This window comes from Balaenoptera physalus (assembly GCF_965194825.1).
Source record: "Balaenoptera physalus genome assembly, chromosome: 20".
Classification (NCBI taxonomy): Eukaryota; Metazoa; Chordata; class Mammalia; order Artiodactyla; family Balaenopteridae; genus Balaenoptera; species Balaenoptera physalus.
In genome coordinates, this window is record NC_138901.1 from 33426231 (window position 1) to 33498319 (window position 72089).

At 35.7% G+C, this 72089-nt stretch overlaps 1 long non-coding RNA gene across 1 annotated transcript; it reads left to right on the forward strand.

Annotated features, from left to right (window-relative positions):
- The first annotated feature begins 18348 nt into the window (after nt 1–18348).
- Nucleotides 18349–28764, forward strand: LOC309650636. The gene is made up of 2 exons (XR_014257661.1): nt 18349–28264; nt 28325–28764. It is a non-coding gene; the product is annotated as an uncharacterized lncRNA (long non-coding RNA).
- The last annotated feature ends 43325 nt before the right edge of the window (nt 28765–72089 follow it).

The following is a 72089-nucleotide window of genomic DNA, read 5'->3' on the forward strand; positions in this document are numbered from 1 at the left end:
GGGAGGGAGAAGGGTAAGCTGGGACAAAGTGAGAGAGTGGCATGGACATATACACACTACCAAATGTAAAATAGATAGCTAGTGGGAAGCTGCCGCATAGCACAGGGAGATCAGCTTGGTGCTTTGTGACCACCTAGAGTTTTGGGATAGAGAGGGTGGGAGGGAGGGAGATACAAGAGGGAAGAGATATGGGGTTGTAGTTTATGTATAGATGATTCACTTTGTTATAAAGCAGAAATTAACACACACACACACGCACAAAAAATACATCTGCAAATGCAACAATTCTCACAGAACACATCATGAACACTATCAGAAGACATCATACACCTGAAAGGACAGGAAAGATCTCTATGTAACCGGGTAGGACAACAAGAAAAAAAAATAGAGGAAGTGAGATTGGACCTGTGCCCCGGGAGGGAGCTGAAGGACAGGAGGGGTTTCCACACTCTGGGAAGCCCCCTCAATGGCAGGGAGATAAGCTGGGTCATAAAAGGTGCTTCAGAGGCTGAGAGGAGAGTGCAAAAACTGGTTTGTGGCAGGCAGGATAGAGAAAGACCTACACAGATAATCTGTGCCACCGTCATGTGCACCGCAACCTGAAACATATGTCCTCTGGTATGGGTGGGATCTGGGTGCTGGAACACAGTGTTTAGAGGACAGACCAGGGGAGAAGACTGTTGTTGACTGCATGGAGACAGTCAGAAGTGACTGGAGTGTGAGGTGTCATAACCAAGAGTGTTTTTGGAAGAAGCCTGGGCTGCCATAGAAGGGAAGTGACATTGTTAAAGTGGTATGTGAAGGGAGAGGTGGGGCTACCATTGCAGCCTCTTTCTCCATGTGATGGCCCCTGCATCTGTGGGCTCCAGGGGAGGCTTCTGCCTGGGAAGTCTCACGCACTCTGGCTGCCACCTCAGCGGATCCTGGAAGCAGATGCCAGTGGGTTGCCCACATGCAGAGGTGGGGCTGAAATCACCCCAGGGGCCGTGTGACTTAGGAAGCAAAGCTGAAATCTCCCCCTGTGGCTGTGTGAACTGTGGATTTACACCTTCACCATCAGCTTTGTAAATTCGGTGCCTGCAGAACATCTGAATGGACAACAGGTGCTCATGTGGCTGAGATAGTCTGATCTTAGCAACTGTGGGTTTCATGGGCATGTACACATGGGGGTTGGGCCAGGCCAGGGTCTGAGCTGCCTCCATAGCTCCCACAGAGGGTCTACGTGCATGACTACTGTCATCCTCAGACCTGACTTAAGTGGATCTGCACTGGTGGCCTTGTGAAAACAACACCTGAGAGACACCAGGGTCAATTGCTGGCATAAACCATGGTTGAGGAGGGCCAAAGGCAGTGTCAACAACAGTGTGCTTTGTAAGCCCACACAGTAGGTAAAAGGTGACACAACAGAGCACACTCACCAGTGAACAACTCTGGTGGAGGAATCTCAGTGGCTCCTCTCCCAGTGCGAGTGCTCCAATCCTGTCTACCATGCACCACAGCTCAGAAATGCAGTTCAGAAACAGATCTGGGGGTTTCTACTCCAACACCTAAGGAGAAGAACCTGTCCCTGACATGGCAGTAACAACCACAGAACAAAGAGGAGGACCCACTCAATATCCAGTGCAGGCTGTGATCACCACAACATCAGTCACACCTCATATCAAGGGGATAATGGCCAGCATACACTGAGGAAAAATGTCACAGGCATCCATACTAAAAACAGCCCTCACACCAAAAAATATTAAACCCACGCAGACTATCCAGGGATATTCCCACATAAAAATAGCCCTCCAAGACCATGGTAGAAAATTGTTTCTCCTAAACTCATAGAACAAGAGAAATATAAGTAAAATGAAGAAGCAGAAGAACCACTCCCAATTAAAAGATTGAGAGAATTCCCCTGAAAGAATAAACAATGAAACAGACTGCTTCACTCTCGTAGACACTGAGTTCAAAAAGGAGATAAGGAAAATGCTGAAGGAATTAAAAAAGGCTATTGACAGAAATGCAGATTAATGTAAAAAGGAACTATAAACTATAAGAAGGAGTCAAGAAAAATTAGAGAATTCATTTGAAGAGATGAAAGGTGAACTAAAGGCTATGAATAGCAGAATGAATAATGCAGAAGAGTGAAAAAGTGATCTGGAAGATAAAATAATGGAAAATCTCCCAGTTAGAACAGCAGACAGAAACCCAAATAAAAAAAAAAAAAAAGAAAGCATTATAAGAGATCAAAGGGATAATATAAAGCTTGCCAATCTACACATAATAGGGATCTCAGAAAGAGAAAAAAGGAGATTGAAAATGTATTTAAACAAATTATGGCTGAAAAATTCCCAAATCTAAATAAGGAAACAGATATCCAGATACAGGAAGCACAGAGGGTCCCAAACAAGATAAACCCAAACAGACCTACACCAAGACATATTATAATTAAAATGGCAAACGTTAAAGATAAAGAGAGTATTCTAAAGGCAACAAGAGAAAAACATAGAATTAATTACAAGGAAACTCCCATAAGGCTATCAGCTGATTTCTCTACAGAAACGTTGCAGGCCAGAAGGGACTAGCTAGATATATTAAAAGTCCTGAAAGGGAGAAATCTGCAACCTAGGATACTCTACCTAACAAGATTATCATTTAGAATAGAAGGAGAGATAAAGAATTTCTCAGACAATCAAAAGCTAGAAGAATACAGTAATATTAAACCTATCCTAAAAGAAATATTGAAAGGACTTCTCTAAATAGAAAAAATTAAGAATCTATAGGAAAGAGAAAATCACAGTTGGAAAGTAAACCACTTAAATAAGCTAGGACATAGATTAAAAAAAATACAATAATTTCTGTGAAAATTATGATAACCACAATGAACAACAAAAAGATGAACATGAAGATGCAAAAGAAGACATCAAAATCATAAAATGTGGGGAGGAGAGTAAGAAAATGTAAATTTTTTTCTAGAATGTGTTTTAGCCTATTTGACTACCAGTCTAAAGCAAGTAGAGATAGGAAGGGGTTAACATATTTGAAAAACAGGGCAACCACAAATCAAAAACATACAACAGATTAACAAAAACCAAAAAGAAGAGAACATAGCATAATACAAAAGAAAATAATCAAACCACAAAGCAGAAGAAAAAAGAAAAAGAAAGGGACAAAGAAGAAATATAAAATCAACCAGAAAACAAGGTTTAAAACGACAATAACTATGTGTCTATCAATAATTACCTTAAATGTCAATGAACTAAATTCTCCAATCAAAAGGCACAGAGTGGTAGATTGGATAAAAAAACAAGAGTTTACAATATGCTTCCTACAAGAGCCCTCTTTAAGGCAAAGGACATACATAGAATGAAAGTGAGAGGATGAGAAAAGATATTTCATGCAAATGGGAAATAACAAGAAAGCAGAGGTTGCAATACTCATATCAGACAAAATAGACTTTAAAACAAAGGCTATAAAGAAAGATAAAGAAGGACACTATATAATGGTAAAAGGATTAATACAAGGAGAGGATATTACACTTATCAACAAATATGCACCCAATATAGGAGCGCCCAAATATATAAAACAAATACTAACAGACATAAAGGGAGAAATTAACAGGAATACAATAATAGCAGAGACTTTAACATCCCACTCACATCAATGGACAGATCTATGAGACAGAAAATCAATAGGGCAACACAGATCCTAAATGATACAACAGAATAGTTAGACTTAATTGATATTTTCAAGACATTAGGTCCAAAAAAGCAGAATGCACATTCTTTTCAAGTGTACATGGAGAATTCTCTAGGATTGACCTCATACTACGGCACAGAACAAGCCTCAATAAATTTAATAGTATAGAAATTATTTCAAGTATCTTTTCTGTCCACACAGCATGAAAATAGAAATCAGCCACAGAAAAAACAATGAGAAAAAAACAATTATATGGAGATTAAACAACATGCTACTAAAAAAACAAATGGGTAAACTATGAAATCAAAAAAGAAATTTCAAAATACCTTGAGGCAAATGACAGTGAAAGCACAACCATACAAAATCTATTGGATGCAGTAACAGCAGTTCTCAGAGAGAAGCACTGGGTCGGACAAAAAGTTCATTTGCTTTTAAGTAAAAACAAAAGACACATTTTTCATTTTCAAGATGACCTTTATTGAACAACGTATTCACTAACCAAATGAACTTTTTGGCCAACCCAATACAGAGTGATACAGGTCTTCTTTCAGAAACAAGAAAAATCTCAAACAACCTAACCCACCACCTAAAAGAATTAGAAAAAGAAGAACAAACAAAATCTAAAGTCAGCACAATAAAGATAAGAGAGGAAATAAATAAAATAGAGTTTAAAAAATCAGTAGAAAAAAATCAATATAACCAAGAGCTGGTTCTTTGAAAGGGCAAACAAAATTGAAAACCTCTGGCCAGGCACACCAAGAAGAAAAGAGAGAAGACAGAAATAAACAAATTAAGAAATGCAAGAGGGGAAATCACAAGTGATACAGCAGAAATACAAAAAACCATAAGAGAATACTATGAACAATTATATGCCAACAAATTTGACAATCTAGAGGAAATGGACAACTTTCTAGAAACATACAGCCCACCAAAACTGAATCAAGAAGCAGGTAACTTGAACAGACCAATCACTAGAAATGAAATAGAATCTCTAAAAAAAACCCCAAACAAACAAACAAAAACAACAACAACAAAAAAACCCTCCCTACAAACAAAAGTCCAGGGCCAGATGGCTGGGTATTCTACCAAACATACAAAGAACTTATACCACTCCTTCTCAAATTCTTCCAAAAGACTGAGGTGTAAGGAACACTCCCAAAAACATTCTCTGAAGCCACCATCACCCTTATCCCAAAACCAGACAAAGATGCTACCAAAAAAAAAACAAAAAAAGTTACAGGCCAATATCTTTGATGAATACAAACACAAAATCCTCAACAAAATATTAGCAAACTGAATCCAACAACACATAAAAGAAGTCATATACCTTTGGATTCATCCCAGGGTCACAAGGATGGTTCAGCATACTCAAATCAATCAATGTGGTACACCACATCAAAAAAAGAAAGAACAAAAACCACATGATCATCTCAATAAATGCAGAAAAAGCATTTGATAAAATTCAACATTCATGATAAAAACCCTTATGAAAGTGTGTATACAGGGAACATATCTCGACATAATAATAGATATTTATGACAAGGGCTTAATTTCCAAAATATACAAATAGCTCAACAACAACAAAAACAAACAACAACAACAAAAAAACACAATCAAAACATGGGCAGAAGACCTAAACAGACATTTCTCCAAAGAAGACATACGGATGGCCAATAGGCACATGAAAACATTCTCAGCATTGCTAATTATTTGATAAAGGCAAATCAAAACTACGATGAAGTACCACCTCACACAGGTCAGAATAGCCATCATTAAAAAGTCTACAAATAACAAATGCTGGAGAGGTTGTGGAGAAAATGGAACCCTCTGACACTGTTGGTGGGAATGTAAGTTGGTGCAGCCACTGTGAAAAACCATATGGAGGTTTCTCAAAAAAACTAAAAATAAAGTTACCATGATCCAGCAATCTGACTTCTGGGCATATGCCCAGACAAAACTATAGTTTGAAAAGATACATGCATCCCTATATTCATAGCAGCACTATTTACAATAGCCAAGGCACGGAAACAACCTAAATGTCCATCGACAGATGAATAGATAAAGAAGATGTGCCTCATATATACAATGGAATATTACTCAGCTATCAAAAACAATGAAATAATGCCATTTGCAGCAACATGGATGGACCTAGAGATTATCATACTAAGTGAAGTAAATCAGAAAAACACAAATACCATATGATATCCCTTATATATGGAATCTAAAATATGACACAAATGAACATATCTATGAAACAGAAACAGATTCACAGATTTAGAGAACAGAATTGTGGTTGCCAAGGGGGAGATGGGTTAGGGAGGGAAGGATTGGGAGTTTGAGATTAGCAGAGATAAACTATTATATATAGGATGGATAAACAACAAGGTCCTACTCTATAGCACAGGGAACTATATTCAATATCCTGAGACAAACCATAATGGAGAAGAATATGAAAAAGAGTGTATCTATATATAACTGAGTCACTTTGTTGTACAGCAGAAATTAACACAACATTTTAAATTAACTATACTTCAATAAATTTAAAAAAATCAATAGACCACAGACCCACTAAAGAACATAATCATAAATATATATAAAATTTTTATGCCATATTTGGCTATTTAAATTAACTTTTGTTTGCATATGGTGGCCTTACAAGTAGATAGAATAACATATACCTCCTATTAGTTCTCTTTCCATTCACCTCTTCTAGGAATGCATAATACATAGTGTTTATACATTTTGTTAAATCAATCATAAATATTTTGACCACTGAATATGCTCTCTAATGCCATACTTTAAGTTAGCAAGGATTCTACACTTCTTAAGTGTCAATAATTAAGTTGTCCAGTACATAAAACTATTACCAGTTGTCCCATTCTCTTTTTAGAGACCTATTCGCAAGTCTCTCAGTTTTAGTTTACAATAGTATGTTGCCCGAGTGAGGCCATATATTCCATATGGAACATCTGGGGAAAGAAAATAAACATTCAGTTCTATTGAAATCAGGACTCATATAGTTCAGACTCAAAGTACTTCTTTGGTTGAAACAAAATAGTCCAGTAATTAAAACATAAGTTTGAAAAATAAATAGTTCTTTGCACATATTTCTCAAACAGTGAAGGGGCTATATAGCCCTCATTTAAAAATCACATTATTTTTGCATTTATCTCCTTTGTTCCTGGTGCCACTTTCTTCAGGATTTCCTTCCCCCACTCCAAATATCCCTAACTAGCCCTAGACCGTGTACTTCTTGTCTTTCTGTTGCTCTTTTTTTTTCTTGCTACTCTACTATAGTTTTATTTTCTTTTCCTTATTTTCTCAAAGTTATGTTCCCCTCCATTTAAAAATAAGATAAAAGACATAGTATAGCAATGATAGAAAACTTCCAGGTGGGAGTGGGGTGGGGGGAAGGATAAGAAACAAAAGAGGCAAATTTGAACCTAGTCTGGATGTCAAAGAGGAAGAAAGACTGGGGGCACTAATATGAGTATTACTGATCCATAACAGAACATGAATTTTTAAATTCTCTTAGAAATGTTCTCATTTGACTAAGGAATTTGGAATAGCATTGAGCAAATTTTTGGTAGCATTTAAGATTTACGAGTCTGGCTGGATCACATTTTGTAAACTTTTCTCACCTCACTGTCATTTGGTTCAAACTTTTCCCAGTTCAAAATAAATGATTCTTATCTTGCCTTTTGCTATCATAAGACTTTCTACCACCCAAGCTTCAGGGTACATATTCAATCCAAATGATTGAATTTAACCATTTTTATGGCTAGGAAAAAAAGACACTGGAAAATGGAGCAAGGAATAGCTACAAAATATGTTGAACTTGAGAGACAATGCAGAGATTATCTGGCCACCATATCTGGCTGGACTGAATCAGCCTGAAAGGGTCATTGTTCCTAAAACCTGGCATATTGGCTACATGTTATGTTTATTCTCCACTGGACAAAAGCATTTCAATTGCCTAGGACTACTATGATTTCACTGACCAGGCAGTAGTTTATCACTGGGTAATGTTTATCTTCAGCTGTAAAATCTTTTAGAAACCTTAGTATATAGCTCTTTTCGTAGACAAACACAGACACACTTTCTGGGTTCAGAAGATTGTCTAGGCTCAGGCCCATATTCTACCAAGAATAACCCCTTTTTCACTCCTATGTCTCCTGATACTAGGCTTGATAAAGACCCATCCTCTTCCAATCCAGAGTCTACCATATTTTTTTGTGTGTGTTAAGCTAAATAACACTTCTTGCTCAGGAAAACTCCACAACATATTTCTGTTGTATGAAATAGCCTGCATACATAACTGCCACTCTTATCATAAATTCAAAATATTAATCCATCTTTGAATTATTGAGGATTATCTCAATTTATAGGGCAACATTATGTACTTAATAAATATTGGTTGAACTGAGCAGAACTGAATTACAAAGAAGAAGGTAGCCCATGGAAATATTTTTTACTTTATTGACTAATAAAAAATAAGAATAGGTTTTTTGCATTCTTCCCAATTGTTCATAGACTTTGTGGAGGAGCAGGTACGTATGCTATAAACTATCATCAAAGTGACAAGCACTGTAATATAGATTTGAACCTATAAACAATGTTCACTGAACACAGAGAGTAGAGAATGTTTCATATTGGGAAGTAGAAAACATTAGAACGTTTTATAATGAAAAGGACATTTGCAATTTGTCTTGAAGTTCGAGTTTTTTTCAGGCTAAGAGCACTTACAGTGGAGGTAGGATGCATGAAAAAGAGCTTTCAAGAGAGGAGGCAGTTTGAACAGGTATGAACATGTTAATGAGCATACTATGAGGAGATAACAATTTCAGAATGCTGCTGTCTGAAATGAATGAAATGACACACACTAAAGATGCTTCACAGCAACTGGGGCAAAAAAGGGGTTGGCAATTGTTGAATGAATCTGTGTGTTCAATCACAAGTTTTGCTTCTTCTCCCCATACTCACCCCATTTTCTGGCTGTAAATTCTCAATATTTAATGAAGAACCAGTGACATTCCCTATATAGCTGTTTTTTGAAAACCTGGCTTAAGTTGATTCCTTGTAAAACCGGAAAAGGCATGGCAAATCACAAAGCCTTCTCTTAAAGAATACAGGGTTTGAAGAATGGAACTGAATTGGAATATAACACCTAGTTGAAAACTAGAGCACCGAAATAACTGGGATTTCAGCAAAAAGAAAGAGATTCAGTCATGTAAGCAAAATTAGATTTAAAAATAGGAAAGACTCAGGGAAGAAAGTTTTATTTAATATGTTTATGTTGACCCTAAAGAAGTATTTAATTATCTTTTTTTCAGGCTAGATACTTAAATTACATTATTTAAATGCCTCTAATAAGAGAAAATTAATTTTACTCTTTAGTTTCTTAGCCTATGAACTTTAAGGGATACAACACTTTTATGTTTACAATCAAGGCATTCTTGCACAGAGGTTTTATTTATCATATGTTGTTCCTTTGCATATCTCAATTTTATTGAAATAACTAAATATTCAGTGGAGAGACAGTATAGTTGTCTCAGACCCTTACCATCTAGAATTATACATTAAAATGAACAATTTATGCAGCTAATATTATCACTTAGCTTTCCTAATTCTGGTGCCTTTAAAGACCCAGAGTATATACAATAGTAAAGTTTCTCTCTTTTCAGTCAGTTTACATTATTCTACTCAGTGTCCTTGGAAAATAAAGTGCCGCCTTTACGTGGATTTGAATGTGCACTCAGAACAGAAAATTGCATGTGTGTTTTGTGGAAATAAATAGCATACTGCAGTTAAGTACATTCCTTTGTTACCACGTTCCCCACATAACTACAAACACTCATTTTGTTTTAAAAATTCCCTTCATAAATGGATTTTTTACCTGTAGTGTAGGCACAGGCAAGAACTGAATAAAAGATTTCTCCACAAAACATTCTTTATTCAAAAGCAGTAAGATATTAATATATACATAATTATTTTACCAAACTGATTTATGAGACTTTTGTTTTTATTCCAACTCCATGAACCTCGTGGAAATACTTTGCTTGCTGTAGAGAAAAATTCTGATTTCATGCTTGGAAGAATTTTATCAAATATATATAAACACAATATAGTTATTCTTGCTATTCATGTATATCATTAATACACATGCACATGCTTTCTCTCCTCACACATCCTGATCTAGCACCCAAAAGCTATTTTGTTTGAATTATTCCAGAGGACACTTTTTGTGCAATAAATGTAAACTTTGAACCCTGCTCCTTCAAATCAAAGACAAACATTTAGTTTATAGCTACAAGAATCTCCTCCCCCCGTATTAAAATAAAATAAAATAAGTGCATTGTACCAGTCACATATTTTCTAATTAACCACCTGGATTTAGTCACCTGGTTAAAGACTAGTTAATAAGAGTACAAGGCCTTTCCAAGTTTATGTGTGACTGAAACTTATACAAGTTCAATTTTGATGAAATAAATGGTTGAAAGCATGAGAAAATTGTGATGTTTAGATAGAGTAAGGATAACAAAAGTATTTGAATATGTGTGAATGTAGCTTATGCTATTGTGCCCTGCTCACACCTACTAGGTCATTGGTTCCTAAAATGTAGTCTTGAGACTCCCTCCTCATCCTCAGCATCAGGTAGGAATTTATGAAAGTGTAAGTCCTTGTACTCCACCGCAGACTTGCTGAATGAGAAGCTCTGAGTGTGGGGCCCAGCCATCTGTACTATAAGCCCTCAAACTGAGGTACTCTTAACATTTGAGAACCACTGCTTTAGTCCTACCACACAGACCACTGAATAGAGTTCCTGTATAAATCAATCATTTAGAGGACTTCCTGTGATTACCTCTTTAATAAAGTACTTGAACCCAAATCCCTGCTTAGCATCTGTTTTGGGGGCAACCCAAATTAAGACAATGAACTTACATTATGTCAAAACACACACACACACACACACACACACACACACACGCAGACATACACACAATATAGTCCTAACAGCATGCTCTCACAACAGACTTATTGCTTTGAATTAAAATATATTTTCTTGTTTGTTTTCTTTTCCAAAATTATATTTTAAGGCCAGAGGATATCAGGTGTAATTTTTCTTAATATCTCCTGGGCCTAGGAAAGTGTCTGACAAATAATGGTTGTTCAAGGAATGTTTCTGAAATGAATGTATAAATGCATAAAATTGGTTTAAAAATATTTCTATTAATATTGATGATTGTCATATATCAAAGATTATAGCTGAATCAACAAATACTTAGATTTACTAGTGAACAGCTATAGAAACCCCAAGTTAGTTAGGCACAACCTAATAAGAAACATATATAATTAGAGTGCCATTGAAGATTATGTAAAATACTTGTGAGAATTGACAGTGAACTGTGTGTGTAGGACTCCTGTTATTTGGTTTCTAGTTATGCATTTCTGTGTTTGAAAGGGAATGCTTTTTGTATTCGCATTAGAACATTTGTTGGTACAAATGTAAGTGTTTGAAGTATTTATAAAGTTATTTTTCACATAGGTACTGAGATTTCAAGTTTAAAATCATTTATTCCCATGGAGAGAAGACATAAATGAAAATATTACCAAACTCCCAATGTGGATGAAGGTCATGACAACATTGCTGTATAAAATAAAGGAAAAAAAATAATTTGAAATTATTTTCCCTAAATGGGAAAGTCCCCATTGTTAGACGCTACTTATCTCTGCAGTGCAGTCTGTGTGGCACAAATCTCCATTTGCTACCTACTAGTTTTTAATTTTAATTTTAGCTTTAAATGGATATAGTAATTTATAGCTGGTATCCATAATGTCTCTCCTAGAGAGACATGTCTTAAGAAGAAAATATTTTTATCTGTATTTACTATCTTGCATCAATTTTTCCTTGGTTATTGTAAACATCAAAGGAAAATATGTGGGCAGCATAATTATCATACTTAATTCTTTCCAGAAATACTGTATATTGAATTGGAAATTGGCTAGGGAACTTATTTAGGCAATTGCTAAAACTTGTGGAATTCCACCAATGATATTTTAAGTGCATAAAATAAGTTGAAATGGAATTATTTTTAGTGAGACTTTAGAGGTGCCTTATTTATTCCAGAGATAATATCCTAGACTAGATAATATCCTAGACTATTCTTTCATGGAGAATGAACATAAAGACGCCAATGAGATTCTTATTTGGGGTGGATTAAATTTAATTCCTCACTCTTTTCAGTGTGTCTACAATTCCTTTGCATCATTCCTCAACTTGTTTTAACTTATTTTCCTTGCACTTTTATTAGAATGCATTTCTATCTGCTGCTTTGAGTATCCTTCTCCATTGTTTCACCTGTAGAGAGGTTTTCACCTTTTCCTAGATCCTTGAAATGACTTTGCCTTTCTGTTTTAAAAGCTATAGGGAAGTTGTTATGAGAGTTCAGCTTTTATATTCTCAACATAACAACAACAGCAAACCAATAATTATGTGAGGTAAAGAAAGTGTTAATTAACCTCATTGTGGTAAAAATTTCTCAATATGAACATGTATCAAACCATCACATTGTACACCTTAAACTTACAATGTTATTCATAAATTACATCCTAAAGCTGTTAAAAAAGTCAGACAGAAAGCAATAGGGGGCTTCCCTGGTGGCGCAGTGGTTGAGAATCTGCCTGCCAATGCAGGGGACACAGGTTCGAACCCTGGTCTGGGAAGATCCCACATGCCACGGAGCAACTAGACCCGTGAGCCACAATTACTGAGCCTGCACATCTGGAACCTGTGCTCCACAACAAGAGAGGCCCCGACAGTGAGAGGCCCACGCACCGTGATGAAGAGTGGCCCCCCACTTGCCACAACTAGAGAAAGCCTTCGCACAGAAATGAAGACCCAACACAGCCATAAATAAATAAATAAATAAATAAATTAATTAATTAATTAATTAAAAAAAAAAGCAATAGGATTTCAATCCTCCATTTCTTTTTTGGTGATTCTTCTAACCAAGATTAGAATATCTTGTTTACATTTACTTTCTCTGATAACCATAGCATATTGTTGATACTTCATAAATATTAAATAAAAAATTATCATAACTACAGGGTAAGAAAGCTGAATTACAAAGGAGTCTACATCAGTTCTTCCCTTCAAAAACAGAGCTCTACGGCAGTGAATTTTGCAAAGAGAAAAAAGCAGATAACAATTTTCTTAATTCCTCACTTGCTGGCCCACTTTCTTTTTCATTGGGGAGTATGAGTTTTTCCAATTTAGCACTTGTTATAAAAGATCATATTTTGAGTCCCAAACTGACCTGTAAGTTTTGAAGTGATGCATATTCTGAATTATTTTTCTTCTTCAACACAGAACCACTGAGGAAACATATCAAAAGATTGCAGTTAAGCAAAATAAAATTTGTCCTCCCCTGGAAAAGAAATTATGTGATAAAAAACCTCTCCTTTGGTGGATCTACAGCAAATTAAAAACAAAGGTCTTGGTGTGCAATAGTTGATGATTTGTTGCCAAAAAAGGAAAGAAAACTTATCAGACCTCTCAACTGAGTAAAATAACAAATAGGACAAAGAAGTGTATGGAAGACTTACAAAGCACTTTTGGAATCTGGAGACCAGTAAAGTTACAGGTGAATATCAAAATGGTAGAAAATAAATCTCAGAGGACTGGCAGATAAATTTAATAAAGTAGCAGAAGATTAATCAATGTTTATCAAGTTAATCATCAGTTAATAAACCTTCTAAGAGTCATAGGCCAGATAAATTAATGTGGCAGACATGTCAAATTCAGAGCAGTGGGGATATCAAAATCATTGACTACAAAGAAACTAAAAGGGAGATTATGCATTGTGAAAGGGACTGGACTCCATAAAGTGATATTTAGAATAATTAGTTCTCCATCATATAATATAATTGTTGTTTTATTTTGTTTTGTTTTCTTTCAACCCTTATTCTGGTGAAGACTTTGATGGAGAACAAAGTGTTAATTTAAGCTCTTTGCTAAGGACAGGGGTTTGTTTTGTTCTGTTTTGTTTGTGAGTGTGACCAGTCTCTGGAGGTAGTGGAAAGGGTAACTACAAAATAACTTCATTCAAGTTATATCTAAGAGAAAACAAACTGGGACTTCTGAATAACTTGTTAGACAATAAGCAGATACTACTGTACTTGAGTTTGTTAATCTGTCTTTTTAGCTCTTGTAAACTTCTCTAAAGAACTAGAAGTTACAACCTATATACAATAAAGTGTTGGATGACTTAAATGAGTCAAATAAAACAGGTCAGATAATTTAGAACTGAGTCCACTTACAACTGCAAAAAACACAAACATCTGGAGACTAAACAATATGCTACTAAACAATGAATGGATCACTGAAGAAGTCAAAGAGGAAATCAAAAACCTGGAGGCAAATGAAAGGTAAAACACAATGATTCAAATCTATTTTTTTGTAGCAAAGAAGTTCTAAGAGGGAAGTTTATAGCGCTAAAAGACTACTTCAGGAAACAAGGAAAATCTCAAATAAACAACCTAAGTTTACACCTAAAGATACAAGAAAAGAAGAACAAACAAAATACAAAGTTAGTTGAAGGAAATAAATCATAAAGATCAGAGCATAAATAAATAAAATACAGAACCTAAAAAGACAGTAGAAAAGATCAGTGAAACTAAGAGATCATTCTTTGAAAAGATAAACAAAATTGACAATATTTATCAGAGCCAACAAGAAATAAAAGAACGAGGGCCCAAATCAACAAAATCAGAAATAAAAAGGAAAGTTACAATCTACATCACAGAAATACAAAATAATCATAAGACATTATTGAAAAAAATTATATACCAGTAAAATGGGCAACCTAGAAAAATTGGACAAATTCCTAGAAACGTATAATCTCCAAAGACTGAACCAAGAAGAAATAGAGAATATCAACAGACCAATTACCAGTAATGAAATTGAATCAGTAATATAAAACTCCCAATAAAAATGTCCAGGATCAGTCTTGCATCACCCTGATACCAAAATCAAGCAAAGAGACCACACAAAAAAGAAAATTACAGGATAATATGACTGATGAACATAGATGCAAAAATCCTCTACAAAATGTTAGCAAACTGAATTCAACAATACATTAAAATGATACTATGCCATGACCAAGTGGGATTTATCCCAGGGATATTCACAAATAAATCATATTAACAAACTGAGGTATAAAAATCATATGATAATCTCAATAGATGTAGAAAAATCTTTGGACAAAATTCAACATTCATTTACAATAAAAACTCTCAATGCAGTGAGTATAGAGGGAACGTATCTCAACATTATAAAGGCTATTTACCAGTCCACAGTTAACATAATACTCAATGGTGAAAAGCTTGAAAGTGTTTCCTCTAAGATCAGTAACATGACAATACCCACTCTTGCCACTTTTATTCAACATAGTATTGGAAGTCCTAGCCACAGCAATCAGATAAGAAAAATTAATAAAAAGAATCCAAATTGGAAAGGAAGAAATAAAACTGTCATTTTTAGCAGATGACGTGATCCTATTCATAGAAAATCCTAAGGATACTACCAGAAAACGACTAGAACTCATCAATAAATTTAGTAAAGTTACAGAATACAAAATTAATACACAGAAATCTGTTGCATGTCTAAACACTAACAACAAAAGATCAGAAAAGAAATTAAGGGAATACTTAAGAATAAATCTAACTAAGGGGGTAAAAGACATATACTCAGAAAACTATAAGACACTGATGAAAGAAATTGAAGATGACATAAACATATGGAAAGATATAATATGCTCATGAATTAGAACACTTAATATTGTTAAAATGACCATGCTACCCCAAACAATCTACAGATTCAATGCAATCCCTATCAAAATACCAATGGCATTTTTCACAAAAGTAGAGCAAAAAATTCTAAAAGTTTTGTGGAAACACTGAAGACCTCAAACAGCCAAAACAGTTGTAAGAAAGAACAAAGATGGAGGTATCACACTCTTTTATTTCAAACTGTAATACAAAGCTATGGTCATCAAAACAGAATGGTTCTGGCACAAAAGTGGACACATATATCATTGGAACAGAATAGAAAGCCCAGAAATAAACCAACACTCTTATAACCAGTTAATCTATGACAAAAGTGGAAAGAATATACAATGGGGAAAAGACAGCCTCTGCAATAAATGATGCTGGGAAAACTGGACACCTACATGCAAAAGGATCAGACTGGAATGTTCTCTCACACCATGACCAAAAAGGATTCAAAACAGATTAAAGACTAAAATGTAAGATCTTAAACCATAAAACTTATAGAAGACAACATAGGTGGTATGCTATTTGACATTGGTCTTGGTAAATTATTTTGGGATGTCTCTCCTCAGACAAAGGAAACAAAAGCAAAAATAAACAAATGGGACTACATCAAACTAATAAGTTTTTCTACAACAAAGAAAGCTATGAGCAAAACAAAACGGCCACCTACTGATTGGGTGAAGATATATGCAAATAATATATATCTGATAGGTTATTAATATCCAAAATATCCAAAGAACTCATACAGCTCAACCTCTAAAAAGCAGACAATCTGAATCAAAAATGGGCACAGGATCTGAGTAGATATTTTTTTCAAGGAAGATTACAGATGGCCAAAATGCACATGAAAAGATGCTCAACTTCATTAAATAACAAGGAAATGCAAATGAAAACAACAATGAGAGAACTATATGATCCAGCAATTCCACTCCTGAATATTTATCTGAATAAAACAAAAACACTAATTAGAAAAGATATATGCACACACATGTTCATTGCAGCATTATTTACAATAGCTAAGATATGGAAGCAACTGTGGTGCCCATCAATAAATGAATGGATAAAGAAGTATATATATATATATATATATATATATATATATATATATATATATATATATATTTAAATAGAGTATTATTGCTCTCAAAAAGACAGCATAGTAGAATGACCTTGAGCTCACCTCCTCTCACGAGCACACCAAAATCACAACTAACTGCTGAACAACCATCAATAAAAAAGATTGGAACATACCAAAAAAGATATTCTACATCCAAAGATATAAAGAAGAAACCACAGTGAGGTGGAAGAAGGAGATCACTCACTATATAATCAAATCCCATAGCACCCTAGATCACAACTCACAAGCTGGAGAATAATTATATCACATAAGTGCTCCCACAGGAGTGAGAGATCTGAGTCCTATATCAGTCTCCCCAGCCTGGAAATCTGGCATCAGGAGAGGAGCCCCCCAGATATTTGGCTTTGAAGGCCAACAGGGCTTGATTGCAAGAGGTCCATAGGACTGGGGGAAATAGAGACTCTACTCTTAGAGGGTGCACACAAAGTCTCATGTGCACTGGGACCCAGGGCAAAAGTAGTGACTTAATAAGAGCCTGGGCCAGACTTACCTGTGGGTCTTGGAGGGTTTCCTGGGGAGGCAGGGGTAACTGTGGCTCACTCTGGGGACAAGGACACTGGTGGCAGAGATATTAGGGAGTATTCATTGTCATGAGCTCTCCTGGAGGCTGATATTTTGGCACCAAGTACTGGCCCCACCCAACTGACTGTAAGCTCCAGTGCTGGGACGTCTCAGGCCAAACAATAAACAGGGTGGGAACACAGCCCCACCCAACAGCAGACAGGCTGCCTAAAAACTTCCTGAGTCCCACCCCCCTCTAGACACACCACACCCCTTGATGTGACCCTGCCCACCAAAGGGCCAAGACCCAGTTCCACCCAGCAGTGGGCAGACTCCAGAAGCAACAAAATTACAGTCTCACAGACTAAGGAAATGTGTCAGCAAACAGGACAGAATTTACCCTAGGACTAGCTGGTCCCTGGCCTTTGGGTAAAAAGAAGGGAGTGTACTGCTTGGACACATAGGACATCCCCTACAGAGGGCCACTTATCAAAAATCGAGAAACATATCTAACCCACATACATAAAAATACAAATTGGAATTTAGACAAAATGAGACTGCAGAGGAATATGTTTCAGACATAGGAACAGGATAAAACCTCAGAAGAACAAAAAGTGAAGTGAAGATAGGCTATCTATACAAGAAAGGTTTTAGAGTACTGATCATAAAGATGATTCAAGAATTCGGGAAAGGAATGGATGCACAAAGGGAGAAGTTACAAGAAGTTTTTAACAAAGAGTTAGAAAATATAAAGAACAACCAAACACAGGAGAAAAATACAATAACTGAAATGAAAAATACACTAGAAGGAATCGATAGCAAGATAAATGATGCAGAAGAACTGAAGGCAGAAGTGAGCTGGAAGACAGAGTAAAGAAAATCACCCCTGTGGAATGGAATAAAGAAAAAAATGAGAAGAAATGAAGACAGTTTAAGAGACCTCTGGGACAACATTAAATGAACCAACATTTGAATTATAGTGGCTCCAGAAGGAGAAGAGAGAGCGAAAAGACCTGAGAAAGCATTTGAAGAAATAAGCGCTGAAAACCTCCCTAACATGGGAAAGAAAACAGAAACTCAAGTCTAGGAAGCACAGAGTCCCATACAGGATTAACCCAAGGAGGAACACACAGAGACATGTAGTAATCAAACTGACAAAAATAAAGAGAGAGAGAAATATTAAAAGCAACAAATTACAAGGGAATCCCGATAAAGTTATCAGCTGATTTTTCAGCAGAAACTCTGAAGTTCAGAAGGGAGTGGCATGATATATTTAAAGTGGTGAAAGGGAAGAACGTACAAGCAAGAATACTCTATTCAGCAAGGTTCTTCTTCAGATCTGACAGAGAAATAAAAAGCTTCACAGACAAACAATGGTTAAAAGAATTTAGCAATACCAAACCACCTTTACAACAAATGCTAAGGGAACTTCTCTAGGTGGAAAAGTAAAGGACACAACTAGAAATAGGAAAATTATGAAATGGACAAACTCACCAGTATAGGCAAACATACAGTAAGTGTAGGAAATCATCCACACACAAATATGATACAAAACCAGTACATGAGAGGAGAAGAATACAAATCCAGGATATTTGAAGTGCATTTGAAATTAAGAGATCAGCAACTTAAAACAATCTTGTATATATATAACTTGTATCAAAACCTCATAGTAACTGAACAGCAAAAAACTATACATACACTCAAAAAGAAAAAGGAATCCAACACAACACTAAATGCCATCATCAAATCACAAGAGAAGAAAACAAAAGAGGAAAGGAAGGAAAAAAGACCTACAAAAACAAATCCAAAACTACTAACAAAATGGCAATAAAAACATACTTATAAATAATTACCTTAAATGTAAATGGGTTAAATGCTCCAAACAAAGCACAGAGACTGACTGAATGGATATAAAAACAAGACCCATATGTGTACTGTCTACAAGAGACCCCTGTTTGGAAAATTAATAAAGTAGTCTTGTTCAGGCTTCAGAGGCAGAAGCAGGCTTCTGACTGAACTGTGACCTTGCCTGGACTGCACACCTAACAATTGCTGCTAGCAAGTCAAACTGTGCTTATGATAAGAAAGGGAGTCAGTCTTGGAATTTCTTGAGCCCTGGGGACCAGACCAGTCCCCCAGGGTCTGGAAAATCTTGTGACTCACATGGTGAAATTAACAGCACTGTTACAATTGAAACAGAGCTGCATTTTTGCCTGCAAACTAGTATCAGTTTGAGGCCAGGAATTATAAACAGAAGCCCCAAGAATTCCAATCTGAAGTCTCACCCATGGGGTGGATGCACTGCCCGGGACCCTTACCAATTGGGTCACCAGATTGCTGTCACTTGGGACTTCCCAACTGCTGTTTGGAACTGGAAGTAGGTGTCGGCCCAATTTGGTGATGTATACCCTATTATGTTTCTCTAATATTCCTTTCCTTCTAATGATTGTATATTAAAATTAAGTTAAATCACCTTTCATAAAAGAATTGATTAAAGCTGTCTATTTGTGTGAGATTAGTGGTTATTTTGCCAGCAAATCCAATGAACCTTAAAAGTGAAAACAGGTTTTCAGCAAAACAACCCTCTTCAGACCTAGGCACACATACAGACTGAAAATGAGGGGATAGAAAAAGGTATTCCATGCAAATGGAAATCAAAAGAAATCTGGAGTAGCAAGACTCATATCAGCAAAAATAGACTTCAAAGTAAAGATTTACAAGAGACAAAGAAAGACACCACATAATGATCAAGGGATCAATTAAAGAAGAAGATATAACAACTGTAAACGTATATGCACCCAACACAGAGGCACCTCAATATATAAGGCAAGTGCTAACAACCATAAAAGGAGAAATTAACAGTAACACAATAATAGTGAGGGACTTTAACGTCCCACTAACACACAGAACATCCAGAGAGAAAATCAATAAGGAAACACAAGCTTTAAAAGACACATTAGACCAGATAGACTTAATTGATATTTATGGGACTTTCCATACAAAAGCAGCAGAATACAATTTCTTCTCGAGTGCACATGGAACGTTCTCCAAGATAGATCACATCTTGGGTCACAAATCAAGCCTCAGTAAATTTAAGGAAGTGGAAGTCATATCAAGCATCTTTTCCTATGCTATGAGATTAGAAATAAAGTATAGGAATAAAAACTGTAAAAAAGAGCAAACACATGGAGGCTAAACAATATGTTATTGAATAACCAATGGATCACTAAAGAAATCAAAGAGGAACTCGAGAATACCTAGAGACAAATGACAATAAAAACATGACAATCCAAAATCTATGGGGCACAGCAAAAGCAGTTCTAAGAGGGAAGTTTATTGCAATACAATCTTACCTCAGGAAACAAGAAAAATCTCAAATAAACAACCTAACCTTACACCTAAAGCAGCTAGAGGAATAAGAACAAACAAAATGCAAATTTAGTAAAAGAAACTATAAAGATCACAGCAGAAATAAATGAAATAGACAAAGAAAACAATAGCAAAGATCAATGTATCTAAAAGCTGGTTCTTTGAGAAGATAAACAAAATTGAAAAATCTTTAGCCAGACCTATCAGAAAAAAAGGGAGACAATTCAAGTCAATAAAATTAGAAATGAAAAAGGAGAAGTTACAATGGACACCACAGAAATATAAAGGATCATAAGAGAATACGACAAGCAACTATATGCCAAAAAAGAAAAAAGAAAAAGAAAAGAAAAGAAAGAAAAGGGCAACCTAGAAGAAATGGACAAATTCTTGGAAAGGTACAACCTTCCAAGACTGGAACAGGAAGAAAGAGAAAATATTAACAAAACAATCACAAGTAATGAAATTGAAACTGTGATTAAACAGCATCCAATAAACAAATGTCCAGGACCAGCTGGCTTCACAGGACAATTCTATCAAACATTTAAAGAAGAGTTAACACCTATCTTTCCAAAACTATTCCAAAAAATTGCAGAGGAAGGAACACTCCCAAACTCATTCTGTGAGGCCATCCTCATCCTGATCCCAAAACCAGGCAAAGATACCATGAAGAAAGAAAATTACAGGCCAATATCACTGATGAACATAGACACAAAAATCCTCAACAAAATACTAGCAATCAAAATACAACAATACATTAAAAGGATCCTACACTATGATCAAGTGGGATTTATCCCAGAGATGCAAGGATTTTTCAATATTTGCAAATCAATCATTGTGATACACCACATTAAATAATTGAAGAATAAACACCATATGATCATCTCAATAGATGCAGGAAAAGCTTTTGACAAAATTCAATACTCACTTATGATTAAAAACTCTCCAGGAAGTGGGCATTGAAGGAACCTACCTCAAAATAATAAAGGCCATATATGACAAATCCACCACTAACATCATGTTCAATGGTGAAAAGCTGAAAGCATTTCCTCTAAAATCAGGAACAAGACAAGGATGTCCACTCTCACTACTTTTACTCTACATAGTTTTGGATGTCCTAGCCACAACAATCAGAGAAGAAAAATACACAAAAGGAATACAAATTGGAAAAGAAGAAGTAAAACTGTCACTGTTTGAAGGTTGCATTTTAGTATACATAGAAAATCCTAAAGATGCTGCCAGAGAACTTCTGGAGCTCATTAATGAATTTGGTAAAATTGCAGGTTACAAAATTAATACACAGAAATTTGTTGCATTTCTATATACTAACAATGAAAGATAAGAAAGAGAAATTAATGAAACAATCCCATTTATGATTGCATCAAAAAGAATAAAATATGTAGTAATCAACCTACCTAGGGAGGCAAAATACCTGTAATCCTAAACTATAAGATGCTGATAAAAGAAATCAAAGATGACACAAACAGATAAAAAGCTACACTGTGTCCATGGATTAGAAGAATCAATGTTGTCAAAATGACTGTCCTACCCAAGGCAATCTATAGATTCAGTGCAATCCCTATCAAGTTATCAATGGCATGTTTCACAGAACTAGAACAAAAAAGTTTTAAAGAGGGAAGAGATATGGGAACATATGTATATGTATAACTGATTCACTTTGTTATAAAGCAGAAACTAACACACCATTGTAAAGCAATTATACTACAATAAAGATGTTAAAAAAAAAAATTGTGTGGAAAAACAAAAGACCCTGAATAGCCAAAGCCATATTGAGAAAGAAAAACAGAGCTGGAGGAATCAGGTTCCCTGACTTCAGACTATACAACAAAGATAGTCATCAAAACAGTATGGCACTAGCACAAAAACAGACATATAGATCAATAGAACAGGATAGAAAGCCCAGAAATAAACCCACGTACCCATGGGCAATTAATCTAGGAGAAAAGAGGCAAGAATATACAATGGAGAAAAGACACTTCTTTCAATAAATGGTGCTGGGAAAACTGGACAGCTACATGTAAATAATGAAATTAGAACATTCTCTAACACGATATACAAAAAAAAATCTCAAAATGGATTAAAGACTTAAATGGAAAACAGGATAGTATAAAACTCCTAAAGGAAAACTTAGGCAGAGCTCACTCTGACAAATTGCAACAATATCTTTTTGGATCTGTCTCCTAGAGTAATGAAAATAAAAATAAAAATAAAAATGAACTATGTTATCTAATTAAACTTAAAAGCTTTTGCATACCAAAGGAAATCATATGCAAAACAAAAGACAACCTATAAAATGTGAGAAAACATTTGAAAATGATGCAACTAACAAGGGCTTAATCTCCAAAATATACAAATAGCTCATCTACCTCAATATCAAAAAAGAAACACCCCAATAAAAAAATGGGCCAAAGACCTAAATAGACATCTCTCCAATGAAGACATACAGATGGCCAACAGGCACATGAAAGATACTCAACATTGCTAATTATTAGAGACAGGCAAATCAAAACTACAATGAGGTATCACCTCACACGGGTCAGAATGGCCATCATTCAAAAGTCTACAAATAATAAATTCTGGAGAGGGTGTGGAGAAAAAGGAACCCTCCAACACTGTTTATGGCAATGTAAATTGGTACAGCCACTTTGGAGAACAGTATGGACCTTCCTTAAAAAACTAGAAATAGTGTTACGTATGATCCTGCAATCCCTCTCCTGGGCATATATTTGAACAAAACCATAATTTGAAAATATACATGCACACCAATGTTCACTGCAACACTATTTACAATAGCCAACACCTGGAAGATACCCAAATGTCCAGATGAATGAGTAAAGAAAATGGGATATAAATACATATATGTATATATGTGTATATATATATATATATACATATATATATACACACATATATATATATGATGGAATATTACTTAGCTATAAAAAGAATGAAATAATGCCATTTGCAGCAGCATGGATGGACCTAGAGATTATCTTACTAAGTGAACCATGTCAGACAGAGAAAGACAAATATCATATGATACATTATGATACACATGGGGAATCTAAAAAAAACAGAAACAAACTAACTTACTTCCAAAACAGAAAGAGATCACAGACATAGAAAACAAACTTGTGGTTTCCAAAGTGGAAATGAGGTTAGTGATAAATTAAGAGGCTTGGATTAACATATACAATATTTAGAAATATTTAGATAACCAACAAAAGTCTACTATATAGCACAGAGAACTATATTAAATATTTTGTAATAACCTATAAGGGAAGAGAATCTGAATCACTATATATATAACTGAATCACTTTGTTGTACACCTGAAACTAACACAACATTGTAAATGAACCATAATTTTAAAAAAAAGAAATAAAAAGAATTTCCTATGCCATAAAAAGGGATGAAATCTTGTCACTTGAAACAATATGGATGGATCTAGAGGGTATTATGCTAAGTGAAATAAGTCAGACAGAGAAAGACAAATACTGCATGACAAATACTCATATGTACAATAAAAAAAAATTAACCAACTTGACAAAACATAAACAGAGTTATAGAGAAAAAACGTGTGGTTGCCAGATGGGTGGGGAGTTGGGGAGGAAAGAAATAGGTGAAGGAGGTTAAGAGGTACAAACTTCCAGTTGCAAAACAAATGAGTTATGTGTTTGAAATGTACAGTGTGGGGAATAGAGTCAGTAACTATGTAATATCTTTGTATGTTATAATATGGTAACTAGTCTTATCATGGTGATTAGTTTGAAATGTATAGAAATATCAATCACTATTTTGTGTAACAGGAACTAATAGAGTGTTTGGGTCAATTATACTTTTAAAACAAACTCATAGAAAAAGAGATCAGATTTGTGGCTTACAGAGATGGGATGTGAGGAGGAGGTAGAATTAGGTGAAGGAAGTCAAAAGGTACAAACTTCCAGTTATAAGTACTAGGGATGTGATGTACAACATGATAAATATAGTTAACACTGCTGTGTGTTATATATAAAAGTGGTTAAGAGAGTAAATCCTAACATTTCTCATCACAAGAAAAAAAATTTCTCTTTCTTTAACTTTGTTTCTGTATGAGGTGATGGATCTTCACTAAACCTATTGTGATAATCACTTCATACTGTATGTAAATCAAATCATTATTTTGTACACCTTAAACTTACACCTTACTGTATGTCAATTATACCTCAATAAACATGAAATAAATAAGTAAATAAACAAACAAATATAAATTAGGAACGCTGAAAAAATCTATTATTAAATTCAGATATTATCTTTTTGTATCAAAAAACCCCAAGAGATTCACCTAAGAAAATCCACTTATGTAGCTGTTAGGGCTCATGACAGGCCATGCCAAAATATGCCACAATGGTATATTGAATATTTTGAATTAAAGTTACTTAAAAATCTGACAATGCAAGAGGGGTACTTTGACCCTCCTTTCTGTCTCTCTAAAAGCATGAAATAAATCTCTCGTGAAAGGTGAAATCCCTGCATTTGGAGATGGAAGGACACCCTCATCATCAGATATAGGGAATCAGAGTGAGAAGACTGTATAAACAAATTTGTTACTTCTTTATTTTATTACCCCAAGTCCAAAATCTCTTTAGATTCTTCACTATTTGAGCACCCAAAGCCCAAGTTTCTTTGTCCTGTCAATTCCTCACACATTTATTTATTTATTATTACTCTTTGTCTAAAAAGTATAAAAGTCACCCTACCTACTTCTTAAGTCCTATTTCTATGAGACCTTGGTGGGCACGAATTAAAATTTGGTTTTGTTTTTTTTTTTTCTTTTAGTCCTTCTTGTATCAATTTTCTTGTTAGTTCAGCCACAAGCACTCAAGAAAGGCAAAGAAACAAATTTTTCCCTCTCAACATGTCTAGATAATAAGTATTTTATCAAAATTATTCACTGTTTAATCATCCTTTACTGAAATTTTACTCCTGTAAACACAATAAAAAACAGTCTCTGAAGCATTAAAGAAGACAAAGGGACTGCAAGTAGCTGGAAGGATCTGGGTTACATAAAATTTGAACAAGAAGCTTGAAGAGAATTTTAGAGACATTCTCATTATCTAATATCCCCTTTGTTATTCCCACTTATGAATAGATCCAATGCTTAGAAAAATCTTGACTGCCTAACTGCATTGTTCAGGGAATATTTAACTTGTTTCTTCTTTTTATTAATAGAAGACATATAACAAATATTGGAGATAGTCAGTTTTACCCCAGTGAATAGGTATAATTCTACGCCAAAGCAAAGGAACCGAATGTTTTAATTAGTCTGCACAACCTGATCTTGAATAAACATGCACTTTTCATTCGCTTCTTGGACATTTTCAAAATTTCTTAAAACCATATAAGATTACTATGCTCTAGGAAATTAGGGACTCAGATAACCCCAGCAAGAAAGAGATCTTTGGACCCCTGAGAACAATTGATAAGTAGCTACAGTTGCAACAGCAGTGAAGCCCAACAAAAATCATCCTTAATTAGGTTTTTATTGAATTCCAGAATACAACTTATTTTCCTAATAAACAAAGTATATTTTAATATGTTTGGCATTTTATTGTTCTACTTACCTTTTAGTTTTTCAATTTTATTTTATTAAGCTCTGATATTTTTATCCTCCAAAACAATTACCTCTCTTCCTAAGGTACAGCCCCAGAAGCAATTACTTCTTTAAATAGCTTTGACTCATTAATCCCTTCCTCTTCCACTTTGCTATCAAGTGGAGGGGAACTTCCCACCCACTTGTACAGCATAATACAAACATCAGAATAAGTTTCTGTTGATTTCTTCACCTTACCTTTTAAATTAAAAAAATTAATAGAACTTATTATTTTAGAAAATTTAGAAAAATATAACAGAGATTTACAGAGATTTCCCATATAATCATACCCCACCTCCATGTGTATCTTCTCCCATTACCAACATTCCCCACCATAGTGGTATATTTGTTACAATTGATAAACTTACATTGACACATTATTAGCACTCAATTTTGAAAGTTTACATTAGAGTTCACCCTTGGTGTAATACATTCTATGAATTTGGACAAATTTATAATGACGTGTACCCACCATTACACTATCATAAAAACTAGTTTGATGGCTCTAAAAATTCTCTATGGTCCACTTATTCTTCCCTCACCCCACCATAACTCTTGGCAACTACTCATCTAATTAATTAATTAATTAATTAATTTATTTATTTATTTATTTATTTATCTGTCTCCATATTTTTGCCTTTTCCAGAGTTAAAATCATACAGTCTGTAATCTTTTCAGATTGGCCTTTTTCACTTAGTGCCATGCATTTAAGTTTTCATCATAACATTACATGGCTTGATAGTTTTGTTTTAACTGTTGAATAATATTCCATTGTCAGGATTTATTAGATTTTTACCTATTCTCCTTGCGAAGGGTATCTTGATTGCTTCAAAGTTTGGCAATTATCAATAAAGCTAATATAAACATCTATGTGCCAGACCATTCAGATGACCAAAATATATTTCTCATATATATTTGGTCTTTGTTCTTGTTCCTAGCTCACAGCTCCCAAACCTTTGGAATTTCCTGAGCAATGAGAGCAATGGCAACATCTTTTGTGATAATATTTGGTCTCAAGGGTTAGAACTTTTATTCCCACTCCCTGATTTCTGGGAGGGGAGAGGGGCTGGAGGTTGAATCAATCACAAATAGCCAATGATTTAATCAATAATGCCTATTAATGAAACCTCCATAAAAGACCAAAGGAGGAGGTTTAAAGAGCTTCCAACTTAGGGAAGCAGAAGTCTTTCACATTACCACCATGCCATGTAGGCCACAAACTCCATGAGGAGAGAAGCTGCTTTGTTCTCTTCATCTGGCTATTGATTTACATTCTTTAATAATTTTTTTGTAATAAACCAGTAATCTAGTGGGTTTCCCGATTCCTGTGAGCCACTCTAGTAAATTAATCAAACCCAAAGAAGGGTTGTGGGACCCTCCAATTGGTAGCCAGTTGGTCAGGAGCACAGGTAACAACCTGGTCTTATGATTGGCATCTAAAGTGGAGGGCAGTCTGTGAGACTGAGCCCTTAACCAGTGGAATCTGATGATATCTCTTGATAGGTAGTGTCAGAATTAAATTGAATTGTAGGACACCCAACTGGTATAGGAGAACCGCTTGGTGAAAACTCCTACATACACACACACACACCCACACACACACATTGAAAATTGAATTGGGGTACAGAACACTTTTAGCTGTATTATATGATAGTTCTATTTTTAATTTTTTGAGGAACCTCCATACAGTTTTCCATAGTGTTGTAAAAATTTGCATTTCCATTACTGATGCACAAGCGTTCTTTTTTCACCACATCCTAACCAACACTTGTTATCTCTTGCCTTTTTAAAGTAGCTATGCTAACAGGTGATAGGTAATATCTCATTGTGTTTTTGATTTGCATTTCCCTGATGATTAGTGATGTTGAGTAATTTTTCAAATCTGGGCAATTTGTATGTATTCTCTGGAAAAAATGGCTATTCAGTTCCTCTGGCATTTTAAATTTACTTATTTTTATTTATTTTTGGCATGTTGGGTCTTCGTTGCTGCACGTGGGCCTTCTCTAGTTGAGGCAAGTGGGGGCCACTCTTCGTTGAGGTGCGTGGGCCTCTCATTGTGGTGGCTTCTCTTGTTGTGGAACACGGGCTCCAGGTGTATGGGCTTCAGTAGCTATGGCACGCAGGCTCAGCAGTTGTGGCTCATGGGCTCCAGAGCACAGGATCAGCAGTTGTGGGGCACGGGCTTAGATGCTCCACGGCATGTGGGATCTTCCCGGATGAGGGCCCAAACCCATGTCCCCTGCATTGGCAGATGGACCCCCAACCACTGCGCCACTAGGGAAGCACCCTATGGCATTTTAAAATCAGATTATTTTGTTTGGATTTGAGTTATATGAGTTCCATATATATTTTGGATATATTTTTGATATCTGTTTGCAGATACATGCTTTGCAAACATTTTCTCCCATTCATAGGTTGCCTTTTTACTTCTTGGTTGTTTGTGCAGAAATTTTTTTTTTTTTTTAGTTTGATATAGTCCCCCTTGTTTATTTTGTTTTTGTTGCCTTTACTTTTGGTGCCATAGCCCAAAGACTCATTGCCAATACCAAAGTCAAGGAGATTTGTCTCTTTTTTATTCTAGAAGTTTTACACTCTCAAGTCTTATATTGAGATCTTTACTCTACTGAAAATTAATATTTTAGTGGCATAAGGTAGGAATTTAATTTTATTGTTTTGTATGTGATTATCCACTTTTCTGTACACCACTTATTGAAGAGACTATCCTTTCCCCATTGAGTAAACTTGACTCCACTGTCAAATATTACTTAACTATATATGAGAGGGTTTATTTCTGAGCTCTCCATTCTGTTCCATTGGTCTATGCAGGGTCTTTTGTGGTTCCACACCAATTTTAGGATTTTTTTTCTGTTTCAGTGAAAAATGACACTGGAATTTTTGATAAGTATTGCATTGAATCTATAGATAGCTTTGGGTAGTATTTTAACAATATTATTAAACATTTTAACAATATTTTTAACAATAATTTTAACAATATTATTTCTTCCAATTCATGAACACAAGTTATATTTATTTCCATTTATTTGTGTCTTTTTCTTTTTCAGTTATTTTACTGTTAGTGTATAGAAATGCAACTGATTTCTATAAATTGATTTTCAATCCTGCAATTTTAAAATTTGTTTATTAGTACTCATTTTTCTGGTGGAATCTTTAGGGTTTCTATATATAAGATCATATCATCTGCAAGCAAAGACAATTTCATTTCTTTTCTTCCAATTCAGATGTGTTTTATTTCTTTTTCTTGCCTAATTGCTCTGGCTAGGACTTCTGGTACTATGTTGAATACAAGAGATCTGGGATCACCCTTGTATTTTCCCTGATCTCAGAGAAAAAAATTTAACCTTTCACCATTGAGTATGATGTTAGTTGGTTGCCATACTCAGCCTTTATTAAGCTGAATTATTTTCCTTCTCCCTTCAATTTGTTGAGAGTTTTTAATCAGGAAATGAGGTTTAATTTTATAAACTGATTTTTCTGCATTTATTGAAATAATCATAATTTTTTAAAATCTCTCATTCTATTAATTTAGTGTATTATATTTATTGATTTGTGTATATTGAGCCATCCTTGCATTCTTGGGATAAATCCTACTCAATCATGGTATATAATTCTTTTAATTCACTGTTGAATTTGGCTGACTAATATTTTATTGAGAATTTTTGCAACTACATTCATCAAGTATATTGGCCTATAGTTTTCTTTTCTTGTATTGTCCTTATCTGACTTTAATATCAAGATTATGTTGGCCTTATAAAATGAGTTTTAGTGTGAAAAAAATGTTCTAATTTATTTATTTACCTGTAGGTGTCCAACTTTCTCAACACCACTTTTTGAAGAGACTGTCTTTTCTCCACTGTATATTCTTGCTTCCTTTGTTGTAGATTAATGGACCATAAGTGTGTGGGTTTATTTCTAGACTCTCTAGTCTGTTTCATTCATCTATGTACCCAGTTTTGCTCCAGTACCATACTGTTTTGGTTACTGTAGCTTTGTAGTATAGTTTGAAGTCAGAGAGTGTGAATACTCCAGCTCTATTCTTCTTCCTCAAGATTGTTTTGGCTATTTGAGGTATTTTGTGTTTCCAAACAAATTTTAAAATTATTGATTCTAGTTCTCAGAAAAATGCTATGGAACACTCCTCAGCCATAAAAAAGAATGAAATTTTGCCATTTGCAACAACATGGATAAACTTGGAGAGCACCATGCTAAGTGAAATAAGTCAGACAGAGAAATACAAACACTGTATGATATCACTTATATGTGAAATCTAAAAAATACAACCAACTAGGAAAGATAACAAAAAAGAAGCAGACTCACAGATGTAGAAAACAAACTAGTGGTTACCAGTGGGAAGAGGGAAGTGGGGAGAAACAATGTTGGGGTAAGGGATTAATAGGTACAAACTATTATATATAAAATAAGCTACAAGTGTATATTATACAATATAGGAAATATAGGCAACATTTTATAGTAACAATAAATGGAGTATAACCTTTAAAAATTTTGAATCATTATGTTGTACACTTGTAACATATTATGCTGTACATCAACTCTACTTCAATTGAAAAAAAAGACTTGTTTTGTGACCTATCATATGCTATATCTGGAGAATGCTTTGTATGTATTTGACAAGAATGTGTATTCTGCCTCTGTTGGATGTAATGTTCTTCTGTTTATATCTGTTAGGTTAATTTGATCTAAAGTATAGTTCAAGTCCAACATTTCCTTATTGATTTTTCTGTCTTGATGAGTTGTTCATTGTTGAAAGTGAGGTATTGAAGTAGGAAAAATTATTAGCTGAAAAGGTCTCTCTTGGTCCTGAACTATGTCACCTTGGAAAAAGTTTGATGTGGGTAAAGTCAAACCTTTCTTCTAACCATCTCCAATGTATCTAAACTCATGCTTGTTTGCTGCAACAGTGTGCTGAAACTTCTCCATTGGAAACCTAGACTTCCAGAAATGCTCTTTTTTTCTGTAGGTGATTGTCTGAGGCAGGGTTCTCCAGGGGCTCTTGGACTATGGCTTAGAGAACCTGGAGCTAGTTCATGGACCACTTCATGGTCAACAGCTAGAACCAAGGTCTGTAAGCCTATTACTCAATGTGCAGGTGGGTGAGGCTCCTGCTGGATCCTTTGGCATATGGTGCTGGATCCCGCAGCTCCCACAAAGACACTTGAGTCTGTGAATAGATGCCAAATTTTTGTTGTTGGGGGGGGGCATGAACAAGGATGTCTTATTCAGCTCTATCTTTGATGCCCCTTCTCTCCATTTTTTAAGTTCTTCTTTGATTTTATTCATTAGAGTTGTGTTGTTTTCCTCAAAAAATCTTATACATATTTTGTTACACCTGACTATTTCATTTTCAAGAATGCTAATGTAAATGATATTGTGTTTTTAATTTCAAATTCCACTTGTTCTTTTTTGGTATATAGGGAAGCAATTGGCTTTTGTATATTAACCTTGTATTCTGCAACCTTTCTATAAGGTTTTGTGGGAACTTAAAAGCAGAGAAGTTAGCTGGATTTTGATAGTTGTATAGCTTATTACTGCAGTAAGCATTATAAATACAAAATAATTTAGTTCTTCCCTTCTTTCTGTCCAAATGACAAACATAGCAATGTAAACCTATAAAAGACATTCTTTCAAAATTTTACAGCAGTGAAATCCTACTTATGATTATTTTATTTATGATTATTTTATGATTACTAATTATTATGTAGAACACTTAAATCATTTTGGATGCTATCATTGTTTTTAACATACATCTATGGGAATTTCCAGGGTAAGAACTATAATTTAGATAAGTATGGTCAGTGCCATCACTTTATCCACCCCTGCCCCGAATCACCCAAATTGTTAAATGAGAAAGGTTCATAGTCAATTAACTATGAAGTTTATAAGGCTAACTCTGTCAGACTAATTATTTTCTAAACAATATCTACAAATTGGGAATTCCCTGGTGGTTCAATGGTTAGGACTCAGTGCTTTCACTTCTGTGGCCCAGGTTCAATCCCTGGTCAGGGAAGTATGATCCCACAAGCCACGTGGCATGGCCAAAAGAAAAAAAAATCTACAAACAGTTCCTATATCAACATGTCTTACGAAGTTAGGATTATCTCATGGAAGATATTGTAGTCTGTTAGTTAAAACTCAGTGTGTGTTTGTGTGTGTGTTTCCTTAAATCAAGGGGGCAGAATAAAATAGTATAATGATAAAAAAATAGTGTGATGTGGAAATGTTTAAAATTAGTCTTATATCCTGGCTCTGCCATATGCTTGCTGCATGACTTTGGGCTAATTCCTTATTTTAAGTGTCATTTCCATAGTCTTTAAATCAGTTTCCACATAGTTCTTACTTAACTTACAAAATTGTTGTGAGAATTAAATAAATTAATACTGTTCAGTTGCTTAGTACAGTGCTTGCCACATTATCAACATGCAGTGATGGTTAAGCAAAAGTGTTACTACAAAATCCCAACATCAACAACATCAAAATTACCTAGTTATAAAGTTAAGAAATACAGAGTTTACCGTACATCTCTAAACTCTTCTGAAGAACACAAAGGAAGATTTTAAGACATGAAGAGAAGGATCATATTCCTATAAGAAAAGGCTCAATAATGTAAAGTTGTGAGTTATCCCCAAATTCATTTAAAAATCTATCAACATTGTTTAGTTTTAAGTATTAAAAAATCATTTTAAACTTTATCAAAAAAAATAAATATGAGCTTTCCTTTATAAAATCATCCAAGATAATTGTTAGAAATTGTTTTAATTCATTCAGGCTGCTATAACAGAATACCATAGACTGAGTGTCTTATAAACAGTAGTAAATTATTTCTCAGAGTTCTGAAGGTTGGGAAGTCCAAGGTCAAGGGCTGGTAGATTTGGTGTCTGGTGTGGAACCACCTCTTAGTTGGTTGTCTTTTCACAGTGTCCTCACATGATGGAAGCAGCAAGGGAGCATCTCAGGCCTCTTTTATAAAGGCACTAATCACATTCATGAGGATTCTACCCTCATGGCCAGATCAACTCCCTAAAACCCCACCTCCTAATACCATCACCTTAGGAGTTAGAATTTCAACATGTGAATTTTGGGAATACTCAAACATTTAGACCATAGCAGAAATGTAATTAAAATGTGTTACTGGAGGATTAAATAAGAACTTTGTGTCAAAGTACATAGTAAAAGGGAAGAGTAGTCCCAGGAATGGCAAGAAGTATAAGTCTTACTCCCTAGCAGAGGGCCCAACATTGGTAATTCACATTCATAACTCTCACAACCCCTTTACAAATGCTCTGAATTCAGTGGATAAGAACACTTAGAAAGTCACAACAGAATGAAACAAGCCCGAGGACAGTGTTCATATCAGAATTCCCTGTTTTACACACATTTGCCTTAAGCCATAGCTTTTTTGACCTATCATGTTTCCTTTTGCCACTGATCAAATCAACTAAGAGCAAACCAGCAAACACTCATTTCCGTTTTTCCTCCAACTTCCCTTTGGTTCTTTAGGTCTAAAAATGTGGGGGAGAGAAGGGTGGGGATGAAGGAGTAATAAAGCTGCTCTTTAATAAACCAGGAGGCACTGTTTAATGTCAGGTTCCACCTTAAGTGTCCTTTGATTTAAAAACCATCATCATCATAAAAAAAGACAATTGTAAGGGAAAAGTTAAAGAAAGTTAATTAAACCTTTGAAATTAAAATCAATACCATTAACTTATAACTAAACATAGCTGATTACTGATTCAACCATCTCTCCAAGACTTTAAAGGATAATGATGAATTATAAAAGACCTGAAACCATAAAGAGGGAGCAAATAGGAAAAAATACAACAAATGCTAGACACAAATATATTTCTGGAAGACAAAAGTCATTGTTTCTCCTTATAGATTAAGAAAATCAAGACATAATAGTCAAAAAGTGGAAGCAACACAAGTGTCCATCAATACATGAATGGATATCATGAATGGATATATCATATTATTACAATAGAATAGAATACAATAGACTATTATTCAGCCTTTAGAAAGCAAGGAAATTCTGACACATGCTACAACATGGATGAACCTTGACAACATTATGTTAAGTGAAATGAACCAGTCACAAAAGGACAAATATTGTATGATTCCACTTATATTAAGTACCTAGAGTATTCAGACTCATAGGAACAGAAAATAGAATGGGGGTTGCTAGGGACTAAGGGGAGGTGGAAATTAAAAGTTTGTGTTCAATGGATACAAAATTTTAGTTGGAGAAGTTGAAAAAATTATGAAGGTGGATGATAGTGATGGTTGCACAAAAATGTGAATGTACTTAATACACTTAAAATGGTTGAAATTTTATGTTAATTATTAACATAAATTTTATGTTAATAAATTTTGTTATATATATTATCACAATAAAAAATCAGTAGGTATGAATCTCAATTCACAGACTCTGAAGTTCAAGAAATTTATCTTTATTTCTATTTCAAGCCCTAATGAACTAAAGTGACAAAATATTTGTCTCAATTACTTAATCTTACCTGCCCCTTTCCCTCCTTTTGTGCAAGTGTCCTGGGAAAGGAATCTCACATAGGATCAAGTTTCTCAGGATGTTAGTACCTACCTTGTCATCAACTGATCTGCTAAGACATTGTCTACTGAGATATCTATTAATCCAGGACCATGCAAATTCCAATTAAGAAATTCCCTTTTTTCCCATGTAAAACTGACTTAAAATACTGTCTATGAGTCTGGATATAGCTGGGATCTTGTTGCCTACCTAGGGAAGATCCAGGGCCCACAAGCAGGTTCTAAACCTTCTCAGCTTTTAAGTTCCCTAAACCTCTCTAGTCTCTTGCTCCCTCTCTTAGGCCCATGAAACTTTCATTACCTCTTCTCCATTTTTTCCCCCTTTTCTAACACTGAAGAAATCCTTTTTTCAATCTGAATAGTAGTGGGTGATATTTAGTAAAGCTCTGTGGAAAGGTCTTTTTTTCTGCCTCTTGTTTTCCCCAAACATTTATGTAGTCTCTGGTCTATAAATGTTTAAACATTTGGAATTTAAAAGTTAGAGCCTACTAGACTTTTTTATGGTTTATATTGTGACAATCCTTTTCCAAGATAAGGAGCACAGAATGGAACATCTGAAAAGGAGTGGAAATGGAGGAGGGAGAAGGAATGGAAAAAATAACTAACATATAAATAATATCATTCAACTATGCAAAACAGTTAAGTGTTATTAAGAGCCATCTTTGCATTCATTAAATGCAAAGTAACCATTCCACAGTGTTCAGAGGTCTGGAGCTGCAGAAGTTTTCATGCAATACCTAAAGGCTAGGCAGCTATGTGTATCCTGGCTACCCAGAAACATTCTTCTCTTGCTCATCCTCTTTCCTTTCCTTCCCTTTACACTGCTCTACTTTCTTTGGTATTCTCTCCCTTGTGTGCTCTGTGCAAAATAGTAAAAAAAAAGAGTAATTTTAAAAAGGTATAAATTCTAACAAAAAACGGTAGTAGGCTTCTTTGGGAAAGTAATGCAAAAAAATCATTCTCTCTATGATAACATATGTGGAACATGTATGGGTAGAGTACTGAGCCAGAGTTTTATAATATTTAAAACTCCCAAGAATTCTTTCACATAAAGTGAATAGCCTTATTTTATGGAAGAAGAAACAATGCCTGTGCAATTAAATATGTTGGGCACTTTTATTCCAGTCATTCAGCTATTAAGTGACATAGCATTCCAGAGCAGACCTTTGTCCTCAAATCCCATACTTCTGAGGGAATTCTTTGCTCCCATTCACTAACACTCACAGTGTCATAAGTTTGTATAACATTTCATGCCTCTGAAAACATTTTGAAAATTTCTCCAGGAACACAGCTGTCAAATCTAATAGCCAGGACAAAGTCTCCTGACAGCCTCCAGAACAGTTGCTTTCCCAAAGGGAGACAACTTGCTGTTTTTCTCACAGCACTTTTGTCCATAAAGTGGTTTACAGATCTCTGTTATGGCTTAACCCTTCAAGGGAGTTGGGTTCATGTTCTATTCAAGTGTGTGTGTGTGTGTGTGTGTGTGTGTGTGTGTGTGTGTACACATGGTTTGCAGGAATCAGTTGGCAAACAGAAAAGATGTAGATTGGTGATTGGCAGACAAAGATCAATAACTGAAACTGGATAAACTGACATCAAACAAACCTTACATACCATGTATTGCTTTTACATCCTTGACATTGCTACTTCTTACACTGTTTTCAGCATTCTGTTGACTTCCTTATGTCATTTTGCTCTAAATTAAAATGTATGGGAAGAAATGAGAAGTAATTTTGTTACAAGTTCAATTATTGATATTCTCTTCCTTTGACAAGTCCTGATTTGCTTTCCAACACTATCACATATGGTTTAGTTTATTTTCTGTCAATTTTCTCACTTTAAATAAGTTAAAATCTCTTTTATATCGGGGTATTGATTTTGCTCTTTAAAAGGATTCTCTATTCCATTATCCTTCCTGATCAATTCAGATCATTTTGCATGAGAAATTTTCCCTTTTCCTTACCACACAAAATGTCTTTGTTTTTATTTCACATTACTCTATATGTCATTTGTGGAGCATTTAATTATATCCCCAGAATTTATTTTGAAAGGTGTTGATTTTCTCTAAAAAAGTCAGGCCACATGACAATTTCAACTTCTTTTTTAAATGTTTGTTTTTGCTTATTTATTGAACGCATATTTGTATTACCAGACATCATAGACAGTGCTGAGGTTAAAATAATAATAATCATTATTAATTAAAGTGAAATTTAAGATAATGAATATTATTATAACAATGTATATTAAGTTGTCACCAAATGCTAGGCAGTATGCAAAAGGGCTTTATGATTCTTTAAGTATAATAATAAACATTTATTGAATGTTTGTGTACTGCGGAATTTCTATGTAGTTTATATAAAGTACATACATTATTCTCAGAAACACTCTATAATATAGGTACTCTAAATTATTTCCATTTTTAGATGAGAAGCTAAGGCAAAGAAGAAATTAATGACTTGATCAAAGCTAGTAAGTGGCAGAGCCAGAATTCTAAGTCTCTTAATCACTACACTTTTTTGTAGGTATTGTTATTATTGTCATTGTATATTTTGATTTACTACTTAGAAAGAAAATAAAAGATCAAAGTCCACCATAGAAAACACTTAAATCCCCATTTACCTACAAATTTACCTAGAAAGTTACATCTCTCTTTCCCAGCATCTACTTTAGTAGGTATGACAAAAGAAAGCCTCAAGAGTATTTAGTGAATTGCCTCCAACCTTATAGCCCTTTTAAAATATCACAGTTTTTGGATAGGTTGAAGGACTCAAATAGGAGTAAGAAGCTCAGTTTTACATATTTTTTTCCTAATTTTGTCTTAAAGTGGTATCTTAACTACTATTTAATAACATTTGCTTTTACAAGTTCCTCCGACCAATATCACAGATACTATATTAGGTTTTGCTATAATGATTATGACTTTGTCACCTGTCCTAGCTAATTTAATATTTTTAAATAGCCCTTGAAATAGTTCTTTCTGGAGTTTTTCAAACACTGTTAGACAATTACTTGATGATAGGGAATCTTATTTTGTCTCTGTTTCACCATTATCCTTTAGTGTCTTTCTCAGAGTAGGAACTCAGTAAGTGCTTGTTGAAATGAATTAAAAGAAATTCACCTCCAATAATAGTTAATTGTTCACAAAATTACTATCACATATTTCTTAAACTGTAAGTTAGTTCAGAGGTTTGAGGACCTGGGCAGATAGTTGAGAAATTTAGTTCTCTTCAGATATGATTGAGTTTCTTATCATGTCTTCTTATTTAAAAAAAAATTAACTATCAATACTTTCTATTGAATTTACATATGATAAAATGTGCATATCTTAAGTGCAGAGCTCACTGAGATTTTACTAATGTATATTCCCCTCTAATCATCATCTCAAATCATGATTTACAATATTTCCATAATCAGAGAAACTTTATTTGTGCCCCTTTACTCAGTCTGCCACCACCACTCCAACAGGACTAGAAGCATTCACTGATTTGATTTCTATCGTCATGAATTTGTTTTTCCTATTCTAAAACTTCACATAAATGCAGTTGTATGACAAGTACACATTGGTGTAAAACTTTTTTTTGTTTTAGTTCAGCATTATATTTTTTAAATTAATTTGTGCTGCTGTATGTTAATTTTAAAGATCTTATTGAATTTATTCAACAATCCATGAATTGGGCAGCATGCAATGTAAGAAATAGAAAGGAGATTCAAGGAGCTGTACAAAGTGAGGAGAATTTTATAGGTAGAAGTGGGTGGGACAAGGAAATTACTAGCAAAGTGTAGATTGTGGCGAGGTCACCTTCATTTAGGGGACTGCGGGGGTGGGGGTCTATCAGGTAGATTACCTCATTAGTTTTGATTAGGTAACGCCAGGTTGACTAGTTTAAAGTTCCACTCCTGGGAGCGGCCAAAACTAATAACGTTAATAAGTCTTGGTTTGGTGTTTTGGACTTACGCAAGTGACTCAATTCGGAGCCTCTTGTCTTTTTTTAAACTTACATTGCAGACTAGTATTCCATTATAACATATTATACTACAATATGTTTATTAATTCTCCTTGTTTTGAACATTCCAGTTGTTTCCAGAACTTTCCCATGGTGTATAAATCTCTTATGATTTTTCTAAAACAAATCTTTATGGGGACATACATTATCATCTTTCCTGAGTAAATGCGTGGTAATAGAATTACTGAGTCATATTATAGGTGTGTTTAACTATAAGAAAATAGAATTGTCAAATAATTTTTTAAAGAGTTGTAATATTTTGTACTCTCAAAAATGATGGATCAGAGTTTCAGTTGCTTCACATTCTAACATTTCTTATTGTTAATTTTTTTTAAACCATTCCTGTGGGTTTGATGCACTATCTCTTAAGGGTTTACACTGTGGCCAATAACAGTGTGTATTATTTTATGTGATTTTGATCCTTCCTGTGTCTTCTTTTGTGAAGTATTTATTCAATACTTTTTTCTTAATGTTTGTCTTTAACATTGATTTGTATGAGTCTTCACACATTCTGCATGCATATTCTTTGTCGGATATATGTATTGTAATTTTTTTCCCCCAGTCTGTGGTTTGCCTTTTCATTTTCTAAATGGTTATTTGAAGAACAGAAGCTTTGCATTTTGATGAAGAGGTTACTTTTTAAATTTATTTATTATTTTTATTTGTTTATACAATATATAGAGCACATCAAAAAATAAATAATTATAAAAAATGAAAAATTAGATATTTTTTAAAAAAATGACAAAGCTTGTAGCTATTTCATGCCATTAAACCTGTATATTATGTTAGACATAGCACATGCATGGAACTTCAAGTCTCCTGTGAACCAAAGCAAAGAGAGAATTTAATAGCTCACGGTGACTATTAGACAAGGAGAAATATGAGATAAGCAGAGTTATTTCTGATAATGAAACTTATAGAAAATTCTTCACAATGGACTTTCATAAAGATGATACTGTAGTACTGCAGTGAGGAGTATTTGCAACAACACTCTTTTACTAAATAGAATAACCAGTTGAACCATTATATTCATTCTCCATTGTCTTTTGCCTGCTCTGTGCCTTTGGAGGCTGGTCTCCTTGGGCTCCCTCTATGGGACGTTGTCGCATTTTAAGAGAAACCAACAAGAGACCATGGGCAGAGGAGAAGTAGTTCATGGTGTTTATTCATCCTGCTCTCACCATGCAGGGCTGATGGTTTCAGCAGTGGTTACATTTCTCCATCTCAGGCAAGAGGTCCTGTTGGGTTGGTTTCTCCCACAGTCACAGCTCTTATATGGTTCTGGTAAAAGCATTCTTTCTCTTGCTTCTTCAGATCTGGTGATGCATTGCTATTCTTTATTGGTTCTTTTAACCCTGCCAACTGTTAATCATTCCTTCTCCAGGCTCTCTTCCATTAGCTTTTGAGTTTACCATTTCTTTCCTGCCAGAAATAAGAGCCAGCCTATAAAATTCGTTCTTGTAATGTCCTTCAGAATATGGTAAAACCACAATGGCAAGGGTAATTCACCAAAAACAATTCTTCAGTGTTGTGTGTGGATCTCTGATACTTTGCATTAATCCATGGACATAATTTACATTATCTCTAAAAAATGACTTGACTCCTGTTTTTCAAAATAAAATACAAATACAAATAAAACACAGAGCAATATTCCACAGTTTCAGAAGCCACAGAGCAAACAAACCTTATCCCAAATGCTGTTTTCTCTCAAATGTATGTGTTTTTTTTTAATTTTTTTTATTTTGCCAGATATGTGTAGAAATAAGTTATTTTTATATTTTCATGTTGGAACAATATTGGGCTTATTTTTTCCTGTTGGTTATTGTTGTTATAATTCAGAGAGGGTTACTGGAAATCTTTGTGGGTTTATGCTATCTGGAACCTGATTATCATTTTGATGATAAGCACGTTGGATTGGAGTCCTCCATGGCCAACTAGCAGAAAGAAGTAGATTCTTGAGAAGTCTTATGAGACCTGCAGAGGAAAATTTTCTTAAGTTTCAAGTATTTGAATATTTAACTCTCATGATTTAAATGCACATAATAAGAAGTATATGTGTACATGAGATGTGTATATTATTTATTAGAGCAATGTCTTGAATCTAATTTATAGTTGACTGTTAATCTGAAGTTTAATGTAGCATTTTGGTCATTATTTTTCTTAACCAGCTGCACTCCTTCATGACACTGTTTCCCATGGAAATCAGTCCTTGGGTCACAATTTGGAGTGGCAACTTCAGCAAAAATGTGACAACACTTTCTTTCAAATCTTCTTAAAGAAATTGTTAGTTTGCCTGCTTTTAATTTTTTCTCCACATTCTTCTCTTCTTCTCATTTAAATGAGTTTCTCATGAGTAAGAGCAATACAACTATCTATCATAAAATATTAATGCTTCATTACCAACCTCCTTTAGTACTTCTATTATTTTTTCTAGGACTGCCATGATAAGTACCACAGACTGAGTGGTTTAAATAATAGAAATTTATTGTCTCACAGTTCTGAGTCTAAAAGACTCCAGAGTCTTTGGCAAGGCCATCCTCTGTCTGCAGATACTAGGAAAGAATATGTTCCAGGCCTCTCTCCTTGGCTGTGACAGTATAACTCCAGTCTTAACATGGGTTCTTCCTGTGTGCGTCTGTGTCCAAGTTTCCCCTTTTTATAAGTAATATTGGATTAGGGGCCCACCTTATATCATTATGATCTTATCTTAACTAATTATATCTGCAATAACACTATTTCCAAATAAGGTCACATTCTGAAGTACTGGGAGTTTGAACTTCAACACATAAATTTTAGGGGGATACAATTCAACTCATAACAGTAGTATACCAATTAAAATAATTTTCTTTATACCACCTGTTCAGATGCAACACATACACTAATACAATACTATTTGTATATTATTTGTTTTTGTTAGTTTTCAATGAATATATTGTGATTCATTTTAAAAATCAATGTTTTATTATTAATAAATTGAAGGATAAAAACCATGTGATAATTTCAACAGATGCAGAAAAAGCTTTTGACAAAATTCAACATCCATTTATGATAAAAACTCTCCAGAATGTGGGCATAGAGGGAACTTACATCAACATAATAAAAGCTATATATGACAAACCCACAGCTAACATCATTCTCAATGGTGAAAAATTGAAAGCATTTCCTCCAAGATCAGAAACAAGACAAGGTTGCCCACTCTCACCAGTATAATTCAACATAGATTTGGAAGTTTTAGCCATGGCAATCAGAGAAGAAAAGAAGTAAAAGAAATCCAAATTGGAAAAGAAGAAATAAAATTGTCACTGTTTGCAGATGCCATGATAATATACATAGAAAATCCTAAAGATGCTACCAGAAAACTACTAGAGCTAATCAATGAATTTGGTAAAGTAGCAAGATACAAAATTAATGCACAGAAATCTCTGGCATTCCTATACACTAATGATAAAAAATCTGAAAGAGAAATTAAGGAAATACTCCCATTTACCATTGCAACAAAAAGAATAAAATACCTAGGAATAAACCTACCTAAGGAAGCAAAAGACCAGTATGCAGAAAACTATAAGACACTGATGAAAGAAATCAAAGATGATACAAACAGATGGAAAGATTGGTGAATCAACATCGTGAAAATGACCATAATACACAAAGCAATCTACAGATTCAGTGCAATCCCTATCAAATTAACACTGGCATTTTTCACAGGACTAGAACAAAAAATTTTACAATTTGTGTGGAAACACAAAAGACCCCGAATAGCCAAAGCAATCTTGAGAAACAAAAATGGAGTTGGAGGAATCAGGCTCCCTGACGTCAGACTATACTACAAAGCTACAGTAATCAAGACAGTATGGTACTGGCACAAAAACAGAAATATAGATCAATGGAACAGGATAGAAAGTCCAGAGATAAATGCACACACATATGGCCACCTTATCTTGAAAAAGGAGGCAAGAATATACAATGGAGAAAAGACAGCCTTTTCAATACATGGTGCTGGGAAAACTGGACAGCTACATGTAAAAGAATGAAAGTAGAACATTTCCTAACACCATACTCAAAAATAAATTGAAAATGGATCAAAGACCTAAATGGAAAGCCAGACACTATAAAATTCTTAGTGGAAAACATAAGCAGGAAACTCTATGGCATAAATCACAGCAAGAGCCTTTTTGACTTACCTCTTAGCTTAATGGAAATAAAATCAAAAATAAACAAATGGGAGCTAATGAAACTTAGAAGCTGGTGCACAGCAAAGGAAACCATAAAAAAATGAAAAGACAACCCTCAGAATGGGAGAAAATATTTGCAAATGAAGCAAATGACAAAGGATTAGTTTCCAAAATATACAAGCAGCTCATGCACCTCAATATCAAAACAAACAACCTAATCCAAAAATGGGTGGAAGACCTAAATAGACATTTCTCCAAAGTAGACATACAGATCGCCAACAAACACATGAAAAGATGCTCAATGTCACTAATCTTTAGAGAAATGCAAATCCAAACTACAATGTGATATCACCTCACACTGGTCAGAATGGCCATCATCAAAAAATCTACAAATAATAAATGCTGGAGATGGTGTGGAGAAAAGGGAACCCTCCTCCACTGTTGGTGGGAATGTGAATTGATAAGCCACTGTGGAGAACAGTATGGAGGTTCCCTAAAAAATTAAAAATAGAACTACCATATGACCCAGCAATCCCACTACTGGGCATACACCCTAAGAAAACCATAATTCAAAAAGAGACATGTACCACAATGTTCGTTGCAGCATGATTTAGAATAGCCAGGACATGGAAGTAGCCTAAATGTCCATAAACAGATGAATGGATAAAGAAGATGTGGCACATATATACAATGGATTATTACTCACCATAAAAAGCAACGAAACTGAGTTATTTGTAATGAGATGGATGGACCTAGAGTCTGTCATACCAAGAGAAGTAAGTCAGAAAGAGAAAAACAAACACTGTATGCTAACCCACATATATGGAATCTGAAAAAAAAAGTACTGATGAACCTAGTGGCAGGGCAGGAATAAAGACACAGACATAGAGAACGGACTTGAGGACACTGTGGGGGAAGGGGAAGCTGGGACGAAGTGAGAGAGTAGAATTGACATATATACACCACCAAATGTAAAATGGATGGCTAGTGGGAAGCTGCTGCATAACACAGGGAGATCAGCTCGATGCTTTGTGACGACCTAGAGGGGTAATAGGGAGGGTGGGAGGGACACTCAAGAGGGAGGGGATATAGGGATATATGTATCCATATAGCTGATTCACTTTGTGTACAACAAAAACTAACACAACATTGTAAAGCAATTTTACTCCAATAAAAATATAAAAAAAACTTTCAAAGGCATTCTAAAAAATCAATGTTTTATAATAGAAATATTTTAATGAGAAGATAATTTAGATTTATTTTAATATTTGATAACACTATCTGTTTTTGAAACATATAAGTAGAAATGGAGATATTAGGTTTTTGGTAGCATAAAATTTAGTTACCTGCAATTTGCTTCAAGAAGCAATTAGCTATATCAAACACATTATTTGTATACATAGTACATCAATTTCTACTATCTTAAGTTCCTACTGAAGAATAATTTGAGACTACAGGAAGATTTAATACCTTTTTTAAGTAATTAGGTTACTAGAAATAATTTAATAGTTCAGCACACAAAATGGCATCATTCTGGTTTGAAAGAGTGTCTGATATTATTCCTAAAGTTTTAGCTGTACCATTTTTATTTTTTAATTTTTGTTTATTTATTTATTTTTCAAATTTTGTTCTAATGTGAGAGGAGGTAATTTCATAGTTTTTTTTTTTTTTTTTTACTAAACTGGTAACCATATCTTTATTTTATTTTACTTTTTACTTTTTTTAAAAAACATTTTTATTGGAGTATAATTGCTTTACAATGGTGTGTTAGTTTCTGCTTTATAACAAAGTGAATCAGTTATACATATACGTAGATCACCATATCTCTTCCCTCTTGCGTCTCCCTCTCTCCTACCCTCCCTATCCCACCCTTCTAGCTGGTCACAAAGCACCGAGTTGATCTCCCTGTGCTATGCAGCTGCTTCTCACTAGCTATCTATTTTACATTTGATAGTGTATATATGTCCATATATACACTACCACTCTCTCACTTTGTCCCAGATTCCCCTTCCCCCTTCCTGTGTCCTGAAGTTCATTCTCTGGTAGGTCTGCATCTTTATTCCTGTCTTGCCCCTAGGTTCTTCATGACCATTTTTTTTTTCTATCAAACTCTTAGAGGAAAACATAGGCAGAACACTCTATGACATAAATCACAGCAATATCCTTTTTCACCCACCTCCTAGAGAAATAGAAATAAAAACAAAAATAAACAAATGGGACCTAATGAAACGTAAAGGCTTTTGCATAGCAAAGGAAACCATAAACAGGACGAAAAGACTACAAGCAGCTCAAGCAGCTCAAGCAGCTACAAGCAGCTCAAGCAGAGGGTGACTTCTCACTACAAGCAGCTCAAGCAGTTCAAGTTCAAGCAGCTCAATATCAAAAAATCCACAAGCAGCTCATGCAGCTCAATAACAAAAAAACAAACAACCTAATCCAAAAATGGGCAGAAGACCTAAATAGACATTTCTCCAAAGAAGATATACAGATGGCCAACAAACACATGAAAGAATGCTCAACATCATTAACCATTAGAGAAATGCAAATCGAAACTACAATGAGATATCATCTCACACCAGTTAGAATGGTCATCATCAAAAAATCTACAAACAATAAATGCTGGAGAGGGTGTGGAGAAAAGGGAACCCTCATACACTGTAGCTGTATCATTTTTAGAAACTGTCAAGGACTTAGCTGCCTTTGAAGAAATTCTGAGCATAAGTTAAACAAAATTCCATGATCTCTTTGATTTTCTATTATAAAACTCATGGTAATATGAGTTTTCTGGGAAAAATAAAGAAAAAAAATATAATCTAGGTCACTACAATCTCTTACCTTTTGATTTTTTTACTGAGTTAGCTAATGCAATGGTTGCATATTTATTGTTGTATTTACTTGTTTTGAACATATTTTAAAATAATGGTCACTTTATTGACTTTTTAGAAAACTGATCATTTAATAAGAATTCCAGCAATACAGATGTGCAAGAAAAGAACAAAAAAAAAAAAGAAAGAAAGAAAAGAAAGGATGAAAGAAAGTAGATAGATGATAGCTAGCTAGCTAGCTAGATAGCTAGATAGCTAGATAGATAGATAAGCAAGCAAGAAAGAAAGATATGGAGAAGAAACCATTGTACTTAGTGACTAATTAGACAAAGTAACAATTTAAAAATGAGAAGCAAAAGCCAATGTTAAGCTCTCGATTAGCACCATTCCTTTTCATTTTGGAAAGGACAGTGATTTGTCATCTTTGTCATTATAAGTATAGACCTTTACTCTCCAGGTAAAGATTTACCTTCCCCACTCACAGCAATTCTGCCATCATTATCTGTGGATTGCAGAATGCATTATTCATTGAAGTACAATATTGTTGATCATCAGAAAATGCATTTTATGGGAAAAAAAGTGAAGCAAAATGTTCATTTCATAGAAACCACTGATCTTCTCTTATGTCTTATTATCTAGAGAGACCTGGCTTGGTAGAATAGTAAAATGGTCTGCTAAAGGATAAATTGGGGTACCATCTTGGAGGTAGCACTCTATGAGGTTGGGGTTCTATCATGGGATGTAAGTTTTCAATCAATAGTTATCATATGGTAACATCTAAACCTGAATGCTTAGTTGGGAAACAACAGGTATAAGTGATATTGACACCATCACTACTACACCTATAACCTACTTAAATAATTCTTGCTTTCTATCTCAACAAAGTTGGCCTGAGTGGGTTAGAAACCCTAGTCTCAAGATAGAAATATTTCTGCTTCATAACATTGTTCTGTTAAATAAGGAGCTAAGACCTGGCCTTTGGACTCTTTCCTAGATATTTTGGATTCTTCAGACAACAGAGATGTAGGAGTTTGAGTAATTTATTTGAGAGAATTTGGGTTGCTGTCATATAATGAGAGCAAAGAAGACTATGTCTGGAAACTCTATGGAAACACTAGATTGCCCCTTACTACTCTTCCCATTGTATTTGAACACTGGAAAATTGCAGTACTCTAGATTCCTAGGACTAAGGATCTAGACTTCACAGTTGCTTTGTTCTGAATATTTGTGACCCCCACCCCCAATTCATAAGTTAAAACCTAATTCCCATTATGATGATATTAGGAAGTGGAGTTTTAGGAAGTAATTAAGCCATGAAGGCAGAACCCTCATGAATGAGATTAACGCCCTTATAAAAAAGACCCCAGAGAGAGTCCTTGTCCTTTCTAACACGTGGTACACAGTGAGAAGTCACCCTCTGCGAACCCAGACACATGTCCTTAGCAGACACAGAATCTGCCAGCAACTTGATCTTGGATTTTCCAACCTCCAGAATTGTGAGAAATAAATTTCTGCTGTTTCTAAGCCAACAGATCTATAATCTATGGTACTTTGTTATAACAGCTCAAACAGGCTATGACAATAGTATTAAAATTTTGATAAAGAATGCACAAAGTAAATAATCCTTCTAGAAAAGATGCTGTCAGAAGGTATCAACATGTAATGAGTGGTTGGAGAAGGAAGCCTGATTATCAAATTAAGCCCTGGGATCATATATAGAACAGATATGGAGATAGGGACTGTAATAGCTACATTTTAGATTAATGTTTTTGTTTCCTTCTTTTTTTCCTGTTTAATTATTTAAAGGGTTCTAATAATGAAAAAGGTCTTTAGTTACAGTTCAAAGTATGAAAAAAATGATACTGTCTGTGATGATACAGTAAGTGGTGAGACTTTGGGTACCCTCATCTGGACAAAAGACAAAAGTGGACGCTAAAGGTCAAAGTGTGGACTGTTCTGGACATTTTCTGTTTGCCTCTCTAGACCCAATCTTCTCCACCCTTCTCTGTTCCTGAAAGACTCACTTGTCTGGATAGCATCAATGAGCTTCTTTCCCTCTGCCTCCCTGTTGGATTCAGTCAATGGAAGACAGCAGCAGAATCCCAAAGGAAGCAGAAGAGTGAGGATAGGACTGTCCTGGTTCCTCCCTGATAGAAGTTGACTATGTCTCTCTTCTAAAAGTTACACTACTATCAGGTGGTCATCCTTTTCAGTAATTCCTCCCTCCTTTTGCCTCCTTCAGATCTAATATACTTCCATTCTCCTTTTCCTCCTCTCCTCTCTCATTGTTTTTATTTAACTCTGGCTGTATCTTTATAAATAATGCCTTTCTAAACTTCTCTCAATTACTCCTATTCTACTGTGCCCTTCGTTTCTTTCCAGGATCCCCCACAGATACAATATGCGAGCTATCAAAGGCCTTAAATCTCATCTTTTCTCTTTGCATTTAGTTTCTATCAAAATCTATATAGAAACAAATGTTTCTGCATTTGTGATATGTTTACCTGGCAAACAGAATATATACATTCTGGGTTCAAATCATAAGGTTGCCTCCTTTTAGCCGAAGAAATCAGAGGCTGCCTTTGGCAAATAGTGTTGAAAATAATGTTCTTACAATGCTGCAGGAAGGAAATCAATGCTCAATTCTCACATTTTATTCCAAGTCCAACAAGATATTTTCTTATAGTCATGAAGGGCTTGCAAAAACACTGCAACACCTCCCCTTCTCTTTATTTAGTTAACTCGTGGCTCCGATACTGCTTATATGATGCATGTATCTCCAATAAAAAAAATAAATACTGTGCTAAATACAGTTTAACCTATTTTTATTTTTATGTGCATTAATTTAACAGTGTTAAAAGATAAACTGAGGCATAATAAAAATTTTGAGAGCCTATTTGAGCAAAAATTGATTCGAATCAGGCAGCATTCAATCTAACAGATAGGAAGATGCTCCAAAGGAGCTGTGTAAAATGAAAAGACTTTTATAGACAAAAGGGAGTGGGAACAAGGAAGTTATATTAGGCAAAAAAAAAAAAAAAAAAAAAAATAGAATAGTTATTGCAAAGTTACTTCCCTTTAGGGGATGACAGAAGTCTATCAGATAGATTACCTAACTAGTGCTGATCAGGCATTTCTTGATTGACTGTTTTAAGATTCCATTTTCTGAGAGATCCAACACTATAAATGTCTCAGCTTGGTGTTGTAGGCCTTAGTCTAAGCATCTCCGTTCTGGGCCTGTTGTCTTGTTTTTAACAATCCCCCCCTTTTGATCAGACTCTTAGCATAACTGAAAGATATAATTAAAAAAAAAAAAAAACTGCTAAAAAACAGGCATAAGGACTTTTCTCAGCTACCACTCTGGAGTTCTTCCAGTTTTTACTGAATCTTTGTGTGGCACTCAAAGATTGTGATGTCAGGTTCACATTCTTTAAGTTGGTCATTCTCTTTGTTTCTTTTCTGACATTCTATTTTTAGGGAGATCATTTGCTTGGTGAGCAGAGGCTGAAAACATGAATCTAATTCTTTATAGATAATATAGCACACTAGGGAGACTCCTATGATTATGTATAACCAGGATAATTCCCAATGTTTGGAATGCATTTTGGAGCATGGTCTTCAAGACCCAAGCCAATCAGAATCAAATAAGTCAAAAAAGACCCCGTTGAAAGTGTCACTTTCTTAAGCCAACTGTCTTATGTAGCTAAGTCTCAACTCCCTAAGAAGTGTCAATCCAAGTGCAGCAAGTGGTGTTGGCCATAGCACAAACACTTTGGTCAGCTAAAAGATAATCAAGAGCTATCTTATTATCAAGGACAACTTTGGATAGAGAGTCTAAGGATTTCTGTTGGGCAGTTATTTCTTTAGTAGCAGATTCTGAAATATTTTCAAGAGTTAAGGAGAGGTTTCTGATCATAGCCTCATTTGCACTTACTACTAGCCAGGGAATAGGGATATGCCAAAGGAAGTGAATTTTGAATCATGAATACCTCTTGGTAATTCCTGTTTGAGCCTGTGACTCAGAACTGGAAAGATAATAGCCATGGAGGCCAGTAAAATTGAAGTTCTGTAGATGGCACAAGGAGTTTTATTCTTGTTACTTTTGCCTCATGTCCTTTTCTTTGTCCAGAACAAAGAGGCAATGTTCTCTGGGCTTGGAATTATTAAGCAGAGACAGGAAAATAGACCATGACATTAGGGAGCCTGATGATAAAGGGCTGAGTTTATTCCAGAATAACTGAGGCATTAGACATAAGGAGAAGTATATGGTATAAAGAACTACAGGATTACCAGCATCATGGCAAATCCAACAGTCATTTGGAGATTTGGAGGTAATCTCTTTGCAATGACCTGAGATATATGCCAGCCCAGAGCAAAACAAGAAGTGAAAAAAAGAATCATAAAGAACTTCATAATATAAGAACTAGAAAAAGGATGATCAGAGAGGAAAGGAGGAATGGAAAGAAATGTTCTCAATCTGACATCTTGGAAGAAAGTGGTCTATTTTAATGTCCACTACTTCTTTTACTAGGCAATTTGATTTTGAGGTCTCCAGCATTTGCACAGGACCTGATGTTGGGTGGAACCTTCTTTAGTTGTGAAATATTTACCCAGGTTTCAGTACCTTGTAATTTGACAGCCATGTCAGTTGTCAAGTGTACTTGATAGGGTCCTTTTCATGAATCACACTTTTGTAAAAGAATCAGAGTAAAACAATAATTGTTTATAAATGACAAAAGACGTAGAAATGCCCATGGATAAAGATATGTTGAGAGTTAATTATAATGAAATTGACAAGGAAATTTGGATATTTCTGTGACATGTATTTTAAGATGAAAACTGAAATTATGACTGGTAACATTAAACCAGTACATATAAGAAATTTTAGAAATTTCATGCAACTTCTGGAACACGTATTACTAATATGCATCTATACACATATAACCTAAGGTTTATCATCACTTATTTGACAATGCTCCTATGTAATTTAACATGTCAAATAAACCTAATTAGTTTAATATCACTCTTTTACAAGGTGAGAGATAAATCCTTTGTGATTTTCCAGGGCCCCTCTGGGAAATCTCAGAGTTATTTAAAGTCAAAAAACTCCATTTAGATTTTGATTTGGGGAAGTTGTCAAAATGTCAAAAAGTTTGAATATTTGATTAAATAGGATCACAGATCATTATGAAATAATACTTAAGTATCTATATAACCAAAGTGACAACAGAAGATGTTAAAGTCAAATACAGAGGTTGCATAGTTATAAAGAAAACTTAGTTCTTTAAATATTGAGAAGACTTGGTTGTCTAAAGTAATCAAAGACCTGATAAAGACAACATGAGCACAGTAAATTATTTTGGTAAGACACAAAATCTTTGCTGTCCAGGATGATTACTTTCAAAGTAAAGAAAACCTTCGTTTACAATTTCTTATTAAGAGCAGACAAATAACTGAAAAAAAAATTGTACTTTTAACAGAGAGAAAACCAATTTCTAATTTTGCACCAGTGTACACTTGATTTTAAAACATTAAGAAAACAAATAAAGCCATTCCAATTTTTTTTTAACATCTTTATTGGAGGATAATTGCTTTACAATGGTGTGTTAGTTTCTGCTTTATAACAAAGTGAATCAGTTATACATATACATATATCCCCATATCATTCCAATCTTAACCAGCTTGACCACAAATGCAATTCCTTTCCCAAGTTTTCATTTTCACAGACCTACAGATTTTTTTTATATCAATTCAGATATTGTCCCATGTTTCATCCTCTTTCTCATTCTGGAAAAATCAATCATTTTACTTTCCTTGCCTACTTTTCATACACAGTCTCTTTTCACTCATTATGTCTAGGTAGTTTTAATTACTTATATTGAATAGAATTCTTAACACTTAGAATCCTTTATTCCTGGTGGAAACTAAGAAGTAAGCAGGGAGGAGGAGAGAAGATGACGGAAGAGTAAGACGCGGAGATCACCTTCCTTCCCACAGATACAGTAGAAATACATCTACACGTGGAACTGCTCCTAAAGAACACCCACTGAGCGCTGACAGAAAACGTCCGACCTCTAAACAGGCAAGAAACTCCCCCCATACTTGGGTAGGGCAAAAGAAAAAAGAAATAACAGAGACAAAAGAATAGGGACGGCACCTGCACCAGTGGGAGGGAGCTGTGAAGGAGGAAAGATTTCCATGCACTAGGAAGCCCCTTCGCGGGCAGAGACTGCAGGTGGCAGAGGGGGGAAGCTTCGGAGCCACGGAGGAGAGCGCAGCCACAGGGGTGCGGAGGGCAAAGCGGAGAGATTCCCGCACGGAGGCTCGGCAACGAGCAGCACTCACCAGCCCGAGAGGCTTGTCTGCTCCCCCGCCGGGGCGGGCGGGGCTGGGAACTGAGGCTTGGGCTTCGGTCGGATCGCAGGGAGAGGACTGGGGTTGTCGGCGTGAACACAGCCTGAAGGGGTTAGTGCACCACAGCTAGCCGGGAGGGAGTCCGGGAAAAAGTCTGCAGCTGCCGAAGAGGCAAGAGACTTTTTCTTCCCTCTTTGTTTCCTGGTGCGCGAGGAGAGGGGATTCAGAGCGCCGCCTAAACAAGCTCCAGAGACGGGCGCGAGCCGAGGCTAACAGCGCGGATCCCACAGCAACAGGGACGCAGAGGGAAAAACGGAGAGACTCCCGCACAGAGGCTCGGCGCCGAGCAGCACTCACCAGCCCGAGAGGCTTGTCTGCTCACCCGCTGGGGCGGGTGGGGCTGGGAGCTGAGGCTCAGCTTTGGTCGGATAGCAGGGAGAGGACTGGGGCTGGCGGCATGAACACAGCTTGAAGGGGTTAGCACACCACAGCTGGCTGGGAGGGAGTCCGGGAAAAAGCCTGCAGCTGCCGAAGAGGCAAGAGACTTTTTCTTGCCTCTTTGTTTCACGGCGCGCAGGGAGAGGGGATTCAGAGCGCCGCCTAAACAAGCTCCACAGACTGGCGCGAGACGCAGCGATCAGCGCGGGCCCCAGAGACGGGCGTGAGACGCTGGGGCTGCTGCTACCGCCTCCAAAAAGACTGTGTGTGAGCACAGGTCACTCTCCACACCGCCCCACCGGAAGCCTGTGCAGCCCGCCACCTCCAGGCTCCCGTGATCCGGGGACAAGTTCCCCGGGAGAACACACGGCGCACCTCAGGCTGCTGCAACGTCACGCCAGCCTCTGACGCCGCAGGCTCGCCCCGCCTCCTCTGTACCCCTCCCTCCCCGCGGCCTGGGTGAGCCAGAGCCCCCGAAGCAGCTGCTCCTTTAACCCCGTCCTGTCTGGGCGGGGAACAGACGCCCTCAGGTGACCTACACGCAGAGGCGGGTCCAAATCCAAAGCTGATCCCCAGGAGCTGTGCGAACAGAGAAGAGAAGGGGAAATCTCTCCCAGCAGCCTCAGAAGCAGCGGATTAAAACTCCACAAACAACTTGATGTGCCTGCATCTGTTGAATACCTGAATAGACAACGAATCATCCCAAATTCAGGAAGTGGACTTTCGGAGCAGGATATATTAATTTTTCCCCTTTTCCTTTTTTTTGTGAGTGTATATGTATATGCTTCTGGGTGAGATTTTGTCTGTATAGCTCTGCTTTATAATAGCTTTATTTTACTTCACTATAGTATAGCCTCCTTCTTTCTTTCTTTCTATTTTTTCTCCCTTTTACTCTGAGCCGTGTGGACGAAAGGCTCTTGGTGCTCCAGCCAGGCATCAGGGCCGTGCCTCTGAGGTGGGAGAGCCAACTTCAGGACACTGGTCCACAAGAGACCTCCCAGCTCCACGTAATACCAAACAGCGAAAATCTCTCAGAGATCTCCATCTCAACATCAAGACCCAGCTTCACTCAACGACCAGCAAGCTACAGTGCTGGACACCCTATGCCAAACAACTAGCAAGACAGGAACACAGCCCCATCCATTAGCACAGAGGCTGCCTAAAATCATAATAAGGCCACAGACACCCCAAAATACACCACCAGACGTGGACGTGCCCACCAGAAAGACAAGATCCAGCCTCATCCACCAGAACTCAGGCACTAGTTCCCTCCACCAGGAAGCCTACACAACCCACTGAACCAACCTTAGCCACTGGGGACAGATACCAAAAACAACGGGAACTACGAACCTGCAGCCTGTGAAAAGGAGACCACAAACACAGTAAGATAAGCAAAATGAGACGACAGAAAAACACACAGCAGATGAAGGAGCAGGGTCTAAACACGCCAGATTTAACAAATGAAGAGGAAATAGGTAGTCTACCTGAAAAAGAATTCAGAATAATGATAGTAAGGATGATCCAAAATCTTGGAAATAGAATAGACAAAATGCAAGAAACATTTAACAAGGACATAGAAGAACTAAAGAGGAACCAAGCAATGATGAAAAACACAATAAATGAAATTAAAAATACTCTAGATGGGATCAATAGCAGAATAACTGAGGCAGAAGAAAGGATAAGTGACCTGGAAGATAAAATGGTGGAAATAACTACTACAGAGCAAGATAAAGAAAAAAGAATGAAAAGAACCGAGGACAGTCTCACAGACCTCTGGGACAACATTAAACACACCAACATTCGAATTATAGGGGTCCCAGAAGAAGAAGAGAAAAAGAAAGGGACTGAGAAAATATTTGAAGAGATTATAGTTGAAAACTTCCCTAATATGGGAAAGGAAATAGTTAATCAAGTCCTGGAAGCACAGAGAGTCCCATACAGGATAAACCCAAGGAGAAACACACGAAGACACATATTAATCAAACTGTCAAAAATTAAATATAAGGAAAACATATTAAAGGCAGCAGGGGAAAAACAGCAAATAACACACAAGGGAATCCCCATAAGGTTAACATCTGATCTTTCAGCAGAAACTCTGCAAGCCAGAAGGGAGTGGCAGGATATACTTAAAGTGATGAAGGAGAAAAACTTACAACCAAGATTACACTACCCAGCAAGGATCTCATTCAGATTCGATGGAGAAATTAAAACCTTTACAGACAAGCAAAAGCTGAGAGAGTTCAGCACCACCAAACCAGCTTTACAACAAATGCTAAAGGAACTTCTCTAGGCAAGAAACACAAGAGAAGGAAAACACCTACAATAACAAACCCAAAACATTTAAGAAAATGGGAATAGGAACATACATATCGATAATTACCTTACATGTAAACGGATTAAATGCTCCCACCAAAAGACACAGGCTGGCTGAATGGAAACAAAAACAAGACCCATATATATGCTGTCTACAAGAGACCCACTTCAGACCTAGAGACACATACAGACTGAAAGTGAGGGGATGGAAAAAGATATTCCATGCAAATGGAAATCAAAAGAAAGCTGGAGTACCAATTCTCATATCAGACAAAATAGACTTTAAAATAAAGACTATTACAAGAGACAAAGAAGGACACTATATAATGATCAAGGGATCGATCCAAGAGGAAGGTATAACAATTGTAAATATTTATGCACCCAACATAGGAGCACCTCAATACATAAGGCAAATACTAACAGCCATAAAAGGGGAAATCGACAGCAACACAATCATAGTAGGGGACTTTAACACCCCACTTTCACCAATGGACAGATCATCCAAAATGAAAATAAATAAGGAAACACAAGCTTTAAATGATACATTAAACAAGATGGACTTAATTGCTATTTATAGGACATTCCACCCAAAAACAACAGAATACACATTTTTCTCAAGTGCTCATGGAACATTCTCCAGGATAGATCATATCTTGGGTCAGAAATCAAGCCTTGGTAAATTTAAGAACATTGAAATCGTATCAAGTATCTTTTCCGACCACAACGCTATGAGACTAGATATCAATTACAGGAAAAGATCTATAAAAAATACAAACACATGGAGGCTACACAATACACTGCTTAATAACGAAGTGATCACTGAAGAAATCAAACGGGAAATCAAAAAATACCTAGAAACAAATGACAATGGAGATACGACGACCCAAAACCTATGGGATGCAGCAAAAGCAGTGCTAAGAGGGAAGTTTATAGCAATACAAGCCTACCTCAAGAAACAGGAAACATCTCGAATAAACAACCTAACTTTGCACCTAAAGCAATTAGAGAAAGAAGAACAAAAAAACCCCAAAGCCAGCAGAAGGAAAGAAATTATAAAGATCAGGTCAGAAATAAATGAAAAAGAAATGAAGGAAACAATAGCAAAAATCAATGAAACTAAAAGCTGGTTCTTTGAGAAGATAAACAAAATTGATAAACCATTAGCCAGACTCATCAAGAGAAAAAGGGAAAAGACTCAAATCAATAGAATTAGAAATGAAAAAGGAGAAGTAACCACTGACACTGCAGAAATACAAAAGATCATGAGAGATTACTACAAGCAACGCTATGCCAATAAAATGGACAACCTGGAAGAAATGGACAGATTCTTAGAAATGCACAAACTGCCGAGACTGAACCAGGAAGAAATAGAAAATATGAACAGACCAATCACAAGCACTGAAATTGAAACTGTGATTAAAAACCTTCCAACAAACAAAAGCCCAGGACCAGATGGCTTCACAGGTGAATTCTATCAAACATTTAGAGAAGAGCTAACACCTATCCTTTTCAAACTTTTCCAAAATATTGCAGAGGGAGGAACACTCCCAAACTCATTCTACGAGGCCACCATCACCATGATACCAAAACCAGACAAAGATGTCACAAAGAAAGAAAACTATAGGCCAGTATCACTGATGAACATAGATGCAAAAATCCTCAACAAAATACTAGCAAACAGAATCCAACAGCACATTAAAAGGATCATACACCATGATCAAGTGGGGTTTATCCCAGGAATGCAAGGATTCTTCAATATACGCAAATCAATCAATGTGATACACCATATTAACAAATTGAAGGAGAAAAACCATATGATCATCTCAATAGATGCAGAGAAAGCTTTTGACAAAATTCAACACCCATTTATGATAAAAGCCCTGCAGAAAGTAGGCATAGAGGGAACTTTCCTCAACATAATAAGGGCCATATATGACAAACCCACAGCCAACATTGTCCTCAATGGTGAAAAACTGAAACCATTTCCACTAAGTTCAGGAACAAGACAAGGTTGCCCACTCTCACCACTATTATTCAACATAGTTTTGGAAGTGTTAGCCACAGCAATCAGAGAAGACAAAGAAATAAAAGGAATCCAAATTGGAAAAGAAAAAGTAAAGCTGTCACTATTTGCAGATGACATGATACTATACATAGAGAATCCTAAAGATGCTACCAGAAAACTCCCAGAGCTAATCAATGAATTTGGTAAAGTAGCAGGATACAAAATTAATGCACAGAAATCTCTTGCCTTTCTATACACTAATGACGAAAAATCTGAAAGTGAAATTAAGAAAACACTCCCGTTTACCATTGCAACAAAAAGAATAAAATATCTAGGAATAAACCTACCTAAGGAGACAAAAGACCTGTATGCAGAAAATTATAAGACACTGATGAAAGAAATTAAAGATGATACAAATAGATGGAGAGATATACCATGTTCCTGGACTGGAAGAATCAACATTGTGAAAATGACTCTACTACCCAAAGCAATCTACAGATTCAATGCAATCCCTATCAAACTACCACTGGCATTTTTCACAGAACTAGAACAAAAAATTTCACAATTTGTATGGAAACACAAAAGACCCCGAATAGCCAAAGCAATCTTGAGAACGAAAAATGGAGCTGGGGGAATCAGGCTCCCTGACTTCAGACTATATTACAAAGCTACAGTAATCAAGACAGTTTGGTACTGGCACAAAAACAGAAATATAGATCAATGGAACAGGATAGAAAGCCCACAGATAAACCCACACACATATGGTCACCTTATCTTTGATAAAGGAGGCAAGCATATACAGTGGAGAAAAGACAGCCTCTTCAATAAGTGGTGCTGGGAAAATTGGACAGGTACATGTAAAACTATGAAATTAGAACACTCCCTGACACCATGCACAAAAATAAACTCAAATGGATTAAAGACCTAAATGTAAGGCCAGACACTATCAAACTCTTAGAGGAAAACATAGGCAGAACACTCTATGACATACATCACAGCAAGATTCTTTTTGACCCAGCTCCCAGAGAAATGGAAATAAGAACACAAATAAACAAATGGGACCTAATGAAACTTAAAAGCTTTTGCACAGCAAAGGAAACCATAAACAAGACCAAAAGACAGCCCTCAGAATGGGAGAAAATATTTGCAAATGAAGCAACTGACAAAGGATTAATCTCCAAGATTTACAAGCAGCTCATGCAGCTCAATAACAAAAAAACGAACAACCCAATCCAAAAATGGGCAGAAGATCTAAATAGACATTTCTCCAAAGAAGATATACAGATGGCCTACAGACACATGAAAGAATGCTCAACATCATTAATCATTAGAGAAATGCAAATCAAAACTACAATGAGATATCATCTCACACCGGTCAGGATGGCCATCATCAAAAAATCTAGAAAGAATAAATGCTGGAGAGGGTGTGGAGGAAAGGGAACACTCTTGCACTGTTGGTGGGAATGTAAATTGATACAGCCACTATGGAGAAGAGTATGGAGGTTCCTTAAAAAACTACAAATAAAACTACCATACAACCCAGCAATCCCACTACTGGGCATATACCCTGAGAAAACCATAGTTCAAAAAGAGTCATGTACCAAAATGTTCATTGCAGCTCTATTTACAATAGCCAGGACATGGAAGCAACCTAAATGTCCATCGACAGATGAATGGATAAAGAAGATGTGGCACATATATACAATGGAATATTACTCAGCCATAAAAAGAAATGAAATGGAGGTATTTGTAATGAGGTGGATGGAGTTAGAGTCAGTCATACAGAGTGAAGTAAGTCAGAAAGAGAAAAACAAATACAGTATGCTAACAAATATATACGGAATCTAAGGAAAAAAAAAAAAAAGCCATGAAGAACCTAGTGGCAAGATGGGAATAAAGACACAGACCTACTAGAGAATGGACTTGAGGATATGGGGAGGGGGTGGGGTGAGATGTGACAGGGTAAGAGAGTGTCATGGACATATATACACTACCAAATGTAAAATAGATAGCTAGTGGGAAGCAGCCACATAGCACAGGGAGATCAGCTTGGTGCTTTGTGACCACCTAGAGGGGTGGGATGGGGAGGGTGGGAGGGAGGGAGATGCAAGAGGGAAGAGATATGGGGACATATTGTATGCGTATAACTGATTCACTTTGTTATAAAGCAGAAGCTAACACACCATTGTAAGGCAATTATACTTCAATAAGGATGTTAAAAAAAAAAAAAAAAAAAGAAGTAAGCAGTTGTGGACTATCTGTTACACCAGCATTCTGTAGATTGGCAAATTTATAGATACATTTTATAATTTCTAGAAGTATAATCTTCCTCACAGTAAACTTTTCAATGTGGCACTTGTGGCGCATGTTTACTGATAAACCCAAAAGCTTTTGTTCCTTTGTAATAAAAAGCCAAAATTAGGTAAACTTATGTTCAATAATTCATATTTTAGTACTTTATCTTATTTGAAAATGATCTAGATATTCAATGAATATATATCATTTAACTTATCTCAGTATAGCTTTAATGTTTCAGGTTGCCAAAAAGATTTTGGAAAATATTTTTAAGTAAATGTACCATAAAACATAATTATTGTTGTAAAGTTTATTTATAAACTTTTATCATAATATGTTTAATTTACTTGTTCTTAACAATCATGTTTAGATTACTCCTGAGAAGTTCATGAGACATTAAAAAACTAACTATCATCTTAAGTTATCTTTTTTGTTGATAAACCCTGTAAGAGAGATAGCATGAGCTTATTTGACTTTAAACCTAGGTAGAATAACAGTTGCATATCTGCAGTATATTTTATATTGATAGTTCTAAAGACATGTCTGTTTTAATTAAACCAACAAACCTTAAACTAGCTTTTTTTACTGGAGATTATTCTAGATCACATAAACTTGGAAAACATTTGGATTAGGTTCTATGTTTCTGAAAGTATACCTGATTTATATAAATGTTTAACTTTCTTTAAGCCAATTAAATAGAGCTCTTTACAAATTAATTTTGGCTATACATCTGGAGGTAAGAAAAAAGACACACATTTATAACATACATACATAGACATCCATAAACATAAAGATAGACACAATCAGCTTTTGTTTCAAAATTTTAGCCAACAGACAGGTAATAATGCAAAACTCATGACTTTGTAAAAGAACAATTAGATCCAAATTGTGTTTCTGGCAGATGGAGCAAGTTAAGGTTACATGCTCAAATGGCTAAAGCTTTAATATTTGTGGAAGAGATTATTAAGATTTTTCATAGTCCTAGTTTTCAAAATGGTCTTATTTATTTATGTATTTTTTTCTGGTAAGAATTTCCTTGGTTTCTGGAGAAGACCAAGTAGAATAATTTACATCTCAAAAGGCACAGAGAAAGAATGTAAGTTTAACTAAGAAGGATTTTTGTTTCCTAAATCTAGATCTTTTACAATATCTGCAAGTTTTTGAAATGAATAGGGAAGTTTGGAGATTGGTAAAAAGGATAAGTGGGCTTTGAATTGTTTCTAGAGCCACACTTCTCTTCTCATAAACACTAGATTTGTAAGACAACTACAATTGATTTTTATTCCTCAAAGAATTCTGTTGCAGCCTGAATATCAAGAGACAAACAAATTTTCAATTTGATTCTTTGTATCAGAAGATCTTCAACTAAGATGTAAACCCAAAAAACTGCTATGTTTTAGATTTAGAGCTGTGTGTCTTTGGAATGTTTTAGTAAGTCTTTTCACAAAGGCTTCAGAATGTTTTTATTTCCCTCTGGGTTCACAGTTTCATTTTTAGCTTAGGTTAAAAAAAAAAGTTCCCATCAGTCTTTGACTATCAGCTTCCAATTTGGCCAACGTCTGACCATGGAGCTAATTTTTTAAAAAATTCTTTCAAGTATTTTGTCAGGTTTCAGCCAGGACAAACAGTATATATTCCTGGCAGTTTTGAAGAGCCCCATGAATGCAAGAGTTTCCCCAAAGAGAGTGTAAAAGATACTACTCTGCCAAGATCCAGAGGAACTCTCACAGATAAACCAAAAGAAAGAACAACTTAAAAAAATGCTAGGTAATTTGTATCACCAGATAGAAAGTCTTCTTGTAAAGATACTGACACTAAAATAGTGCGGAATTTCTGAAAAAATAAACAAACAGATGAATGGAACAAAAAACAAAAAAGACATTGTCAATTCTTCTGAGAGTTGGCAACAATGGTAGGACCCTAGCCACAAATGGAGCCTAACCCACATTTCTGTCTGGCCATATCTAGCCACGGGGTGCACTCCACATTTCTGTTTGGCCATATTTTGAGGGTTCACAACCTGACAGTTGCCAAGCCAAGTTATCAGGACTCAAAATGATACAAACAAGGAAGCAATAGCTGTCCCTTGGGGAGAAAGGATGGACAACAAATGGGTACCCGAAAGCAAATTCACAAGTCAAAATTCAAAGATCTAATTCTTACAAATGTTTTCTGCCTGCCAATCTGAAGTTTAAAAGAAAGGGGCAACATGAAATTTTACCTACATTTCTTAACTAGGCACAACGGATAAAGATGAGAGCTGACTTTGGCAAGCAATCTCATTCTTTGCTGGCTTCTGCCGGTTTTCCCAGAATCCCATCTGCAGGCTCTAAAGTTAATGAGGTGTCCCAGTGAGTCTCATCCTCTTCACCTTTAGAGGAGGAAAATAATTTTCCCTCTACCCTTTATGAATACTTGGCTAAGATCCCTTTTTCTCTAGAGCACTTCATAAATGGATAAGCTTACCTAGGATAAAAGTCCTCCACTGTGGCCACAGTGATTCAAGATTATCCTTGGTTAGTTTAACATGCTTGTTTAGTCTTTAAAAAAAAATTTTTATTGATCTGAGTCCTCACACTGGATTCAGTCCAAATTAAGTTAGACCCAGCTCAACTCTGGCAAGTTTTCAGACTCAGTCCAGAAAAGAAAATGCTCAAATAAAGTGTGAAACCTCGTAATGCAAAAACTGCAGAGCTAGGATCCAAGGGTTACTTACTATCTCCAGAGGCAGTGAGAAAGCAGTGAACTCAAGGGACTAAACAGGTACCTACAACTGATTGCTTTTTGCTTCTGGGGGCCTTCACAGGTCTCCTTCAGTTTCCTCTCTGACAACAGAACTGTTAAAAGAGACATATTAAAAATTGTAAGAGTTTATTTGAGCAAAAATTGATTTGAATCAGGCAGCATTCAATCTCACAGATAGAAAGGAGCTCATAGGAGCTGTACAAAATGAAAGACTTTTATACGCTGAAGGGAGTAGGAACAAGGAAGTTATATTAGGAAAAAAGTAGATTGGTTATTGCAAGGTTACTCTCCTTTAGAGATAGCAAGCATCTGTCAGACAGATTACCTAACTAGTGCTGATCAGGAAATTTCTGATTGACTTCTTTAACATTCCATTTCTCAGAGATCCAAAACTGTAATTAAGTTAAGTCTCAGTTGTTGACATGGGGCTTAGCTTAAGTGACTCCATTTTGTTTTTAACAAAAGATAAGCTTGTTCTTTTTTAGTATACTGGGGAAGTAAGGAGCTTCTAACATTATGTACAGCATTATATTTTTCTGGGTTTAATCCACATTCAAGTTTAACTTTTAAAAATACACCACTGACATTCATTGTAAGCAAAACATCTCTGTATCCTCAATGCCTGGTACACTGCTTGGCAAAGAGTAAGGACTCTGTAAATGTTTACTGAATTTCAGGGCTCAGTGGGCCTTTTTTTGGATTGCTAATATGTGCCCATATTTTAAAGTCATATTTCTAAATTTTGAGGTAAGTTTGAAATTTGATAAGATATATCAAGAAGCAAGCAACAAGTCTTAGGCAGACTGTTAACAATCAAAGCTGGGACTCACTGCATTAGCATTCAGAATCAGAATATAAGTAGGAGTGTCAGGAATGTCTTTGTAAATGTGTGAATCTCAAAATAAAGAAGAGCTGCATTCAGACCTCCCCCCTCTATTGGTATATAGCTATGAGCTCTGCCCTTGAAGGCAGACAACTGATATTCTGATTGCTTTCCAAATTGAAAACCTCACCTGCTGTTTTCAAAAGTGTTCTCTTCACTTTTGCCCTGTTATTGAACAAACTGACATTGATTTCTACCTCCTTTTTTTTTCTTTTAAAGTAATAACATCTCATGGATATTAGATACAACTCTGCCTGCTTAGTAAAGAATTTGAGTGAGAGTCATATTAAAAGAGATAGAGGGAGAGAGAGAGAGAGAGAGAGCCTATAAATTCTGCACAGTCTGTTCATAAGTTCCTATTATGAAAGGAAATAATCTGATGTGACAGATGGAACAGGTTTAACTCACTAATTATTAATACATAACTTCTTAAGAATAAAAGTATATTGGAAGGTATTTATGACAGTATTACAGCTGAAAAGCAGTTGAGCAAACAGACATATCAAGATGGCTGATACTATCTCCATTTAGAAAGCAGAACTGAACTCTTCTTTTGGATAATCAGCACTTCTATAGGAAATGAGTTAAAGGTAGGAGAGAGAAACTTTACCTGACTGTAAAAAACAATAGAGCAGATCCCGCTTGAGGTGCTGAACACTTAGTGAGCCACATATTAAATGGTATGTTACTAATATTATACTATTTTAAAAAATACTATTTTAAAATACGAGTTTCACTTGAATTGTTTGTCTGTGTACCATGTATAAGTGTTTACTTATTTTTAACTACCTCTTACATTTAACTTTGGAAATAAATGCATGGAAAGAGAATAAAAGGAGTGAGAGAGAAGGTTAGAAAGAGAGATTGATTGATTGATGAATGGAAAAACTCACACTAACTCCAAATTCTCTGAATTTAATTAATATTTCTTGATTCACTCATCAACTCACTGATACATTAAATCAATGACATATCTTTTGATTTATATCTTGTACTCTTCCTTTACGATTGTCTATAGTCTTTCTGTCTAAGAAACTCTGATAAGTTTACAGGTATACAGATATGAACAAATCATTACAGGAGTATATTCATTCATGACTAATATCAATGTGCAAAAAATTATGTATCCATGGTTAAAGAAGGAAATCATACTGGACAAAATCAGTAGACAGAAGTTGATTGTATTCCAATATTATTGTCAGCAAAAGGGAAGAGAACATAGACCAAATCTGAATACGCAGAAATACCCAACTCCATAGGAGGGTAGGTCACCTATGTTTGCTAATTGGCCTTACCTAAAAGAAGGAAATTTTCTCATTTTTCTCATATATTCATGACTGGACGTAGTTTTACAATTTGGAGCAGTTAAGCTCCTACCTTCTCACAGAAACTGGGAGATAGAGGCACTATCTTCTTTGATGATTACATTGCAAAGAAATGGTTCCCAGGTCTTTGAGAAAGACATTACTGGTATGTAAAACTGGCAAGAAACTTTCTCAAAAGATTTATGGAAAAAAAAAAAAAAAAAGATTTATGCCTCTAAATAGTAAGGAAAGGATTTACAATCACAGGTTTCTAAAGTAAATGCTAAAAAGGGGGAGGTCAGCAGCTTAGAGTCAGAAAGCCTGTCTTCTAAAATTTAGTCAAACTGAGGGAAATGTCAAGGTCATCTTGCTCACCATACAGCCCACTTAGCCTCAATTCCAAATCATCAAGCATTCTATTTGATCCAAAATGCAACATGAGGTATGGTTTGAGTGTAACTCAAAATCTACATTGATTGAATCAACTGGTTGCCTTGAAATATAATAGCACAGCCAATCACAAATACACAGTCTTTTGAAAAAACAAGTAAAATGAGAGAGAAGCAGAAGGAAATAGCATAATAGAATTTGCTGAGATTTTCATGTCCCAGGCCCTGAAATGTTTGCTGTTCATGCATTAACATTAACCCTGGGACATTGGTGATTATGTCTATTTAACAGATTCAGAAAGTGAGGCTCAATGATGTGGCGTGCTTGATAACTAAAAATAGAATAGCTGGCAGAGCTGGTATTTGGGCTTCAGTTTACCTGGTTTCCAAAGACTATACTCAAAGCGTTCAAGAATGCTACATTCTATTGTAAATAGAGCTGCAATGAACATTTTGGTACATGACTCTTTTTGAATTATGGTTTTCTCAGGGTATATGCCCAGTAGTGGGATTGCTGGGTTGCAGCTCTATTTACAATAGCCAGGACATGGAAGCAACCTAAGTGTCCATCATCGGATGAATGGATAAAGAAGATGTGGCACATATATACAATGGAATATTACTCAGCCATAAAAAGAAATGAAATGGAGTTATTTGTAGTGAGGTGGATGGAGTTAGAGTCTGTCATACAGAGTGAAGTAAGTCAGAAAGAGAAAAACAAATACAGTATGCCAACACATATATATGGAATCTAAGGGAAAAAAAAAAAAGGTCATGAAGAACCTAGTGGCAAGACGGGAATAAAGACACAGACCTACTAGAGAATGGACTTGAGGATATGGGGAGGGGGAGGGGTAAGATGTGACAGGGTGAGAGAGTGTCATGGACATATATACACTACCAAATGTAAAATAGATAGCTAGTGGGAAGCAGCCGCATAGCACAGGGAGATCAGCTTGGTGCTTTGTGACCACCTAGAGGGGCGGGATAGGGAGGGTGGGAGGGAGGGAGATGCAAGAGGGAAGAGATATGGGAACATATGTATATGTATAACTGATTCACTTTGTTATAAAGCAGAAACTAACACAACATTGTAAAGCAATTATACTCCAATAAAAATGTTTAAAAAAAAAAAGAATGCTACATTCTAAAAGCACAAAGTTATGGTCTGAAAAAAGGAAAAGTTTCAACAATTGAGTAGAAATTGACAGAATCTTGGGAGTCAGGATGAGAGAAGGTAGCTCTCCTCTGGCTGTTTTGGATGGTAAGGATAGCTAACATTTCTTTTCTACCTCACATTAAATTCTTCTGGGAGATTAGTTTGCCCCTGTCTCTACTAAATCTGATTAAGACAGATGGACACTTTTAAAAGAAAAAAAAAATAAGGCCATTATATTGTTTTATTCTGAAACCTTGGCAAGAGGATTTCACATTAATGGATTGTGCTCAGTGAAATTCCTGAACAATTAGGTATGCACACATGATGTGACCCTCTAGGAGGAAGCCAGACCCTTGAGAAGTCTTTGGAAATGGGTATGCTGGGAACCTGGACATCTTACTGAAAATAGAATGGTTTCAATGCTCCAGGGATCTGGTTTTCAGAAGGCTTCTTTCCTCCCTACCTCCCTCCCCTCCCTCCTTTCTTCCTTCCTTCCTTTGTGCTTTCTCTCTCTCTTTTTTCATACCTGGCAGCAGTGTACTCAGTCATGAATTCTTTGCCTTGTACTTTGCCATCAGTGAACATTGTGGCTCACATTATCAAACTCTAGGGAAGAAGCAGAAACCTCAGTTCAGTATTACACAGTCCTGAATTTTCAGGATTTATACTGGTATTTTATTGTGTTTATTTACTTATTGTGTGTTTGTTTTTATCTAAAAGCTTGGTATTGTAGATTTTCTATCTATCATCTATCTATCTATCTATCATCTATCTATCTAAACTACTGACAAAATTTTTTTTAAATACTATAGAAAGAATAAACTTCTAACATGCCAGAGATTATTACAAGGGTTTTTTTTGTTGTTTGCTTGTTTTTGCCTTAAATATAAATGAAACTGACAGAATGGATCTCAGTACTTAGTAGAGCATAGGTTCCTCTGTCTTGGTGCAGAAAGAAATCAGCAAGAGGTATAGTGACAGGTAAGGAAAGAGTTATTAGTATAGGATGCTTGTGAGAGATACAAGTGGGTGGACAAGGGAGTGTCACACCCAGAACTTAGTTGGCTACAGTTTTATAATCAAAGGAAAAGTGGGGAAGGGGAAAAGATCACTTTCTTCCTCATTCTTGATTAGAGGTCATGCTTCCATCATCAGTTCCTCCTCCATGTCGGGCGGGGGAGTTTTCTTGTCCCTACGTGGTCAAACTGGGACTGTCACGGCACAATGGAAATGCGCAAGAAGGCAGTAACATATACTAAAATATGGTAAATCATCTCAGGTTTCAGGATAATGTCACCTTTCCTTATTTCTTTTTTTTTTTTGGTTTGTTTTTAGTGTGCACAGAGGAGCATGTCCTAGGAATCGTTAACTTACTGACCTTACTGGGCAGGATGTGGGTCTCATTCCACCATTGTTTTATTGTTTTGGGGCATTTCTTATGCTTCTGTTGCATGGTTTTGTTACTAAGCAAGCCTGCTTGGTTTTGTGGTTAAACAAATCTGCTTTCTTGAGTGATTACTAACTTACAGGGTCTCCTATACTTTTTTCTTTACTTATGATCCCTTAGTGGGATTAACAATTTAATTACCTACTTTGTCCCTTTACTATGTCCCTATCATAAAAAATATGCTTTTACTGAAAGATAAAACTAGTAGAGAAAAGCATGGAAATCATAACTGTATAGACCAATAAGCTGTCATGAAGTCAATAATTCTTGTAAACACCACTCAGGCCACAAATAAAGCATTGACAGCACCTAAGATCCCCTACTGTGTGCTCCTTCAACAGAACCCCTGTCTTTGGTGCACTAGAAGCCCTTTATTTCCTGTATCCAATCAGAGCTTCAGTTATTGTAAAGGCCAATCTAGTTTTGACTCACCTTTACTCCTGGAGTGTAAACTTTAGACTTCTTAACCCAATGTCCTGAGAGTGTGTGTGTGTGTGTGTGTGTGTGTGTGTGTGTGTGTGTGTGTAGGGGGTGTTGCTGAGCTCCAATTTTCATCCCCTGAGCCTCGGGGTCTGTCCAAAACTCTGCTCAACTTCTCAGCTATTCAGCTGCCTTGTCCAGAATGTGCAGATGCCCTCGCCCTAGGGCAAATATAGCCCAAATGTTGAACATTTCTTTGGGTTTCCTTGTCTCCAGCATCTTGATCCATTCACTCTTCATTGTCTTATCACCATGCTGATGCTTTTGAGCAGATTTTTTAAATTCAAATTTTCTAGTTTTTTTCAGTGGATGGGTAGAGCCAAATTACTTATTTTACTATTACTGCCAGCAATCTCTCCTTCACTAGACATTTATGCCACCCTCACAACCCTTTAGACAGTAGAATAGGATGTGTGTGTGTGTACCAACAAAGAAATAGGTTTAAAAATGTTAAGCAGTTTTCCTGACATTATAAGCCTAGTAATCTTATGTCATTGCTCTACACACATGACTTCAATTTGCCTCTGAGAAGGGCATTTAAGAGTTTGGAAATACACTTACTTCACTTCTATTCACTCTCACAGGGAAATCTACATCTTAACATAGCTCTTTGGCACTTTATAAATAAAATCCTTTGAAATATGACCAAGATATAATAATCCATTAATATTTTTTGTCTCTGTAACACTGATTTAGTTTCAGTAGAGCCCTTTAATTATAGATGATTTTCAGGCATCTTTTTGTTGAATTGGGATTATGGCATCCTAGACCTAATAGAACATTTTTCTTTTTGATTTTTTTCCTCAAAAAGACTCAAATCAGTTTGTTGTTTTAAATAATGAGCTCTTGATCTGGAATACCTGGATTCAATCTTGACTCTTCTACTTACTTTGTGACTTTGCATAATTAACCTCACCTTTCTGAGCCTCAGCTTCCTCAGTGGTGAAATAAGGCCAGTGATAGTCCCTACTACACGGAAGTGTGAAATTGAGTGCCCTGAAAATATTGACAGTGTCTTTGGTATGTATTCAGTTCATAATAAATATTTGTTATTATTTTAATTTTCTAGTACATTGAAGTCAGTGTTAATTTTATTATTTTGGTATCTTGAGGTTACTGTGCTTTCTATTGTTTTTTTAAGAACTTGATTAAGGGTCAAGCTTTTTTATAAACCAAAATGTTTCAAAATAGATTCTTTATACTGTCTCTCATCAACTTAAAAATATCGTCAGAATCTAAGCAGCCTTTTAAGTTAATGTCTTTACACTTACATGGCTATTTGAGTTCTCCTGAAAAAGTAAAGATTGCCCAGCAAAACCTGAAGGGATTTCGTTAAGCTACCCATGGCAGTAGGTGGGGAGGTTTCATGCAACCATTCTTTCAAGGGAGTAATTTTACTAATAATGTGTGATAATGCTCAATTTTAATAGTAAATTGTGGTAAGATTTAGCCATAGATCAGTGCAAGGTTTGTGTTCTTGTGCATCTGAGTCAGACCAATCTGACTGGCATCATGGTATGAGGATGGAATCTTTCAGAAGTTAACATTAACTGAGCAAGACACATGTACTAAATGCATGAAGTAAAAAACTTGCTACCATATTTTCCTTTTCTCTTCAAATAGGTTCTTGGTCACTTTAAGCACTGGGCAAAATTGGAGGCTGCAACCTAATTTCCTTGTATAGTCAAACGCAAAGGGACAAGCTTGTTCCCTCACTACTGTACTTGATTTCATCACAAATTATCATCTATACATAGAGAAATTTCTACTTTAGGTGGATGGTTCATAATTTTTTGACTTTGTGATAGATGCTGCTGCAGCTAGTGGGGAAAGGACCACCTGTTAAAGGATTTAAGAAAATAGCATATCCAAAAATTATCAGTTAATTCAACATTTTCAGATCATCCCTGATACTCATGGTATCTATCAGCTTCTTGTTTTTGGCTATCTGAATGTGGCTATCTGAACTCTTAGATACCTTATTGTCTGGCTGGTTTGAGAGACAAATACTAGTGGTCTGGTTTGGTATGTCTGGATTGTACCTTCCCTATCTCTAGTATAAGTTTTTAGGATGCTTTTATAGAAAAAGTTATGTTTTACACGTCTTTGGCATATTTAGCAAGGCTGGACCAATTAGAAAATCTCTCTTTTGTTTTGGAAGTATGTGAGTGAACATGGTCTGCTTTAACTCCTCTCTGCCATACATAGCTCTATATATGTCTTTGACATCCCCCAAGTACACACAAAGAAGCAGAATAGAACTCACTGGAAAACTTAGGACTTTGTTTGGCCCACCCTTTCAACCACACGTCCTTCTACCCTAACAAACAGAGAGGAGTCCCAGCACTCTGGGGAATTAGATTCACTCTCCTATGTCTTTCTCAATGTTGAATTGCAATACTTATGCACTATGCTACGTTTTGCCTCCCTTATTGTTTCTCAGTTTCCACATACCCATTCTGTTACTAATAACGATCTATATGAACTCTATTTTCAAACACAGATGAAATAGTGGCAATGGCACTGTCTGGTGGATGAGAATGAAGAGTGCAGAGTCAAAGACTGGCTAAGATCCTGCTCTAGCCTTCACTAGTTGTGTGGCTTAGGGGATATTAATTTACTTCTCTAAGCTTCAGGTTTATCATCTAGAAAACAATGAGAAGTAATTGCAACTATACCATAGAGTTTATGTAAACATTAAATGAGATAATGCACATAAAACACTTAGCACAGAGCATGAAAACAGTAAATTCTCAACAAAGGGCAAGTATTGTAATCGGAAGTCCAGCCTTGTATATCAGATAACCCTTTCTGGATTTGAGCTCTAGTCACATTATTTTCCTCATTTTTCACATCTGTTAAATTAGAATGATAAAGCCCACAGCTTAGGATTGTTATGTGAACCATTTAGTCTGACACCCAAGAATTTTAGAATTCATGGAAAAGATAAGACGTTATTAAATATTTTTCTTTGGACATAACAATAAATCTGACTTACATTATCCTTTCAAAGATATAATTAATTTTATCTGTGGTAACTCTGGAATTAAAGTCCTGTTAGTAAAGTTTTCCTTAAGGTTCAGTAGCTAAATTTGCAAATTATTCTTCTTTGGATTGCAAGAGAGCTGAGAATTACTACTTAGGCCCCAGTCAGAGAAATTTAACAGAGACTTCCAGTGGGGACAGAGGTAGTTGATGAAACATCTCCATGTGTTCTTCTTAACTGAGCTGGCTTTGTAATTGGTTCCAAAATCAGTTTTCAATTAGTGGTGTTTTGGTATTTCATATTAGCTGTTAAAAATTTGAGGAAAGGTAAAAAGAAAAGCACTTGACTTAGGAATTGCTTTTGGCTACACCAAAAGCACAATAGAAGCTAAAAGTTAGACACCATGACTGTTAAAATCATGCAATGCACTGAAGAAACACAAGGGACTGGGATAGATTCACTTGCAGGTAGCATGATGTCAGCTGGAAACCCTGATAGTTATTCTTTCCTTATGTTTATTTTCTCCCATTATTTCTCCCAGTATTTCAATTCATAATATAGTCTCTTGCTTTTACCCTAAAAACCGTGAGGGAAAGGAGGGAAGAGGGATTTAAAAAGAAAAAAAAAAAAAAGACTCCGGGGTTTTCAAGATATAGTGGGGTGGACTTGTCTTTCAAAATTTCCTGCCCATTCTGAGCCTTTGTATCACAAAATATATGTTCTGACACTTGTCTCTAAAACAGAATAAAGATCCACCCCTCTCAGAAAAAGAGCTACCCTGTTCACATATTCACGTACCATATTGTTTTTAATCTTAGCAATTCTGCAAACCCCTTAACAGTGTTGGTGTTTATGTGTTAGGTCTGAATCTAACAGATGCCTTTCAGACCAGAGGGAACATGGGGAGTTGGAGGGGATTCCATAGCAACAGTAAATGTGGCTCATATCATAAAAACTGTTCCTTATGACATCTTTATTCATATGTAGACAGGCTCAGTCCTGATTGGCTGATGAAAAGTATAGAAAAACTTTATTACTACAAATATTTAGCATAAATATATGTATGATATATATATAACCTAAATATTTGTAGTAGTAAAGTTTTTCTGTACTTTTCAAACACATATAAAGTACTTTATATATATATTATATATATATATATAAATTACTTCTGTATATATAATATATATATGGGATATAAATATACATGTATATCCTTTAGTGGAGGAATTGTAGAAAATGGTTTTCTTATATTCTTTTTAATCTGCTCTTTCTTATCTTTCTTTTCTTCCTATCCAAGCAGGTAAAATTGTGATTGTGGTAAGCAAAAATCCATCTCACAAAAATCTTAAGCACAAGCTTAAGTAAACAAAGACAGTTTTTAACAAATAATTTTGAATGGATCATTAGTTTCTTATATTCCATCACTAAGAAAACCTTATACAATGTCTGACACTTAGTAGGTGCTAATTCTGTCAATGAATGAAAAAATTAGTGGATGAATGAAAATGGTCTTTAAAGAA